Genomic DNA, 71,290 nt, shown 5'->3' with positions numbered 1-71,290 from the left:
CCATGCTGCTTCATAGCCCTATAAGCCTTCATAATGTGATTGTTTATACAAGAAGCTACATACATGCAAAGCCTTTCATACTAGACAGACCCTTAAATTTTGCAGAACTGACCCTCATGCAAAATAGTATTTCTTTCACAGACTATCCCTTTGTGATAAGTTGCATGTATGGGTGTGCTCTAATTTTGTACTTTTGCGCTTCATGCTGAGTGACTCTTTCATCTGAATCCCAATGAGCTATTTTAGGTTTGAGCCAAGTTGCGTTAGATATTGAGGATATCGTTTAAAGGGTAATTGTTCAAAGGCATCACGCAAATCTCGAATTCATGATAAACACACTTGAAGACACTGGACGAAGAGAATACTGGCTCAGCTAGCACTGAGTCACAGCTGACCTCTGACTCTCTAGGCTGGATTTCAGCTGAAAATGTGGACTGGAACATTAAGAGAATAAGGAGCATTGTATTTTATTAGATCCATCAGACAGAACAGCACTGTAGTTGGAAAGCTGAGCTGAGATGGTGTTCTTTCAATTAGAGATAATGTGCAGCTTTGTTCCTGAACTCTTGCTACTTTATGGTAATTCACCCCTGCTGAAATGGACTCAGGGCTCCTATAGTCATAATGGGCTCATTTTGGCCAAGTTTTAATAGGATTACAGTGAGGATACTGATAGTTGCCTTGCGTGTTATTTACCAGCAAAGACACAGTGTGGACAAAATCTAAGATTGCAACTCACATGTCACTTTATTAGGTTTACCTTACTAGAACTGGATTGGAACCCTTTCTGAAGGCACTATTTATATTTTAAGTATTCATGTAATATATTAATGTAATATTATTCATGGATAGATTAGACACTCACAAGTCACTTTATTAGATACAGTTTGCTAGAACTATATTCTGACCCATGGGTCATACCAGCCCTAATTTTTCATAGCATAGATTCAACAAGGACATTCAAGGAATGTTGTAAATATTTCTTGGAGATGTTGGTCCATATTGGTCCACATATGATGGCATCACACATTTGCTGCTAATTTTCAGCTGGACATCTATTATGGAAATTTCCCATTTATGTTCAAGAAACCAGTTTGAGATGATTTTTGTGACATGACATCTTACCCTGCTGGATACATTCATTAGAGATGGGTACACTGTGGTTACAAAGGGATGGACATGGTCAGCAATGACAATTATATAGGCTGTGGCATTAAAAGGAATTTCAACTGGTACTGAGGGGCCCAAAGTTCCACCACACCTTTACCTCACCATCAGCCTGAACATGGATACAGAGCAGAGTAGATCGATGTGTTAATGTTGTCTATGCCAATTTCTGACCCTACCATTCAAATGTTGGAGCAGAAATCAATACTTATCAAGCCAGGCAACATTGTGAAAATTGGAGCCTCAGTTTCCAGTTCTTAGTTAACTGGTATGGCACCCACTGTGGTCTCCTGCTCACAGGATAGTTTCTCTTTTTTGGTATTCTCTGTCAACCTTAGAGATGGTAAGGGAAAAATCCAGTAGATCAGCATTTTCTGAAATACTCTGAATCATCCATCTACAAGACACGCCATGTCCAAAGTCACTTTAATCACCTTTCTTCCCCATTCTGAATCTTGGTTTAAACTTCAGCAAGTGGTCCCGGCCATGTCTACATGCCTAAATGCACTGAGTTGCTGCCTTGTGGTTGGTCGATTAGATGTTTATGCAAATGAGTTAGGTGCCCCTAACAAAGTGGGCAGTGAGTGTATATTCATTTGTATATGCAAAAACACAATTACACTGCCACTGGATTACAGTATTAGCAATAGAGTTTTCTGTATTGCTCTACAGTACTTGTAACAACAAGTTTAGCAGGGCTCCATGGGTATATCTTGTAAAGTCTTTCATGTTACTGCATCTCTGGTTCATCACATATAAAGTCCACGATTTCACCAGGCATGCAGAGTCAGATAACTGCTAATTGTATGGCAGAGGCAGATTTCTGCAAGGTAGCCTACTGGAGTTTTAAAGCACTCCCTGTTTTGCAATTGCATGGTAGACAGCCAACAGTCTGACAAAAGCACTTGCAAATCCAAAAACACAGCATGCAGTGTAAAATATGCTTCAGAGCCAGATTCCTCAGTTTATGACCAACAGCCTTCAAACTGCTAGCCACAATAAATGAGTATGCCAAGTGTCTGTCAGATGCTATATTTTATTTAACAGCGAATTGAACAATGAACTCCCCCAACATGGCTCAAACGTCAGTGTTAAACAGCTCTCATATAAGGTGTTTATGTCTCCTTATTTGTGTTAATGTGGCACATGATGGAAGTGGTGTTAGAAAAGCTGCTGTTAAAAAAGTGATGGCAAAGCATACAAAATTTAAATCTGACATTTTTATAACAAAAAGAAAAACACTTTTAAAAGTGGACAGTAACGCTGTAAACATTACACCAAATCTGCACCGACAAAGAGCAGATTGATTGACATTTACATACTCACTCAGTGACTGATCTGCTATACAGTCAGCGAAACTGCGGTCATCTAGGACAGGATATTTACAGAGACACTAGGACTCTGTGTACAGCTTCAGGGCTGCACGAATACTCTGACTGCAAACATAAACAACACAAGCATCTACAGAAAAAAGTATGACCATCCATCAGCGAGGTCAGCAGGGCACTTACACTTTTATGTCAACAAAATGATGGAAATCCTGCTGATGATGTGAACGCACTGACTGAGATAAGGATGTTAAAAGAAAGGTGTTTTGCAGATCATCTCACTAAAGAGAATTAAAGAAGAGCCTCTTTCTCATCTATCGCATTGTGCACTGATCCAAAGGGTGGTCCAGAGGGCCTCATTTACAAACCTGCTTGGGTAGATAAAACAATGCTTATTCTCACCTGCAGCTGAATGTGATTCAGCTATTATCAGGAGGGATCCTTGAAAAAAGAGGGGGTGGGGGGCGGATGCCAGGGTTTGAATGCTGAGTGAGGAGCTGCGGGGATCATTTACAGCCAGTTGCCATACATTCTCCCTCTCCCCCTCAGCACATCCCCTTTCCCTGTCCCCTGATAGGTCGATTAATCATTCTGTCACAGAGACAGTGACCCAATCTGCATGTAAGGTTGTGCAGAGGAAATGTGACGGAGCAGAGGGCTTCTGCAGCACTGCAGATAGGCCGCATCTAATAACAGTTAAAAAGGGAACATACGCAGGCAGTAAGACTGCTAAACGTAAGGATTTACCCACTATGACTGCTCTGAAGAAGTGGCTTGGCTGAAATAAATAAATAAATAAAATATGCACAGTTATAGATAATGAAAATGAGTATATATAAACCTACCTAGACTAGCATAAAGACTGCAAACAATGTAAATAGCACTTCTTTAAAAGTTTTGGTAGGTCAAAAAAGTAATGCCTCTTTGACGCCAAATCGAAAGTAATGCCTGAGATGCTCAGCTTATGGCCCACAGGTAACATTGGGATCACCAAGTGGCTGACTGGACCACCATTTTCTAATCCACTAAGAAAATTTTACCTAGGAGGTCCCAGCTAAGTCAAGCCAAAGGATTTCCAATTAAAATGCAGTTGATGCTCCTGGATGCAGTAAAAAACCAGACGTATATATCCGAACCAAGACGATATATTCAGTAATTTAATGTAGACCTGCTTGAAACTTAACTGTTCAATGTTCATGTAACTTTTCAGACTACTAATCACTGGGTAAATTCAGAGGTTTTGCTGTAACACTGTTGGTGTTACACAAAACAGTATGATGAAACATGCTGAAAACCACATCACTAATTCTCCAAGTATGCCCCTTCTCTGTGATGTGCTCTCTCTGACCATCGCAAACTGTCTCCTCCAATGAAGCTAAGGGGCCAGAAAAGAAAGCTGCTGGAAATTTCGCCATGACTAGCATGTTTTTTATTTTCTCCCTGTAAAGATTAAAGAGTGGTGAAACTGCCCCGTCAGCACTGCAGGAGGCTGTGACTAGTGACAGTGTCTAACCGTTTAACACTGAATCTCTCTGCCATCTCCTGCCAGCGACACACCATCACATGGGCTTGGGCCAGAACTGGAAAGGCTTGACTCTCACCTGGAGTGAAAAACAAATGGCAACTGAGCAATCATGGTGATAGCTGTGTTAACGTGTCAGAGAGGAAATCACTGACTCATTCTTAGAGTCCAACATGGCTGGCATTATCATTTTAAACAAGCTTTTGCTTGTGGAATACTTTAAGATTCAAGCTTAGGGAGAAAAACAATTTAACCTAAATAAAGCTATGGTAAGTTGGAAAACAACAGTAATATGGGTGCAAGAGGGCACACCCACTCTAGCACTATACTGTAACACAGGATACAGGCTGCACAGTTAGAATAAGCCTCTTTTCTTTGTGTTCCTCTTTAAGCAGTTCCAGCATTCGGGCACCAGCTGCCTTCTTGGTGGGAGCCAAGAGAAAAAAAGAAATAAGATTGGTGAACTTCAAAGCTTCCTCTCATTTTTCTAGTTATGTATGAGAGACTCTGAGAGTATTTCTTAGTGCGAGAGCCACTGGGAGCGGCTGCCTGAGGTTTGAACTTAATGAGCCTGCCTGAATGTTTTAGAGCTTGACAAAAAAAAAAAGAATCATCAGAGCATGCTCAGTATCACATAGCCTCTTGAATACTCTGCACTCTGCATATTGGACATGTAAATACACAGATAGAGTACCTACAGTTCTGCATGAACATATAATATGATCCCTGACATTCTACAGTGTACTTGTCTACTCGACTTCTTAGAATCGAATGATCATGTGACCATTTCAAATGCAAGCCATTGACTGACTTTGATCATTGTGACACCAGATACTAGGGGAGAAATAGACCTAGTTTAAATCCCAGTATGTTATTCAGAACAAGGCGGAAGAATAAATAATGAATTGATAATTAACAATTCTCTTTGTGCATGATGTAAAAATTGTGTTGTATTTGTAATTTGCTTTCAAAGCAGGATCAAAACTCCTGGCTTTCAAAAACACTGCAAAATAACACCCTAGCTATTTTTAGTCTATTTGTTAAATAGAATTTTAATTAAATGGAATTTAATGATAACTCTGCTGTGATAATGATAGGCTCAGAATTGCAAGAGTCAGCATTAGGAATTAAGAAGTACACGCAGCTCATTATAGGTTTCGTCCTTGGTACTGTCACCTCAGTGCTGCCTATGCTATATGTCCCATGAGAGGCAGCAGAAAAAAAAGAGCATCCTGCAGCACTTTATGAAATCCCCACCCCTCCCTCTATACTCCTCAGCACAACTGTCAGTCTCTTTTTGTGTCTAACTGCTCAGTCTAAAAAAATAAAGAGTAGTGGAGCTTGTGTCTGTTTTGTTACATTGTGGACAGACCTGGGGTTTGTGTGTGTGTGTGTGTGTGTGTGTGTGTGTGTGTGTGTGTGTGTGTGTGTGTGTGTGTGTGTGTGTGTGTGTGTGTGTGTGTGTGTGTGTGTGTAGTGTGCTTTTTCTGGCTCCACTTGCCTGTTTCTTAGTATTTAGGGAGGTTATGAGAGAAACCGGTGTAGCTAAAGGGGCAAGCACAGCATCTGTCAGCAGGGCAGCCTCCTGGACACTCTCCAGGAAAGAGGTACAACATCCACCAGGCAAGCTAAATGAGCCGTGATCAATGAGAATAATATACAGAGCCAAAGCTACACTCCCCTTCCAAAAAAATTTACGTAACACTACCTGATTTGAAATGATTAATTTCGTGAACTCAAGGTCCTGTGGCTAGATCCCGGGGCAGATAAGGGCCCAGGAACGGTCTGTATTTCTTTTACAAGGAATCGTCTCGGAGTAAAGTTGGGAACACATGCATCGGTAACATGCACACAGCACCTGCGTTATTGTATAAGGAACGAAAAAAGAAATGCTGAAGTTGGACGCTGCAGGTAAAAATCCTCCAATACAGCAGCAACCATCAGCCCGTAACTCTATTCCAGATTCCACGAAGGAAGTGTTCAAGCAGAGCTGAGAAGAGACTTTAAAATACATCCTTACCTAGCACTACCGTAATTCCGTAATCCTGTTCTCCACAACAGGCAAACCCATTCACCAAATAGGCACTTAGGATTAATGCTACAGTGCCTTAATAATGTCCCTCGACTGCTTTCCCATCAGCACCAGAAACTGCAGTCCTCTTCGCACTGTTTCCACTGCAGCAATACTTGTTCTCCTATATACACACACACGCTCTCTCAGTCATTCTAGCTGTGACTACCCCCACCTCTGTTTCTCTCAATCCCCTCCTCCTCTCCCTCTCTTCACTCTTTCTTTCACTGAATGGAACCCCCTCCCCTTCTTTCAGCTCTCCCTTCCCCTCGCTTTCTCTCCATCTTCAATCTCTCTCTCCGTTCCAGCACTCGCTGCTCGGACAGCTGATTTGTGATGCTGCTCACAAGGTGCTGTATGCAGCAATCTGTGCACCGATGCATAAGGGCAATCCAAAAGCAGCCAGATGTTGACCGGCATCCATATCCTTATTCCAAAAACCACTGCTGCTGAAGGACTCAATTGGTTTCGGATGTATCCCTCAGCTAACAAGGCTGCAAGTGTTTGAAAAAAACAACAAAAAAAAAACGGGGAAATGAAAAGAGGACAGAGGAAAAAAATGATATATTACAGAAGACACCACTATCCAATAATATGCACACACTAAGATGCCTGCTTACCTCAGCAGTAGTTTGCTGCTTTGGCTCTCTTTTCATTTATCTTGTTTATGTTCTTTGACTAACACCCCTGCTACTGTCATAATAAAAGATTTATTCTAGATATTCATACCAACCTAAACCTTATATAAATATATAGATATATAACGTTAAAAACCTTTCCACCATGCTTTACATACTGTAAGCTGTGAAGCTTGATAAATAGAATCTTATCTGTATAATTCTTTGTGTAAATATTGCAAAACCATCGAAATCCACAGCTTTTTTTCCCCTTACAGTGGGCGTTTTATTGGATTAATGAGAAGATGTAATGCACACTTTCACTTGACGCCAGTGGTCAACCAGACAGTTTGGAGCCCTTGGGGCACTGCTGTGTGTCACTGGGAATTATCATCCTCCCCTAAGTGAATCATCCACCTTATTGGCCTGCAATGAGCGCTGGAACCAAAAATCAATAAAGTCTCAATCACTAAAAAGGGAAGGGGTAGGGATAGAGAGGAGGGTGGGTTGCTGCAATTTCAAAACATACATCTGGAAGGGAGGATCGCAATTTGCTCCCTTTCTGTGACATTGCCATTTCTCAGTGCTGGGTCGAGGCCGTAATAGATACTCGCTGTTTTTGAATTAGAAGTGATTTGGTAATTAAAGGGAAGGTAATGGTATTCCAATAAAGTTCACATAAAGAAAAATGAGTAGAGGGCTCTGTACATCTTTGTCCGCTCCATATATCCTCACCTTCCCCTTCCAATTGATGGACAACCTGCTTTATCTCCTAAACCACAGCCACCCCTTTAATAGTTTCTTTAATAACAAATTTTACTAATACCGTTAATGACAGTGGTTCAGTGGTTAGCACTGTCGCTTCACAGCAACAGGGTTTGATCCCAAAGTGCCAGATGGGGCATTTCTTTGTGGAATTTGCATGTCCAGCCTGCACTTTCATGGTTTCCTATCGGCTTCTTTTCAAATTCTAGGTGTGAATGGCCGCGAGTCTCTCTGCTTTAGGCCTGGCAGACCTTTTGCCTTACAACAGGTGCGATATTACAGTTGGATGGATGGATGGATGAATGGGTGGATCTTTAAAAACAGCTAGCAAATGTACAATTTGAGTTTTATTTTTAAAGGCTAATTTACTAACCAGCTGATTTTATGGTTTACAGCAAACTCAAAAAAATGTTTTTGCATCTTTGTTCAGCTGTACACTGATACACAATTGGTATTAGTGAGTTGTTAGAGCAGCAGGAGGGTAATTAAGGAATTGATTCAAAATGACTACAGTGCTCAATCATCAATCCAAGAGTGTGACTCACTAATATGCATGCGTGTGTTTATGTCTGTGTCTGTGTGTGTTTAATTAGTAAGGAAGTGAAAGCTGAGGAATAAGCTGTACCAGACCTTGGCTAGACAAAGCACTTGCTATCATGATCTTTTTATTGTTGGTTTTGGCTTTATCTGTGTCTTCTGGTCTTCTGTCAACAACAACAACAACAAAAACTGAAATACGTTCTTAAAAATCACAGAGACACAATCCCTCCCTCTAGTTTTCCGTAGGGTGAAAGTAAAATGACAGCCTTCCTGTCTGCTAATTTACAGACCAGCTCTGCAAATTAACAAATGTGACAATATCCTGCCATCATCGTCGATCTATCTTTTTCACATTATAAGAGATATTTCATAGCCTTGTGCCCTAGTCTGAATCGGTATCTGAAGAGTGCAAACAGCATAATGATAAGCTGAAGATTCATAGCATGCTGGATTCACCCGTAGTAAGCAAAAATGGCTTCTCTTCATTGAAATGTGAAACACAGAAGGGTTTTTAGTGGCAAATGTATCAACGCTCTCATCATAATTTGTTTGCTCCCGACTATTGCTGCAGCAGCAGATTCTCAATACAATAATAATCTAGTAATCATCTGCATAATTTCATTGAGTAATAAGTATTAAAAAAAACTCTAACAGACCTTACTTTGAACTAAGCAGGCCAAGTCTCCAGAGAGGTTCAGTGCAACTTAGAATCCATATTTAATAAGGGCTGCGTGTTGTGAAGACTAACTGCACAGAGCTCACAGTCATGTATTAGGAGCTGCTCAGTCAATAACTATAGGCAGCCATTAAAATGCACTACCCAGCCTTCTCTACAAAATCACATGTAGCACCATGTGCTTTTCTGTGCAATATTAAACTCACGTAGCTCCAAAAATGTGACTACATTCAGGAGGAAACCAGAATCTTGCAGTGACTCCGCTACAAACATTCACAACAATCCAAGTACAAATAAAAAAAATGAAAGAAATAGAAAGTGTGAAAACAAATGCTAAAAGAAAAATGCTACAAAAGCTCCCTAATATAACTAATAATTGTGTGTGTCACTGTCTCAAAATGATTTTTTCTGCAGCAGCTACGTCAATAGCAGCTTATCCAAAGTGAGCACATCATTACACCCTTGGCCAGGTCCAGTAGATTTTTTATTTTTCATGTGGATTCCCTATTTGTACGTGTATTTACTGGATTAGGAGTGTGTTTCTGTGTGTGCTTTTGTGTATTGCTTTTCTCTTTAAGTACTAAAATAGAACATCGAAAGGGAAGGGGAAAATAAAAAGCACATAAGGAGAAAGAAACCACGAAGCTTATTTTCTGTGTATGTGAGTAGAAAAAGGAAACATTTCCAGGCAACAATTATAGGTCCTGACACAGCACATACAGCAAATGTGCAAAAACACATGACATCATCTCATATTTATTTTATTAAGCGTAATCTTTGCATTTATGCATGTAGCTTGCATAAAGCGGTTCAGTGTTGTCGCTGTTGCCCTGTCTCCAAATCTTTTTAGTGACTGCTGCCTTCATGTCCTTGTGGTAAATATTTCATGCTGTGGCTAGCAGTCAAGGATTTAAACTGGGGGTTCTGTATCTTTGCTGACATGCGGTGCTGCAGATGTGAGATGAGAGCAACAATGCAACACTTTGTGTTTCATTGTGTTGGCTCATTTTAGATCCGACACAATGAGGGAAACCTCACTGCTAGAGCCATATAGATACATGTGTGCTTCCACGCTGCTGTTAAGAAGAAGCAGGTGAAATGATCAAAGATTAAAGGGGTACTGTAAGGGGGAAAAACATAATTTAGGACTAAAGGACATATTTTGGTAATGTTTGTTTTAAAAAATGGGTCTTTAACAACTCCACAAGTGAGTACATATACTTATCATATCTATTATTATTATAATGATTTGGCAGCTTTAAGTAAAACACAAACAATCTGAAAATCAAACTGATCAAAGTTAATCTTCGCATATATACACCGTTAAAAGGCGATATAAGTTATAATGAATTTCATATCGACCACTGATCACAACTGACAACTATTTTATTACTATTTCATCAAAACAACATCTTTTATCCCATTTTTTAGAACTTACTGGTGCTTTCATTTACATGTTCTCTCACATGTTCTTCTCACAGAATTACCACATGAACTTGAAGGTTTTTTACAGTTTACAAACCAGGCGATCAGCATTTAAATAATGGCATCAATCTTTGTTATTCGCCTATGGTGCCACATTCAATCCTGAAGCTGATCCCCAGCTCTTACTAACTAATTGTGCGCCACTGGTCCCCGGGGTATGAATTCTCATTCAACAGATGAGCTGATCAATATTAATAACAATGAGGCTGACACAGGGCAGTGAGGGCTGAATGACGGCAGATGGATAGAGCCAGTATAGAGGCAGAAGCAAGTAAGCATCTTTCAAGGCGTGGCTGTTACCCGCTGGGGTTTATTAGCTGTCTGTAGCCCCTGCAAGGCTGGAGCTTCCATCACTCATGGAAATGATTCTGATTAATCAGCTGAGTGCTGGAGTGTGCAGGGTATACTGGAGACGGGCAAATCCTACAGTAAATCATATTTGCTCACAGTGGGCTGCGCCGTCATGCGAACCACGCCTTTCCCGCTCACTACATACTGCAGTGGGCTCCCTCCTCCCTGGCACATGCAAAGATTTTCTAAGAACAGATGGTAGAGCGGGGAAAGCCCGACTCACTTTTCATGCTGACATCTAATGCAGTCCAAAACATGTGATCACACAGGGCTAAAATTCGATTGACATATTTCATAATGCAGCGGTGATTTAATTTTTTTTGGACTTGCTGTGTAGCTCAAACATTCTACCGAAAAGAAATTTGGTGTGAGACAAACGCAGCCGTTCTTCAGAAAGAGTTATTTTCTATCTCTCAAATAATAAAATTCAACAGGACTTTTCTTTCGGGTCAACTACTGTTTCACCCCAAAGCTCTTGAGAATGTTATATTACCAGACAGTTTCAGAGAGCATCCAGCCATAGACAGCCTGCCATGTAGGCCGTGCTTTCAGTGGACAGTAAGGGCACAGAGGCTAGCTGGATTTCTGAAATGACTAGGAGAATGAATGATATTTCTGAAAGTGGAGCTGCAGAGGATGGAATCATGTAACAATGTGCAGTGATCTGTCTCTGCTTAAAAAGAACGGTCACAGCAATGATTCTGGACCGCTCTGCTGAAGTGGAGAAGCTTCTCCTCCCCCTCACTCCCTTCTCTCTTTATCCCTCTGTGAACTTTCCAGCTCACCCCCAACTAATGTAGTCAAATACATAGTATGCCTTTGCTTGTCTTATACTTACAGCCAAAAGCTTGAATCTTGAAAGGTATATCTGGAAGTAATCACAGTGAGAGTGTTGTCAGATGTAAATCCTGTAAGAGAAAGAAAATGGCATTTTTATCCTTGGAGTAAAAGAACAATCTATGAGGAAATGCTCTTGTTTAGTAGTCCATCCATCCATCCATTCACTTCCGCTTATCCTTTTTCAGGGTCGCGGGGGGCACTGGAGCCTATCCCAGCTGTTATAGGGCGAGAGGCGGGGTACACCCTGGACAGGTCGCCAGTGTGTCGCAGGGCTAACACACAGGGACAGACAACCATTCGCATTCACTTTCGAATCGCACTCATTCACACCTAGTGGCAATTTGGATTATCCAATTAACCTATCCTCACAAGTTGCATGTCTTTGGACGGTGGGAGGAAGCCGGAGTACCCAGAGGGAACCCAAGCAAACACGGGGAGAACATGCAAACTCCACATAGAAAGACCCCGGCCTGATGGTGGAATTGAACTCAGGACCTTCTTGCTGTGCGGCAACAGTGCTAACCATCGTGCCACCGTGCTGCCTTGTTTAGTAGTTTAACAAAAATTCAAACTTGGCAAATTTAAGGTTGATGAAAAACTTTATTCGTCTTTTGGGTGATTTGAAAGCATTTCAAGATAATATATGACATTAAATCCCACTGGGTGAGCACATATTACTAGTGCACATTACAAAATCTTACTCCAGCAAATCATCATCATTTTGTGCCAATAAATACTGATAGCTGCCTGCCTTTTTTTCACACAAACAAGTTGATAAATCCTGTTTTGATCCCCAAAATGGCAGAATGAATGAATTATCCCTGACAGCTATCCGTTGCACACTACTGCTCAGCAGTTATTGAATTAATTCATTTTCATTACCGTAATGGCACTGTAATGACCTAAGTCAACAGAGCTTTGATTTCACAACACAGAAATCGTTGCTTAGTTTGTCTCCAAACCTATGTGCCACAACATCTCTAAGGTGTGGTTTACTATAAAAAAGCATTTACCTTTAAGCATATCAAATCAGATTTCTTGTCAAAAACAAGACAGTTGTTCACCACGACTCTTAGAGCTGGGTTAGACAAATAACAGATTTTAACACAGGCAACATGTCTCCCATTTGTGGAGTGCATTGTTTGCTGAATTTTGTGAAGAAAATCACCTTTGGTACCATCAGTGTCGAAAACAGGAAATGTCTGACATTTCCTTACTTTAAAAATAGTCAAAGGCTACAGGTGTTATTGATAATTTGGGAATTTCACTTATTACTTTTCTGGCCAAGAGTAAGCTGACAAAATCAATAACAGTTTTAGTTCTTTACTCTCTGCACACCCAGAATTGGCTGACAAAAACCTCCAAAAACATTTCTAAAGCTGTTTATCACACTTAATTTTCTTCTTCCTTTTTTTGTAAATCTGCACCAAAAAATGCAGATCAAATGCTAAGCTAAGCTTAGTATCTACGTGCATTTATATTTAGCATATAGACATGAAAGTCACATCAATTCACTTGTCAAAGAAAGCCGAATAAATGTTCCCCCATTACGATGCAGCTCTAAGATCATCTGTTCTTTAGTGATCTTGCAAATCAAACTTTGCTGACAAGAGCAATGATGAACTTCTACAATCAGTCAAATTCCATCTTTATGCTTAAACCTCAGAGGATATTTTATTTGGGGCCCAATTTCCTTCTTCTGTTTTGGCAAAACAATCAATTTCATGACTCAGTGGACTTAATTGCTTTATTGTAATTGTATCATGAAAGACATCCACAGGGAGAGATAACCAACTTCATTTTGTGCACTTCAGTGAAGGAGAACAATCCATACAATTTAAACCTGCCATCACCAAATCCAATTTTATTCTGTGAATTTCATGTATGTTATACATTCATTTGACTTTTCTAAACAGTAAAACTCTCAAGATCGCCACTGAGATCAATTCTATCTATATCAGGACTACACAAAGGAATAACTTCAAGGTACATGGAAGAATACAGACTTTTTTATCTTTCAGCACAGAGAAATACCCGCAGTCCTCATAGAAACACTGTGAAAGTGTCAAAGTGAGCTGTTTGCAGCTAGCTGAGGGGCACTGGTGACAGTAAGGAGAAAAGCAGTGCTTCGACACTGCTTCACGCTGCAGCTAGAGTCCAAGAAAACAAGCGGCATTTTTTTGTACCCTAAAAAGACAGGTCAAATGACAGAAATGTGACAGAAATGCAGAATGAAAAACAAAAAACAAAAACATTCAATCTAACTGGATCTCAACCTTAAACCTTAACAGAGAAGTTGTTTTTTTGTACTGCATGCTTATATAATACCATAATCCAAAAGAATCTCAGAAATAAATCTCAAAAATAGATTTTACCCTGTAAGGACAAATAGAAAGTAAAATCTCACTCTACATCATAAATTAGCTACCTGACAAGAGAGACAGACCCTGATGTGCAGAATCACAGATACAATCATGTTAAAGGGAATTGCCTCGTGGTGAAAATAATTGGATCCTTCCTCACCTATTTATGCCCTCAAGGGACCAAACTACGCAGAGGAAAAATAACTGAATTTGATAATGACTTGGGGTTTTTTTGCTTCCCATATAAGCCCACATCAGTGAACCATACTGGCAGTGGACTCCTATCAAAATGAACATGACGACCCAAACTGACAAAGGTCAACTATAGTACAGATACCTAGGTAACTGCAATCCGTTTGTTTATCACACTACAACATGGCACAGAATATACATCATCAACTGTTATTTTTGTAGCACATGAACTTGAGTTACAGTTGACTAATTGCTAGATGTGACATGCAAGATACACAAAATACAATAATTCAGTTGCAAGGTGATTGCACAGGCCGCCTGGTGTCTCCAAACAATTGAAGTCTGACTCACACTGCAATCCCACTCAGTCCAATCAATAAAGGTTTGCAAATAATTCTAAACACAGACAGGTTGCCAGCACATTGCAAGCATTCTTCGTTGATCGCTGCAACTCAGCTGCAACGCGTGTCTCAACTCAGCTGGTTGCCAACTTGTATTCTGGATATATTCCTGTACATAAGTAAGTCAGGAAGTCAAAATGTCATTTTTGCTGTTAAATTATGACTTACAGTAACTATGTCGCTATTTGTGGAGGAATTTCTGTTTCAAATTATGAGGTTCTGACTGTACTTCAAACTGATATTAGTAGTTTAATTGATTGGCAGTAATTAATGAGAATTTCTGTTCAGTGTGAACATCTATGTTGACAACAACCAACGTATTATTACCAACTTCCCCCCAATCAGTCGCAAACTGATAACAGACTTTACCACCACGTCCATGGACAAAAGTCACTTTGAAGATGGCAACTAACAGCAAGCAGTCAAAGGTCTGGTCCCCATCTTTAAAGCAACCATTTCAAACAAACCATTTCAAAGGTAATGCAGTTCCAAGTTCATTTCACACAGTTGCAATAACTGTGTTTGTGCTGTGGTCTCCAACCACTTGTTTTTGTTTTCCCAGTGGGAAGTTAGCATTAGCTTGCTGCAGTGCTTACTAAAATACTTCAAAACATATGATAACACTGCAAAATTTCAGGGGCAGGATGACCAATCGGCTATTACATTAAGACAAAATTTTACTTGCGTTAATATTTCATACACCCAGCATCAAAATAGTTGCAAAATTTCCAAATCACGTTGATCAAATCTCACTGATGTCTAACACAAAGAATCCTCTGATTAGTCTTTTTCCCTGGATGATCTCTGTTTGGTAAGGATCACCATGTAGTCCAGCGACAACTGGAAAAGTCAAACAGTATGAAACTACAGAGCCTTCCCATTCTTTATCGAGATTACTGTGCAGCTTTTCAGACAGCACTTGAATTGCTCAGCCCCGAAGGATCCCATGTTTTCTTTTTCTCTCTCAGTCTCTTACTCTCTCTGTCTGTCTCCAAGACACGTGGCTCTCCATGACGGTTGCTACAGGAGACTTTTGGGGGCTCTCAGCTGCCCTGGGTCTCTGAAGCGTAGCATATGAACACTGGAAGATGTGCATGTGTGAGCAAGGAGCTTTCCACGCAGGAGGGATCTGGCCCAAATTTAATCTCTCTATTGTGAGGATGGTGGGTAAGTGAGAGAGAGAGCGAGAGAGAGAGAGAGAGAGAGAGAGAGAGAGAGAGAAGGGCCGTGCCTGCTGAAATCCCACTGGCAGTGCTGCAATGCAGGGGTTTAACAGTGAGCCAGAAGGCAGGCAAACACATTAAAGAATTGGCCTTTGCATGACACACAAGACACACGAATTTACACATAAACATAAGTGTACACAGATGAATGATCGCACGCATGCATGCTTACAAAAGCCAATTTGATATGAGATAGCTGTGCAAATAGAATTTGACAGGCAGGAAATAATGATATTAATATTATAAAATGATGTCACATTGAGTTTTTAACGTACATTCTCTCTAAGTTCTGTCATTTGCAATTTCTTAAGTATCAGGTTGCATTGGTAATGCAAAGACAGCTAACTGAGATGGAAACTGTTAAAAAGACTGAAATGGTAAATGTTCAGAGCCTTCAGTCTTCAAGTCCATAATTGGAAATAGAAAAAAAGCAATATACATATTTTAAATATTTATAATTATTCATGTGTAGAAAAGTATATACTCTCACAGCCACTTTATTAGGTATACTTTGCTATTACTCGGTTGGACCCCCCTTTTACCTTCAGAACTGCTTCATTATTATTCTTGACATTGATTAAACACAGAATTTCAACAAGGAAACTGAAGGAATGTTGGAAACATTTCTCTGCGATTTCAGTCCATACTGACATGATAGCATCAGATAGATTTGTTGGCTGCACATCCATGATGAGAATTTCATGTTCCACCACATCCCAAAAGTGCTTTATCTGACTCAGATCTGGTGACTATGGAGATGATTTTTGTACAGTGAACTCACTGCATGTTCAAGCAACCAGTTTGAAATGATCTAAGCTTTGTGATATGGCGCATTAAACTGCTGGAAGCAGCCACCAAAAGACTGGTAGACTGTGCACACAAAGGGAAGGACATGATTTCAGGCAGGTTGGGTTATTTAAATGAGGGGCTTAAAGCATTCCAAAAAATATTCTGCACACCATTACACCGTTCAACAGCACCCTGAACTACTGATATAAGCCAGAATGGATCCTTGCTTTCATATGGTTTATGTCAAATTCTGACCCTAAAATTTCAGCAAAATTTGGGCTCATCAAAACAGACATTGTTTTCCCGAGTCTTCCATTGTCCAACAATGTTCCTAGCTGACAGGAGTGGAACTCCGTCTGGTCTTCTGTTTCAAGGTTCAATATGTTATGCACTCAGCGATGCTCTTCTGCATACCTTTCTTAAAATTGGTTATTTGAGTTAGTTTTGTCTCCCTATCATCTTGAAGTAGCCTGGCTGTTCTCCTCTGAGCTCTAGCAGCTCACTTGATATTTTTTCTTTTTCGGACCGTTGTCTGTAAATCGTAGAAATAATTGTGAAGGAAAATCCCACAAGATCACCATTTTCAGACCACCCCATCTATGAACACCAAATATGCCACTATCAAACCCAGTTACTCATTTTGATACCTGGTTTGAACTACAGCAGGTTGTTGTAGAAGTCTACATGCCTAAATGCATTGAGTTGCTACCATGTGATTGGATGACTAGATATTTTGTTAAGCTCTAGTCAGGTAGTTCTGCTGATCGGAAGATTGGTGGTTCGATCCCTGGCTCCCTCAGTCTGCATGCCAAATATCCCAAGTTGCTCTCCATCCATCGGCGTGTGAATGTTAGTTAGAAAGCACTGAAAAACATAAGAAAGTGCTTGGGCAAATGGGGTGTGTTGTATAAAGTGCTTTGTGTAAAGGAGAGTAAAAAGGTGCTATACAGGAATCAGTACATTTAATAAGCAGTTGAAGAGGCGTCCCAAACAATCATCTTAGGTGTGTTTGTGGTGGTAGGTGATGGTTTATAAAAGCGCATACCTTAAATATTTAGTTCTTTTAAGATTACATGTTTCTGACTAACTGACACTAAAAATAATTGTTAACGTGCACTAATTAAATTTGATTAACACTGGTGCAAAGATATACCTCCAAGATAACAACGAATCATTTATAACACGATTCCTATTAATAAGATGGACAGGAATATCAATTTTAAGGCCCTTAGGAATTTCTATGTTTAGGTTTTCATTCATCAGCTCAGTGGGCACAGTGCACCATTTTTCTGAATATAAAGGAAGGGGTGGAGGCAGCCATGGGCTTCACTTTTAGCCCATACTGTTTCCCAGAGTGTGAGAGGTGAAGAGCGTGATGGGTGGCTGCTTACATGACAGATTGCTGACTGCGGGAGGCTTTTATAGTCAGCAGAAACACAAAATTTGTGACTCCTTGGCTTCTTTATGTTCCCATTCAGTGAGTAGACAAACAGAGAATGATAACATTTTATATCTTTAAAAATATTTGATCTTGAATAAAAAATGGAAGTCAACATTAGTATTTGCAGGATACTCTAAAATAAAATATATTAAACAATGTTTTGTAATTTGTAAACTTACTACACCTGGCAATGTTTTTTTTCTTATTTTTTCCCCTTGGGCAAAGCCTCTGATCTCCTTTTTCTTGATATGCTGTGACCACTGTTGGTTTATCTATAAGCCCACCAAAGCTTTGCTGTCATCATGTCACCCCTCAAGAATTTTAAGGATTAAAAAACAGCTCCCACGGCTCTTCTGACACCAACAGCTTGGTTCAGTTGGGCATTTTGTTGATAGTGGTAACTTATAGTGGTATAGTTTAACTGATGTTAACACATCCAGCATGTTGTCAGTTCATGAAAACCTTAACATGCGTCTTTTGTTCTATTGCCTAAATACTTTGTTAGATTATTGTCCAAATGTTGTACTAGCGCTGGTATTATAGTTTGTATGATTTGTGTTGTAAAATTTTATTTCCTATCATTAGCTTTCCAGGGGGCTAACAAACCAAGCTAGCAACTATACTTCCTGGACCTAATATTAAGGTACAGTAAAAGCTGAGTTAAGTAAATGTTGAATTAATATTGGGATAATTGCTGTGTTAGGGGCAGAGTTGTCCAGGACCAGTCAGTTTTGTGGTTGTTGTTGTTTTGTTTTTTGTTGATTTATTGTTTTGTCAGAAATTTCTGAACTGAATTCTTAGTTCAATCCTAAACTATGTTTATTGATAAGTGAGAACAGAATTGCAAAATACTTCAAAAAATACTTCAATACATGCTAGAAATAAATGATGTTTATCCAGCAGGATAACAACTCAATCAATTTGTTTGTTGAAGGTGACAGTCAGTTCACTGTATTCAAACGGCCTTCACAGTCACCAGCTTTCAATCCAATAGAGCAACTTTGAGATTTGGCACAACAGGAGATCGCCATCGGGGATGTGCAAACAAGAAGTCTGCAGCAACTACGAGAAGCTCCATGTCAAGTCTCAGAGGAATGTTTCCAGCACCTTGTTGAATGCAACAAGATGCTGGAAAGGCGCTTTGTGCAACAAAGAATTAAGCCAGTCCTGAAAGGAAAAGGGGGTCCAACCCTTTGCTAGCAAGGTGTAACTAAAAAAGCGTGTCTACTGTAAATCAAACACTTGTAGGAAAATGTGCTTTCATTTTCTTGACAATTTTTCTCAGATGAAGCTACATCTTTGGTGATTTTATCTCAAAACTATTTGAAATAAGTAAATTTGTCTTGATACATGGAAAAACTATATCTATATGATTTGATTAAAATTATTTTTAAATGAAATGAAGTGCATATATGAGACATCTAACGTTTATGTTTTTACAACAACGACTGCTATTCATGCTGACAAAAGGGGTCATTACCAACCCAGCAACCCACTGCACTCATGGTGTCGTAGCCCTACTAATCTAGCATGAAGTAAGGTGCAACATGAAAAACTGAATTATTGGCATAATGGAACAAAAACAGAAGAACTCAGCATGATATTTTAGTCCATAAAACCAAAACCATTATCTAAAACCAAAACTTTCTGACAAACTACAAGACCGTTAAATAAGTAATCTTGACTAAGCTAGATCTACTTTCACTTTCAAAATGAACATAAAATGCATTTAAAGTCGAGTTGCATGTAGAAAATTTTCAGAATAGGATTAATGCTTATGTTTATAACTGGATGGAGCTATTGCTTGATTTGTGAAGTACTGTATTTAGTCTAAAGGAATATTGATACAAATACCATAAGAGTGATAATAAAAGAATGAATTCAATTTGGGCATAATTTGCGTATGTGAAGAGATCAAAAATAAAAGATGCACATAATTTGAAAATCTGACTTTGACAAAGCTGTTTTGCACTTGTCACTGTTGATCAAACACCCTCATAATTCTGTTAATTCAAGCATTAAATAATTTAAAATGGGTAATACCATCTCAGTAACAAGAAATAATAGCTTGTAAAGCTAATTAAAGACAAACAAGTCTGAAATGAGTGAAATGCTTGAACATAAAAACAATCTGGTTAGGAGAGATCTCGTCAGACACAAAGTATATATTACCTTAACCAAGTCTTAATTGCAGGGCACCGTGGTATAATATATGAGGATTCAACATTTCTGATTTGGAATCACAACAACATTTTACAACAATATTATAATGCCTCCATAGCCCATCTCTTGTCTTTGACTGCTGCTGAGTGATTAGTTTTCTGCATAGCTGTAGCACCTACACACATACAAGGATGAAAGAATAACCTAACACCCTTCAGCAAAGATGTTGCTCTCATTATTGTGGACTGCTCTGCGTTAAGCCAGGTTAGATCATATTTAATTTAGATGCATAGGTTGAAAAAAACTGCTGTGGCTACAGATCTATTTCAGTTAAATTTAAAATGGCTGCATCAAATCAATTTCAATGTCCTATCTGGCAGCAGTTAAAAAGTAATTGCTCCATCAACTGCATGACACAACTTAAACATCAACAAGAATGATTCGTTTTTTTGCACCATATTTTTCAGTCCTCAGACTTTTTAGGAAAACAATGATCTGACTTCACATATTTGAAGCAAGTACTATTTTTCACAAACCCACTGTCCATACATCCTGGCGGAGAGCGCCTACTTTCCTCTGGCTACTAGCTTAACTCAGAGACAAGAACTGTGTTTATGTGAAGAAACAAGGCAATTCGTCATCCAGTCCCAAAGAAATGGTCAACAGCAGGGACAAAATGGCACACAATTCAGATTAATTGCTTCCCTACATATCTGCCCAGCGAATAAAACATAACACTACAGACCACATTAGACAGAAAGAGAGATCACAAATGGCTGAGGAATATAATGAAAAGTATTGATTTTCTTATGTTATTTTAGGTGGAACACCCAACTATAAAACGTTGTGATTTAATTATTGTAATAATTGGTTGACCGTTATGAAAGAGGACAATCTATGCAAAGACAAATGGAAAAAAGGATGAACCACTCAAAAGCCTCCAGACTTCAGTGTCTCTGAATTACGTGCTTCCTGAGAGCAGTGTGACGACAGAAAAACAACAAAGTCCTCAGGGGACCAACAAACTCTTATAAATGTCAAATAGATTTTAGTAATGTGCTCCGCAAGCGCTGATTTCTTTTGGACAAGGCCTTTCAACATAATAAACCATGTTACCTACCAAGGCCCATGTATAGCTGAGGGTACAATCTATACTCCTACAGTTCAGTGGGTCTGAACATGTCTGCAGAAAACCAACACAGCAGTTAACCATTATGTTTATTATATATCCTTTGTGCTTTGATCGTGTCCTATCATATAGGTCCGAAATGCTTGAGACTGAGGAGCATCCTGTTAAAGATCAACATTAAGATGCAGAGATAAACTCGAAACTTGTCAGAGGCAGGCAGATGTGCTTTTTTGCTCCTTGTAATGCGGTCAAAGGTATTGTAGGACAAGGGATAGACAAGCCGCAAGTGGCAAGCAAAGTGGCTGCTCATGGGGATCATTCACCTTCACAGCATCAGTGAACTCCATTACAAGTCAGGACCAACTGTTGGAAACCACTGAGCCATTAGTCAAACACAGATTGAGTTTGACAGCTAACCTCTTATGATGATCTCCTTGCACCACATAAAAACTTTTGTTGCCGCATAATCTAGTTGTTGTACTCAAGGAAGACTCGCTGCACTGCTATAGCTCAGAGCAAAAAGCAGAGAAATATCATTGTAATAATAATAAATTTATTTAGTAGAGACAATCAGAGTATTTGAACCATCTAATAAGCTGAATAAACCATAAAATCCTAAATGATGAAATAAAAAAAGAGATATTCTGTCGCCTGTGACTCAAACACAGTCAGGAAATCCTCTGTATAACAGCATGTTGAATTTAATAAGGCTCACTGCAAGTTGTTTCTTCCCACCATGGTGACTTCTCACTTAAAGTTTTTAATGTACACGTTCTTAAATTAAAACTCCTACATGGGTTTAAACAGTTCAATATAGTCTTGCCCTCCTGTGATGATTTATCCACTTGTGTATTAGAGAGAAATATTACTTACTTTTCAAAACTAATGCCATTACTTTTTTCTCAAAGTCACTGTCTCCACCTGAGCGATGGAAGATCTGACCTAAGAACATTGCAATATTTAACTGAGATCATCTGTAAAGTAGACGGAGTCTTTTTCAATTAAGTGTTCATTAAAAACTAAATTAGGCAATGACCTTTGAAACACAGTTGCAAAGGGAAGAGAAGAGAAAGGTAGACGTGCTCTTATAACATCCGTCACTAATTAAAATAAGAAATTTCAGTGCTGTGCTTCAAGGGTGTCGCTTCCTTCATTCTGTCAATAAAAACAACCAGCAAGACTTAATTACATGACAATGTATATGCTATTAGCATCATATTAACATTCAATTGTCACCTACTAGGTTCTAACCTTTTAAAATGTTTAAGCTACATGCCCTGAGAAAGCTTAAATATCTGGCGTGCTCACCTAAAAGTTGAATTATTCCACCGTAGCATAGCTTATATTTATGACCCATTTATACTTGGTTCATATACTTTGCATTTATTTTTTATTAAGCCCACATTTCTTCGTAATGTAATTAACATGTATTTATGAAAGAATTTTTAACAACAAACACAGAGGAATTCATAGATCAGAAGGCATACATAAGGGATGTGCCTGCAGCCAGACAGTAGTGTATTATCACCTGCCCTCGCATGGCCTCGTAATCTGAGAGCGAGATCAACAATCAATGGAAGGAGAGAAGGAGAAGACAAGACCAATCGATGCCTTTTAGAAACACTATGGTAATTTGCACTTATCAGTTTGGAGCAGCTGACTGCTATGAACTTCAAGGAATTGGATCACCAATAGATAGAAGTTCAATTTGAATCCCCAAAATGTTTTTAACATGTTTGTAATCATGGTATTTTAACTGACTTGTCTTGAAATTGCAGTTCTGTGCAGTACAGTGTGAGTCTGTTGTTGCTGCTTTTTATTCAAGTCAATTCAATTTTAGTTATATAGGGTCTTAGTAACAATCGCCTCAAGGCGCTTTATACTGTTTGGTCATGGCACTACAATCAGACAACCCTGATGAACAACCACCTGGCGACGTTGGAAAGGAAAAACTCCCTTTTAACAGGATGAAACCTCTGTCAAAATCAGGCAAAATCGCCCAGCAGCCTAGGCCTTTTCCAGCATTACTAAGGCATGGGTCTCCCTGATCCAACCCTAACTATAAGCTTTACCAAAAATGAAAGTTTTAAGCCTAATCTTAAAAGAAAATCCAAACTGGGATCTGCTTCCACAGAACCAGCTCCGGGGGCCTGTAAGCTGACGCCTCTGCCTCACATTCTACTTTTAAATATCCTAATAAAAGAAGGCTGCAATCTGAGAGCAAAGTACTCCACTGTGATATGGTACTGTGAGGTCTTTAAGATAAGATGAGGCATAATTATTCAAGACCCTGAATTTGAGGAGAAGAATTTTAAATGTAATTCTACATTTAACAGAGAACCAACGAAGACAAGCCAATATGGGAGAAATATGCTCCGTCATTCTAGACCCTGTCAGTTCACTCGCTGCAACATTTTGGATCACCTGAAGGCTGATACTTTATTATTGGTAAAGTATAATACTATAATAATTGTGGGAAACAATTAAGAATGTCTTTTGACTTGTGGATCTTTGGTCCTAAACTGGACTAATTCAAATTTTGATGGATGACACTGGGATATCTGTGGTCAGGAGGTAGACCTGAGGTAGAGGTAGAACTACTACTTGGAATATTGTTGTTTCGATTCCTGGCTCCTCCAGTCTGCATTCCACAATATTCTTGGGCAAGATACTGAACCCTGAGTTCCTCTCGGTGCATAATCTGAGTGTGAATCCATGTGAATTCTAGATAGAAATCTCTTTTGTGGGTAAGTGGGTGAATGGGACATGTTGTATAAAGCCCTTTGAGTGGCAATATATATATAGCAATATATAGCAATATATAACAGCCAGTCTATTTGCTCATCAAGTCATCAGCCAATGTTATAGCAATCATTTCGAAATAAAAAAAACCAACAACAAAAAAAGCAGTTACCAAAATCATTGGTCTTTAACCTCTTGGCTAAATACATTAAATATTTTTTCAGACATTTCAGTCAGGACTGGACAAACATACAAATTGATGGACAGACTGTAGTATAATTACCTAAAAACAAATCTCTTTTACAAGATATGAAAAAATGACTTCTTTCATAAAGCAAATTACCCAAATACTGTGCTGCAGTAGAACCGTCAGACATTTTTGGCAGTCAGAGTCAGTTGCCAAAAAATGCCTCAGTACTTTTCAGGCTTGGCAGGTAGATGTTACCACAAGTTGCTTTACTTGTTAGCCAAAATCATCCTGAATTTTCTAAAAAGCCAGAGCTCGCTAACACGGGTGTATTTTATGAGTCCATCAAATTATCCCAGCGTGATGTTGTAATGCTAACAAGGAAGCAAAACAGTTGTGAAAGGGGCTTATTAAATGTCACTTTTGAAACTGCAAACAACAACTGCAGGGCCCAGTGCTGTAGTCATTCCAACTAGAAAACATTAGGGACTAAAAACAGTGATGCAACAAATTTATCTTCTGTCTGAGATGAAGAAACTAATGTTAAAGCATGCTAGTGATTACAAAATGAAATGCATCAAATCCACTTGCAATGTGACTGAGTTCCCTTAAATAAATTAAATCTTGTTGCTTAAATGCCAATTTTACAGGTAGCCTTAGGATTGAATTCAGTCCACAATAAAAACAACCATCATTTCTACCTTTTACTGCTTCCCAACAGATGTTAGCAAATGCCCCAACAATTAAAAACCACAAAGCGTTGAAGAAACACATGACACATACCAAATATTTCCACTCGATTGGCAATATTTTAAATCCTACACAGGCATCTGACAGTATTCCATCAATTATTCAGGAGGAGTAAAGACTCACAAAAAGTACTGCACCCCCGGCTATGCAGCAGTAAATCACTGTATAGCACACCATCTGCTGCCTGTCAAAGCCAACGGTTGCTGTGTGCACAGGAGTGCAGTGCAACACTGATTCATAAGTCCAGGGTGATTTCCAGTGCAGGTAAAACAATGCTTTTTCTCTAGATATTTATTATGCCTACGCTTGGTATTAACAAATGATTTCACAATATACACAATATTAGCAGTCTAACCTGAGCTGAAAGCAGTGCAAAAAAGTGCCAACATTTCTCTGGCTGTAAAAGGGTATTAAAAAAAAATATGTCATCAAATATTTATCGCCCACAAGATGGGATTTAAAGATGATTCTCCATCTCGTTGCTGGTTCCTTCACCTTCATTAGTGTTGCAATGCTTAACCTCCTCCTGAGACAAAATATCCCATATTCAGACTTCAATAATGCAACGCCTTCATTCTTAGGGCTGAGGGCTGGCTTGCCTGATGTCTGACTAATCGCTGACAAAGCTATGGCTTCACTGGCTATTTTTGGGCACATAAACAGTGGAGTTTACAACAATATTCCACTACTTTGATATAAACCAACACAAACTATCTTGTTACCAACTGAATCTTTCAAAGTGAGCTTGGTTTCTGTGGCTTCTTCTTTAATTAACTTAATGTCTCCATGTAGTAAAAATAGCATCACTTCCATTAGTTAACTGTCAAAGTGCAATGACTTGGTTTAGTATTAGCTGAGGCTTTCCAAAAACCCCACATATTCAAAAAAATCTGTTGGAAAATGTCTAAAAGAAAACATCCTGTTGTGAACTGCATTATGTCCCAAACTGAAATGCACAGAGTCAATGCGGTTCTCATTATGTTGTTGATTATCAGTTATTCTGCATGCCAGACTCAATATTCTGTTTTGCCATTCACCCAGTCAAAGAATGACAGTCTAATTATCTGCTGTGTTTACATTTCCCGATGTCTTCATGTAAGACACTGGCTGCATTTCACCCATTCCCTCTCTCTCAGGGAATCCTTTAAAATGTTGATTTAAAGGATTCCCCAAGGCATGTCTGTACATGAAATTACACTGCTTTGAAAAGAATAACACTGCTTTGTGTCTGACATAGTTTTTGCCATAAAAAAAGCCTGGTTAGACATTCCTATTATGGTGCCCATTTCTCCAGTCTTTGAACAGAAAAATCTATGAATATGCAAATGGATTTAAGAATTTGTTTGCAAGATACAAGATGACTCATGTACATGTGCGTGTGTGATGAGCTCTTTAAGCTAAACTAGTTAAGTTGTCACAAATCTTACTAACAGGTCGATGCCTCAAGCTTATAAGTGCCAGCGGAAAAACTGCTCCATTTTCAGCATTAAAACATCCAAGTGAAGCAACATTAACTAGAAGAATTAATGCCCAAAGTTTCCAATGATAAACTTTTACTGTTCAAATTTTATATCTAAATTCTGCTACATTGCTCCCTTTTAGTTAAATTAAGTAATAATGTTTTACTTTTTAGTGTCTGAAACCAAGAGGCAAAATTATGTCTCCCACATTAATTCAGCAATTTATTAAGCAGTGGCCCTCGGAACAGCACTGTACCCCCAAACAGCAGCACTAAATTATTAACTCCACCACATTTAACACATTGCATCATCTCAAAAAAGTGCCACTGGCAGAGCTTAATGTCAACCAATATTTTCATTAAAAATTGATATCTGTGAATGATTTTGGCTTCAAAGAGTTGGAGGAGATCTAATTCCAGCCAGTATGTCCTCAGTGTTTCATGCCTGTCTGATCTGTACTTCCTAATGCCTGTATCTAGACATAAAAACTATGAATTTAAAAGGCTCAGCTAACAGAGACGTGCTTCTTGAAAGGCCAAAACAAACAAAAACTAAACAAAACAACAAGTAGCAGATGCTGTAAAATGCTGCACAACGCAAATGTTTCACAAATCAGCGGTTCAGTTTTGCTCTTCAGTTTTGCTCCAACATTGTGTCCTGAGAATCCCACAAGCGGTGGCAGCTTTACCACGAGCTTTATAAAATCTGCACAATACAAACTGCACAGTTTAACTTCGATTGCAGCTTAACTTTCCAATTTGGATTCACTTCTTCAGTTTGTAATATGAAAATGGTGAGACTGCAAAAATGAAAAGAGCGTTTGTAAAGAGATTCTTCAACTTTTCAGCCACATGCTGGGAACTAGATAAGGAGAAAATGTCAATTTCAGTATATGCATGAATTACTCTGTAATTCACAGTTTCACTTTGCTTTCAGAGTGAGAGCAGCGCAATCAGCTAGTCACCATTAATTTCTCATAGAGCTCAGGCCAGCATGGAGTCAGACAACAGGCTTGACAGCTCAGATAAAGCCAAGCTGAGACGTTAACCACTTTTTGCTAACAACAAACAAATTTCCATAATTTGGTTTCATTTTATATATGTAAGACTTTATAACGTTCAAGACATGATGCGGTTACCCCCACTGTGGGAGTCGGTTCCTTTTTTTTGATGGGGGGCACTTTAATTGATTGTACTTCATTTTTGCTTGCCACTAGAAATTGTACTACCTGTAATGACGATCATGACAGTAAATATTAAGGCAGAAGTATTTAATTTGTCTATTTTTAAAGACAGAGGTAAATTCAGAGCATTCTGCAGTAAACATATGCTTAGACAATAAAATGTAAGTGACGAAAACAACTGATGTCAAACAGTTCAAATATGAATATTTCAGCTCATGTATTTAAGTGCTGTATTGTTGTTCGACTATAAGAAACTTGTGTAGTTATACACAATCAAGGTCCTTTAAAAAAGGAACCTTGATTATAATGATTATGTGAATTACAGGCCGATCTCTAAGCTCCCGTTCCTCTCTAAAATCCTTGAGAAGATAGTTCTTTCACAACTCCAGGCGTACCTGGATGAGAACGACATTAATGATAAATTCCAGTCTGCCTTTAAACCACATCATAGCACCGAAACAGCATTGCTTAGAGACCTTAACGATCTTCTTCTAATTGCTGATACTGGACGCTCTGCAGTCCTAGTTTTATTGGATTTATCCTCGGCCTTCAATACGGTAGATCACAACATCTTATTAGCGAGGCTTGAGCATACTGTAGGCATTAAAGGTGTTACCCTTGACTGGTTTAAATCATATCACTCCAATAGGTCCTTCTTGGTCAACCTGGGCACCTGCTCTTTCTCCGCTGCACCTGTCTGCTGTGGCGTGCCTCAAGGATCTGTGCTGGGCCCTATTCTTTTCTCCCTCTATATGCTCTCTCTAAGCGCAGTCTTTGAGAAATACCACACCGCTTTTCACTGCTATGCTGATGATATACAGATCTACTTTGAACTAAATGATGATCTTGTTTGTCCTTGTACGGCTTTCAAGAGTGCATGCGTGAGGTCAAAGAGTGGCTCTTAGGAAACTCTCTTATCTTAAATGATAAGAAAACTGAAATCGTGGTATTTGGCAGCAACGTTCCCCGTGGCCAACTTCATGATGCCTTTGGTTCCCTTACCAGTTCCCTCTCTGACACTGTTAGCAATTTGGGCGTGTTGCTGGACAGCTCTTTCAAATTCGATAAACAAGTGTCTGCTGTAGTTAGATCTAGTTTCTACCAACTGCGTCTCATTTCCAAGGCTAGGCAGTATGTTCCACATAAGGACCTGGAAAAGCTCATCCACGCCTTTGTGACCTCTAGGCTGGATTACTGCAATTCACTTTATTTCGGTCTTCATTCTGCCCTTCTTCATAGACTGCAAACAGTTCAAAATACTGCAGCACGCATTCTGACCAGAACTGGGAGGTTTGCCTCTATTACTGTTCTAGCTGACCTGCATTGGCTACCCATTAAATACCGCATCCAATTTAAAATACTGCTGCTTACGTTTAAAATCACCAACAACACAGCACCGAGCTACCATATCGAACTCCTTAAATCGTATGTTCCCGCCAGAGCACGAAGATAATCTACTCAGTTACTCTTGGTGCAGCCTAGATCTCGGCTGAAGTCTAGAGGTGACCGTGCGTTTGCCTTGGCTGCACCAGAGTTGTGGAATAACCCTCCTCATGCTATCCGGGCGTTCGATTCTATCCAATCATTTAAATCACGGTTAAAAACCTATTTGTTTAATCTCGCTTTTCCTGCTTGTTAATGCCTGTACCTGACTCTTAGACTTACTCTATTTTCCTTTATACATATCTTTTAAGGCTTGTGCTTTTACATTGTTTTTACTTGATATGTATTTTATGCTACCCCTGTGTATTAGTGACAATGACCTGTTAGTATATTCGGTACTTTGCTAAGGCCTTATAATACTCATGTTACTTTCTGTCTTTTATGTTAAGCACTTTGGTATACAGCTAGTTTTTAAATGTGCTCTATAAATAAAGATGTATTGTATTGTATACACAATTATTATTATTTAACATTACCAATGCCAATTAAGGTGAAATAACATGGAGTTCTAAAAATCCAAAGACAAAGCTTAAATTCGAATTGCTCTTTGTTGCATCACAAACTTATCTCATGGGTAAAAACTAATTCAAAGAGCAAAGTAATGCCCAGACAGTGATCAAAGAGCATGACAAATCAACAGTGAAAATGGAGCTGGGTAAGAGTTATGTCAATAAGAAGGGAGGATGTTTTTGGACCCAACTTTTCACGAAGCCTTCAAGTGTGATAAATGTGCTGCGGACTATAGTGTCAGGAGATAGTCTGTCATGAAAGACAGCAACACTGGCCAGATGACGTGGAAAACAGCGGAACACTGCATTTGATCAGGTTTCTTTTCCGAGACGACACTAATCTATCACATTAGGCTGAAATCAGACATAACCCTGATACACTCCAGCTAATCTAAATACGTCATCCATCACTGATAACAGCTACCAATCAGCAAAATGGGAGACGATAACAATAACATCTATTTCTACATCTGCTTCTACATTCCACCTCTGTCCCTGCAGGCACCCAAAGTAACCACCAGTGTGACTTGTTAGAGTTGCCTCTACCCTGGTCTTTGTGTGTTTTCACCATCTTTCTTAAGGCAGAGCAGCTAACCAAAAAAACTGCCCACTGTGTCAAGGACATTTTCATAAATCTGAGAGAGAGAGAGAGAGAGCACACCACCCTTCAAAATATCACGCTTTCTTTCACAGTGTTTCAAATGCATTCCAATGAGGGGGCACAAACCAGCCATGTCCTAGATAAACAGTGCCCTGCACTGCATTGAATGCCTCTCAATTGCAGTAGGGTTTACATAACGGCAGACAATGCACAAGGATGCACATCACTTCCAGAACTCAATATGACAAAAATACAGACTGAAAAGCAGAATCCTTGTTATTAAAACAAAAAACAAAAAAAAACAATGGATGATCTCCAAGATGACTTAGAACACACTGAAAATAGAAGCTGTAGAATAACGTGAAGGTTTTAGTTACTTTTTTAGGGAAGTTATATTGCTCCTGTTTCTAGCTTTCACTGTTTTTAGTTTCTCCAAGAAGTGATGTGATCCTAATCTAATTGATGACATTAAAGATTCATGATAGAAGACACGTGGTTTAGAATTAGTGTATTTACTCAACAAAATGATGGTTCCCTTGTAATGAATAATGCCATACTGAGACTACTGGTTAGAGCTGTGTATAGTCATGTGAGAGTGTCCCTAGTTTAGGCTGAGGCTAAAGAGTCAAGTATTGACAAACCATTGCTTACAGCAGAGAAACACACAAGGGAAACCTGGGGATGGAGATGATGGTAAAATAATTCTTGAGTAGCCCTGGATGTCTATTTGAAATATCACATTAATAAGGTATAAACAGTAATAACAATTGCTTGGCATTCAATAATTCAATAAAGGAAGAGAATGGAGTAATAAAATGTTTATATTTTTGCAGTTAATCTCATTAAAAAACAATCCAAAGAAAAATTAAACACATTAGTCCATGGTAACCCCCAGCTTTCAGCATACAGCATGCCACAAGATCATAGCAGTTGCATCTTGATGTTTCTCCCCATTTTGTTTACCTGTTTTTCCTCCTGAGTTGTCAGATATTATACAACCACTTGCACGCATGCAGCCTCTTGGCGATTAACACAGCTAAGATTCACAAAGCATTCTTGTTTAATGAAAAAAGACGCACAGTTTGTAAGACGACGTACAGTGTGGATCTCTGTGTCTTGAGGCTTTTTGAGCAGTGATTCAGGAAGACTCTCCAGATAAGAATAGAGACCGTGAAAACTATATATTCACAGATATATATAGCTCTCCACATAACAATATCGTGAGAGGGTTTAGAGAACTGGACAAAGCATGAGAGCAATAATTTTGATCAATATAGTCCATTGAATGTCTTGTCCCTCGTGCAAAATAGATTTTGCAGCCCTCCATCATGATCTTGGAGGCACCATCCAATTTGCTGTCAAGTCAATAATCTCTTTGGGAGAGATCGAATCTGCAAGATTCCCTCAACTTGGCAGTAAGACACAGCCAAAACACACAAGTACTCTTCACTTCACTCTTTGTAGAGGGAAGTTAGATTAAAGGCATTTGTTTCTGCTTGTTTCTAACACCTCTCTGAAATGCAGCTTCACTGAAAACACATTAGCTGAATACAAATGAACACCAGGAATCTTTTATTCTGGGAACGACAGCAACACAATGACCTGAGTGGTGAATGAGTGAAAAGGATGAATCAACACCCAGTGGAGCACCTTTAGCTTTATAAAGCACCATAAGTGACCTGCCACTCGCACAACTTTACCGGTGCACTGAAGTTACAAAACACAATGGTAATGCACTTGAAGTCAAACCCAGGCATCATTTGCTAGTATGGCTAATGTTATATACAGTGCTGTGCAAAACACTCATATATCTTGCTTCCAAGAAGCCAAGTGGTCTTAAAGCACAGTTTTCCTTTGCTTGTTCACTCAGAGAGAGATGGAAGTATGCCAAACAACACAGGGACTGGTCTTAATATCAGTCATAACATGTCTTATGGAGTGATGAATCTAAATGTAAAATGTTTAAATCATCATCAATGTACAGAGGAGATCGGGAAAGAGGGATAACGATGAGTGTCTACAGCTATCTGTGAAACACGGTGGAGGCTCTGTCATGGTTTGGGGCTCAAAAATTGATCAAACAATAATTGCAGAAAAGTACATTCACCTTTTGATCCACTTATCATTACATCTGGAAAGGTGTTGGCATGGTAACAGCTTCATTTTTCAGCATGGCATTGATCCCAAACACACCGCTGCTAATACAGTAAAAGCCTGCAAGCATAGAAGGTACAGTCATGGACTGACCTTCCCAGAATCTGGACCTCAACATTACTGAAGGTGTGTGGGATCAACGTGTGTGGCTATTGATTATATTTTCATAGTACAATACATTCTGTATTGTTTTCTTTTGATACACAGTGATCATCTATAAATTACATAATGGCAAATGTATGCTGTACAGAAATTAAAATGCATATATTCATGTAAAATACACATGATAATATGACGAGTAAAACATGTTCTTGCTTTCATTTTTTAAGCGTATTATTCTTTCTTATCGCCTACTCTAACCAACAGGTACGCGTAGCAATACGCACATGGATTTTTGATTCTGTATTCTGTGTCCTTCGCCTGCATACCGGCCTCAAAGAGAAAGAAGCAGCTCTCATGCTGAGCACCTACTCACGCAGCTAAAATATTCTCTTTCCTTCTTTCTCTCTCTGACTGATTATATTTCAGTATTCCTCTAATGAAAAACACAAATTCTTGTACACCTAATTTTTAAACAAACAGATCACACAACCTTGCAGGTTACATGGAACAACAAAATTCTAAAACTCTTCACAGCAGCCTGCGGTCTAAATTCATTTCAAGACATTTCAGACTCGGTAGAATTTCAAAGCTTGGGATTATTTTAAAGAGGAACAAAAAATCTTTTTTTTAAGGTTTTCTGTTGATGTTTGCACCGCTCCGAGCGTTCTGCATGTCAGATGGGCAGATCTTCACTTGGCAACACTGAGAAATGGCAACTCAGCTCTCCCACTGCAAAACCCCGTGGGAATGGAGGGGGAAGGAAAACAGAAAATGTCTCTTCATTTCTAAGATTTCAGGGGCCAGAAAAATATATTTAATGAGGCTTTGTGTTGTTTCTCTGAGGAGCAAAAAAAAAGAGAGAAAAACTTCAGATTGTGCTGCCAAATGCCTTTTGGAGTAGACTCAGATGAAAAAATATAGATGAAAATACACACAAAGCCCTTAAAACTGTATTTTAAACACACACAGACCCTGGGGGTGTGTTACCATAAAAACAACTGTTGACAGACATTTATAATGTCCACTGTCATTATTTGGGCAGATCAAATCATGGCTCCAAAGCAAAACTGTTATTGCAGTGATGTGAATAGTCTTGTACCTTTCTCTGGTTTCTCTATTCAAAGCTCAATTGAATTAATTTCAATTCAAAGGCTGTACTTGCACCACATATTGTCGGGGTTGTAATTTTAGTGTTATTTTCTGACTGAGAATGAAACTCTTGTTAATACCAGCTTCCTAAATGTATATAGACAGGCCTGGAGCCCAGGGGATGCATTTCAAATGCCTCTGTGCAATCCCTTAACCCTCTTGACAAGGACGGATCTCCAGAGTAGCTTTTAGCAGAAGCACTTCAAAAAAGAGTGTCACTATTATGAGCAGAAAATCAAAAAGGATATAAAATACAACATATGGGCAATACAGAGGACACTTTCATATTTATTTCACAAGACTGTAAAGATTTACTTTAAAGCAGTGAGGCCATAACGGCTGGGAAATCTTCAGCAGAATAGTTGCCAAGAACTCTGAGATGTTGAGGTTTGGGTGCAAGCAGAGTGTGATATAGATCTGGTCAATAAACAGCCTCCTGAATAGAGTGAATCTAAACAGGTTCCTAAACTCTGACAGCACCCAAGACTAACGTATTTATACATGTCAAAGCCTGAGGTTATTCAATCTGGGAATCCACTGAGCAGTGTGCTTACTTAGCCCTTGGGGCCAACAGTCAGCTTTTTATGGTTTCTGGTATAACCTACAGATATCCAGGCCATGACTCCTGTGTTCATCTGCTGGTTGCACATATAAAAGAAAACAAAAAGGATACAAAAGGCAAAGTATTTTAGCAAATACAATCCCTCTTTCGTACCCCCAAAGAGTAGTAGTAGTTGGCTGATTTATATTCATGCAACTACAAGAGAACAACATCAGAAACCAGAAGGTTTCTGCCATAAAAAATATTTCCCTTCCTACAGATTCTACAAAGTCATATGCACAATATGTTCACAGACTTTAGAATGCATTAAATGTATGCCTCCACAGACATTCATTCAGTCTATAAGTACCTAGCAAACCTTCATATTCCATGTACATTAATGTAAATGAAGGTCCCGTGTCTATGTGAAGTGATTAAATGGTTGAACAGGCAGATGATTCTAATGCAGGGAAGCTGTGTTTAAAAATAAAACTACGGAGAGAAGAATAGAGGATGTCTCTGAATACAATGAGGCTAAAAACAGCAGGTTTTCTGAAAAAATGTCAACACAATCTCACCATGTTAAAAAGAAAAAAGCCCACAACACAGAATCTGTAAAGATGATGACTTAATATGGAAATTAAAGCAACTCCTCCTCCTTCCTCAGTCCCATTCAAACAGAGAAGATAAGAGCTACACCAGATGTGTCATATAGGAAGGTGTTTTTCTACAAATTGGATGATTAACAGAGCAGTGCAGCCAGCATTGAGACATTTGGCTGTGGGACGCAGCTCAGTGAAGAATGATTGGCTTTGAGGGCCAGGGGAGCAGATGAGACAGGGACATGGAGCATGGAGCTGGACTAAAAGACTGAGTGTGCCCACTTGGTTTTCCATCAGGATATCACTTCCATACTGGTCTGCCTGTGCCTCTTAAAGAGTGACTCCACCTATACAAAAGGGGCTATTTCTGTATCGGCAGTGTTACGCCGACTTGCTCTTCATGGGACGTTATCTCTGTCTTTAGCTCCACCCTCTTAACATTAATTATGCAGCTCAATGCAGCACTCCAAATCCCTACTGCAGCTCACCCACACTACAATACTCCACTGCTTTCTCCCACTCTCTGTCTCTGTCACAACCAACCCACAAATGAGTGTTTCTCTCTTTTTCTCTTCAAGACTACGTTCTCAACGCTCCCTAGTCAAAGACAACATTTTCCTTCTGCGAATATAGTCACTTTAGACAGGACAGAAACAGTTCTCTCTTCCCTTTGTCCGACTTCATATTAAAAGCTGAAATGATTAAATGTGTGAAACATAAGTAGGTTGAACAATCGATTTCGAAACCACTGTTTTGATTTTTTGTACCAGATGGCCTCATGAAGGAAATGTTTCAATCCAGAAATAGAGTAAGCAGCTGATGTTAATGGGTACATTTATAATGATTGCGAGTTGTATTACTATCTTTAGTTGCAGTGTGACTCACAAGCAGCTCATATTTATATTGTGTCATTTCCAAAGCCTAGTGCTGATTTTTCAGTGCAAATCAGAAGCAAACAGTCTGATGTGGCAAGGAAACACACTTAACAGCTCAAACACCTGTCTGGCAAGGTGTAATTGACTCAACCACTCCTGAGCACAATCACTGTTGTGTCACAGGAAGCAGAGAGAGTCCACACTACGCAATCTGAATCAGCCACATCAGCAAAGTAGATGGAAACCAGAAAGCGTAGAATGGGAGAAGCTCTCACACTCCTGCCAACCACCCCCCAGGCAGGCAGTGGGATGGAAACGTTGCAACTGTTTATGGAAGCAGAAACAAGCTTCTCTTTCGTTTCCTAGAGCTTTTCACATGATTAAGATTCATTTTACATTTGCATGTGTTTGCATGTGTGCACGTGCATGTGTTTGAGAGTGACAGTGAGAGAGTATTACTTGCCTGGCCAAAAGCTGAATAATTAATCCTACAGAACTGAAGTGTGAGGCTACAGTTTAAGGTATTTATGCATAATGTACTCTGCCTGACATTAAACTGACTAAGGAGTGTTTTGTTTTGGGTTTTTGTTTTTGAGCCCACATCAAGTGAAGGTCTTGGAAGTTGTTTGTGGGACTGTTACTTCATATCTGCCACACATGCCTTCATCGAACAAATATGAAGCCAAAGGTATGCAAACTCCAGACATTTAAAGTTTTATCTGGCTTGCTTCCCTATACATGCATTTAAATAAATTGCTCTCCTCTGTTTGCAAAGATGCTAGCTCTTGAACAAAAACAAACAGTGAGGCAGATGTTCCTAATGAGGAAAACATGGCCAGAGAAGGTGGGATCATTTAGTCAGTACCCAGCAAAGTGAATGTGCTATATGCTTACATAATCCAGGGACTGACTGTGAATTGACTACTCCCTCTGTCTACAAGGCAATGCGCTAGCAGGAGCAGGTCGGCTGTTTTGTCACGTTCACCATGTTTCCATCGCTCTTTAAAAATCCGTGCATCACCAGACGTCAAGAATGAACACCGAAGAGTGAACAGCATTTTCTTAGGTTGAGGTTGCCGTTCTCCAGCAGGCAGCCCTCTATGCTGTGCTGCTCTGCTGCTGCTGCAGGGGTCTTTTCAGTGCATGGAACCGGATGGTGAACAGAGAACACAGCGGGGGCTGGGCACTGCAATGTACTGCAGTGCTCGTAGCTCTGCTATGCACACCCACTCTCTTCCATTCTTGCTCTGCCTCTGACAATCTCTCAATCTCTTACTCTATCTCTCTACCCTTCTCTGGCCAATGGTTGTATCATTTGTCTTCCCTCATCTCTTCTCCTCAGATTCATTATGTGCTTTTCCTGCCTGCTTCTCTCAACACTCTTATGGTTGACTGCAATCGATATTTCCCTTGCTGTCTCTTATATTGTTCTTTTAAACTACCCTACCCTCTGTTTCTCACATGGACATAGACATGCACATCTATAAGACTAATACATATATACATCAAATAACCTTTACCTGGAGAGTTATCTTAGCCTGCTTCTAACCCCATTATTCCAGACTTCCATTTTTTCTCCAAATGGAGTAGAATATCTATAATTTACATCTCTATATTAGCAGTACAAGTACACATACACGCAATGTCATTGGCACCACTTGCTGTGTTTATCAAGGTGTCATTATAGCATCCCCAAGAGAGACTGCTCGGCTAAAACATCTGCAGCATCCTCTATTTGCATCGGAATAATCTAAACAAAATAGCCTGGTGAGTTTTTACAGCACCTCTTCTTATCCTGAGATGGGCAGTTTTGAGATTGTTGCTAAATGTACAGTGACAGCCGTTGTTGCTCCGCTATGTTGCCTCCACCATCATTTACAGGGGCACACTAAACGCCCATGCCGCACAGCATGGGACAGAGGATGTCACGCTTGGAGGATGAGCAATGACAAGCCCAGCAGCTGGTCCCTTCCCCCAGAAACTTCACAACTGTTAGAAACAGTTACGCTAATGACTTACATGCAGTGTTTACAAAGTTATCGAGATAAACCTTGCAGGCAATTTGATTATGAAACAAGAAACCTCTTTCAAAGCGCTTACACAAATAAATACAAGAACATGACCGCAAATGTTTTTGGCGTGACTCATTCCATCTACATTCCATCTAACAGCAAAAGCTTAACCCTCCTCCATCTCCCACACTCTGCATTTATCTTCAAGATGCTGTCTACTTCTTGGAATGGTGAGGGGTTTCATATCTATTTCCCATTAAAGAGCAGAGGTTTCTGATCATCACTTCCTGAATGAGTTTTACAGTCTGGCAGCAGCATCCTGCAGAGACACTTTTGTGGTCGCTTCATAAAACAAAGCTCTGTGTCACAGCAGGTGTCAGAGCCGTATGAAGAAAAGTCATTGCATGTAATTTTCATTTTTTTTTGCAAGCGATTTGTAGAAAACATAATTAATTGCTAGCCACTGTTAACTGGAACGATGTGTTGTTTCTCTTTTAATAACATTGTCATTTGGATTTTGGGTGATCACTCAATAAGTCCATGTAAAACCCATTTGTCAAGCTTGAAATATCTTGCTGCTGCAGTCGGATTGATGGAAGGAAAGCTGAACAAAATCTCAGCGCTGACACTCCCACCTAGAGCATACAGCAATAATACAGGTAGACAAGGCTGGCCAAAACATTCTTTTTTCCTTTTTGTGTGTGTATTTTCTTTTCAAAATGAAACTGTGAAGAAGCCACTTTTCAGTTCCTTCACAAAAACACAGCTCTTCTTAAGGTAAACTGTGTTCTAGAAGAAGAGAGGTGTATGAATAATGAAGAAGCAAAGCCACACAGCCATTGCAAACGTCATATAACAATTTAGAAAATTTAACCAGGCAGGGTATTACATCAGCTAACCAAAGATAATTAGGAATGCCCATTAGCCTTCACTAAACATTGGTTTGCTTCAAACTTTATAAAGGAAGCTCTTGCATAAGGTCCCTGCTATGTGCACTGTCCATGGTGCTGAAACAGATTACATTTTCTTCCCAACCCTCTTTGTACCCCTGTATATAAGAAAGTCTTGAAAACTTGAAACACAAATCTACATTACGATCGGGTTTAGATGTATGTCTCGTGCTTATAGCTACTATCAGAGTACAAGGTACGAGCTTCACTTTTAACTAATATGAAAACACACAAAAAAATGCTCATCCAGTATTTTCAGCATCCTCATAAACATGTTAAGTCCATCTATTATTTTTCCCTGCTCTGCAGCAGGCCAGTGTTCACAGACATTTTCAGCAGAGAAAACACATAGTGCCCACTGCTGGACAACATCACATCTTCATTCAGAAATGATCAAGGTCAGATATACAGAACAGAAAGGAGGATATACTAAATTACTGCAATTTCTCTTAAATAAAAGAATGAAATCATTAATATAAAAACATATAATTATGAATAACCCTTTTAACTGTATGTCAACTTACTATCCTTTGTTGTTTGAGCTAATTTTTAACAATAATAATAATTCATAATATTATTTCTATCTTTTTGTGTTTCTTTAGTACACTTTAGTCAGTTCAGCCAATCAGAGAGCCCACTTTTGCTGCAGGCTTAGACTGGAGGAAGTCCCAGAGCACCGGATAAACCAAACAAAAACTAATCGCCGGTCTCAAACACTATCAGAGCCAATTCAAACAGTTATCTAAGCAACCCCACTGACACTCCGGGTACACAACGAGAGCGTGCAGGATAAAATTATAATGGGCTGACGTAGTCTTTTTACCACACTAAGCTTATCATAGTGTACCTATTCACAATATAAGTAGCAAAACTTCACTTATCCCAAACTGGGATAGGTGAAAACGAGGTAAAACTGTGAGAGCAAATTTGGGAAGCTGGTAGCTGGTTTGGGTTGCTTCATCCTGGCACTGTCTGGATGCTGAGGCAGCTCTGCACAGGGATGTAATGGGATACTGCAGCACTAGAGAACCGTGTGCACAGAAACTTGCCTAGGAGCATCAGGGAGTCCCACACTAACCTTCCCCCTCCCTCTTTCTCTCTCCTTCTTCGTTTTCATCAAATATTATGCAAAAAAGAAATGGAAACAAACAGAGATCCATGTATGCATTTAAAAGGGAACTGTGTGTGAAGAACTAAAACAAGGAAAAGAATAAGTACACTCACTAACAGTGAACACAGAACACAACTTCAGAAGTGAAATAATCCGGCATGCTTGCAGGAGAATGCAGCTGCTTACCTTTTGTGCAGGTTGCTCTCTCCTGGACACGGAGTTCTTCCCCCTTCTCTGCAGATTCCCAGACACTTTGAGATAGAGAGAGAAATAATCAATCTCTTCTTACTTTCTCTTATTTCCAATTTCAGAATGAATAAGTCAGGAGTCTAACATAGCAGTGTAGACACACCTTTACTCTGTAAACTCTGACACACACACACAGACTCCCATTCAAATGCACCCCAAGACTGGAGTACCCAAATTGATAAAGATCTGCTCAGGGGAGGGATAAAAACTACACACACTCACACACTGCAGTTTTTTTTTCTTTCTCTTGCTCAGCCGCTCTGCTGCTTTTTTCCTGCTGTCTTTGCCTGCACTGCTTCCTGATTGGCTAAGCTGCTCTTCAATAACATAAGCTCTCCTCTTTAATTGGAAGGGAGCCAGTTATGTGGTGCACCAGAAGCCCTCCCGCCCAGCTCATCTCTCTTTTTTTTTTTATTCCTTTTTTTCCCTAAGTGCCTGTGGAAAAGAATGCTGAGCTCTGCAATTTCATACGCATTGAGCAAAGAAAAAAAGGGACGAGAATGGGGAGAGTTTATCAGTGTTTGTGCGTGGGGGGGGGGGGGGGAGTGGAAATGAGGGAGAGCAGCGGAGGCGAGCCAGTGTACTGCAGTGGGACAAGCAGACGTTGCATGGGAACAAAGAGACAAGGGGGCTATAGGGTGGGGTGAGAACAGATTTCGCTGCACCGTCCAACACCGGCAGCACGTTGACTGTGACAGCAGGTCAGATGAAGGGAGATTTCCCTGTGCTCACTGCAGCACAGCTAGGTGGCTCTGCTGCAGTGTGGAGTCTAATTCCCAGGCAGGAAGGGGGATGGGAAGGAAGGAGGAGGAGGAAGAGAGAGGAGGCTGGTTGCAGTGATACCAAAGTCTCCCAGCCAGCCTGGATATATGGGAGGAAATGGGCAGCCATCCGCAGTGTGCACAGCGGTTAATGCCTTTTCTTCATGAATTATTGAAAGTGCCCCAAAGGAGAATGGGAGGCTAGCAGGCAGCACACTGTTCAAGCAGTCTCGCCACTACTGACGTTCGCGTTAATTACCAGCACCTGAAGTGAATATCATCGCACAGTTAGATGAAGCCCCCTTTAGAGATTGCAATAAAATATCTTGAATGGAAAATGTCATTACCTCTCCCCTTTCCACTTGAATTTCATCATGCGTTAAAAGGCTTTCCCATACTGGAGAAAATGGATGTGCAGGATTGACTTTGTGGTGTCAAATTCCCTGCTCTCTTTCACTCACATCTGGTCCATTGTTCCTCGGCTGCATTAAAGCACAATACCCCAGCAGATCAATAAAGAAGCATACAATACCTTGAGCATTTGCAGTGGCCATGATGAGCACTCCAGAAGTTATATGATGACCAGAGAGAAAGGTACTGTTTGCTCAACCAACAATGTAAATGCTTAGTGAAAGAAGGGGGAGATAAAGAGATAACTGACGCTTTATACTCAGTCCCGTGGTATAAAACACACCATATGAGATATTAAACTGAGTTCATCCGGGTTCATCTTAATTTAGTGATGAACACAGATTAAAATATTTTGGAAGTAGTCCCAACAGTCATTACAAAAAGGTTCTATAATAATACCACTACTAGTTGGATATGAGCTTATGTGGGTTCTTTTATAAAAAGAAAGCTTTATTTTATTTAACAGAGAAAATAACATGTTTCCAACTTTGACAAAAAAAAATCTCCTTGGCTTCATATACATCAGTATTTCAATAATTAACATTTCCATGAATCATCTGCGTCTGTTTTCCTTCATCACTGTGGTCTCTTCTTTCTGAGGAAGACTGTAAACTGTGATGGAGATGTCTGTGTGTTTGAAGACCTGATCCAGTATCTCTGACACGCTCGTCCACTTGAGTCGATCCAGGCCACAGCCGATACTGTCAGAGAAATAGATAAAGAATTTAACTACCACAGCAACTTAATAAATGCCACAATTAGTTGATTTTAAAATGAATTTGTTTATTATTATTTCTCTCAATTAAGGGTCACAAAAGAGAAAAATTATACAAACCGAGGCATCGATATTCTTGATACTTGGTTCTTCAGGCAATGTGACCTCATATCCTCCAGGCTCTGTCTCAGGCTGTCATAGGTGGGTTTCTGGCTTGCCTTTTTCTTTGTGATCTACAATAAAGTAATAGAAAAACAACATTTCATTGCACTAACCACAACAGCTTTTGGATAAAATCTCTCGATTTGTCTAAAAGTGTACATCTAGTGAAGTTTAATCAACATGTGTACCAGATAGTAGACAAAGCGTCCATCGCTTTTCAGTACGGCACACTGTCCTGTCACTTTTTCTGTTTGGATTATAAAGAATAGAAAGACAAAAAGAAATATAATATCCACATTAGAACAAAGCTTGATAAAAAAAAGATTCATAAATCCCTAGACCCTTAATAACACACCGGAAGACACACACACACAAAAAGTTAGAAAGTAGAGTTGTTTATCAAAAAGTTTACTAGCCTGAGAACCAAACAAATCAAAAAGCAAAAACTCATGTGTCATTGCTGTGGCACAAAGTGTCTGGGCACTATCCTGTTCAAACACATCCTCCCTCTAATCTGCCAAGACATTTGATGTAATACTAGGCCTTGTTTGACACAAACATTTTAGAGAAAAACTGACGTGCTATCTTTCTATTCAGAGACACTGAATCTGTTGTTAATATCCTTTTATAACCAAAAATAAAGCTTCCAGACTGAAGCGTCCACATGATCTGTCAGTGCCTTGCAAAGCATTTGAGTATCTTCGTGTTGTGTTTAGAGAGACCCTGCACCAAGTTGGCTGCTATTCATGCGAATAAAGTTGTGGGCTAAGCTTCTTTATGCAAAATTAGAGGCATCAGGTCCAACGTCGCCTCTGAAAACTCCCCAAAACTTTCACATGTTAAGGCAAAATTATTCAACCTATTCCTCACTTCAAATGTTCTCAGAAACAAAGTTCAGCAAGTTATTTTTGAAACATAAGACAACGTTTCCAAACGAGTCAGCAGATGGGTGTTTGCTCAGTTTTAGGAGGTTACACAAGAGAGCGAGCACCTGTCAGTCATCCATTATGACGCTGGTAAGTGGCACGCCCAGCAGGATACAAATACAAAGTCACATTTACACATTTGTCATACGATACTACCTTGACTTTCTGTAAGAGTGAATGTGTGTGGAAGAATATGAGTTAATGTGTACACAGAGTCAGACAAAATTGATACAATGTGATACTCTCAGACAGTGTAGAAAAAACTCCTAACCGAGGCTGTTACAAAAGGAAAGCGAGTGAGGAGGAGGTTAAAGGCTTTTAAAAAAAAACTGTGTCCATGCTGGTAAAATGATCACAAGACATCTTCATCCCTGATGAATCTTTAATGAAAGGGTTGACTCACTTTGCTCTTTTAACTCAGTCACCCCTTGAAACCTCTTTCTGAATTCCACAGCTATGCCTGCCCCCATACGGATGTCCTCGCTGATGCAGTGGGCCAGAGCTTCACGCGCAGGGCAGGAGAACAGGTCCCCGGTGACATAACTCAGCCTCCACTTGTGTTCTGCAGGCTAACCAGGAGGGGGCAGCATTAGACAATGTCGTGAAGCATAACGACGGAATAACAAATACAGTAAACACTGGTGTCTTGACGGAGAAACCCCAGAAACTGAACTTTACCTTAGTTGTGTGGGTGCTGGCCGACATATGAGGTTCGGACGACATTGACAAGCGAGGGTAAAGCACTTGCAGGGCGATTTGATTTGCTGTTAAGTATCTTGAACACACACTACAAACACACGGAAGTATCGACATTCAATTTCTGCTGGAAGACCTGTTTGCTAGTTTGCACAGTACGCTGTGCGCTACTACAGTCGCTCGTATGACTTAAAAACTGCTACCTGCAGAAAGCTGTTTAACTTACGTATATAACACCGTCCTCGGAAGGTTAGTTGGTTTGGAGGTGTATGAAAAGCTGCTACGTAACATATCGTCTCGCGAGAAATAGCGAGACCTTGTGGACGATCACGCCTTCGGAATGTGAAGGTTTGTGCAAAACAAATATTTTAACTTTTTCATTAGAATAATTGCAAAGCATACTTTAATAGAACCCCATTTTTAACACTATACACTAATGTTTGTGTTTAGAAGTCTTTTATTCAACGCCTATCAATAAAAGTTGGCTACTTCCTGTGGTCTCCTAAATTTATTTGGTGTTTTATGTTTTAAGAAATTCACATTTGACATTTATTGTGATTTATTAATATGTTTATTGGATAACTCTTTTTTTTGCTTATATTATTACATATAAGAAAATAAAGCAAGGGCAGACAAACAAAACCTACATCATCATACGCAGCAATAAATGAAAGCTTGTGAAAATCTCAGCACTGATGTGGACATGTATCTAAATATGATACAACAGCATATAGCACGTTAGCAGTCAGACAGTATCAGTGTTTTATTTTATATACATATAAACTGCAATATACACAAAATCACAATATGAATAGTTACACATCAGGATTGTGCATGACAGACTGACGGTCTGTGCTTCCCCCTAGAAGTCCGCACTACGGCGTCGCTCATTGAGCCAGTCTCCGGGGTTCACATCCATCTGCAGCATCTTCATCACCCACTTGTCCCTCCGTGCTCCATCGATGAACTCATCCAGTGAGAGCTCCCCTAAGTGACGCAGGACAGTTATTCTTAGTATACATTTCTTCATTCCTGATAGATGACCATTGTAAAGCTTGCACCCACCTATCCTTTTAATATAAACAAGCAATAACGAATACGCATACAATTTTACAATTAGTGCTTCACAATGCCACAGGTGTTTTAAATCATCCATGGAACATTTTAAGCCGTTAGGAACCATTGCAAACACTCACCATCCCCATTTTCATCAACCAGCTCAAATATCCGGTCAACCACTTGGTCTGGGGTCAGCAGATTACATTCTTCATCCAGCTCTCCATGGCAGGCTTTCTTCAGCCGATAAATAGACTGAGAGTTACAGGAAAATATGTTACAGTGACTCCTTCACTGACTAAAGTTCATTAGTCAGTCAATTCAGCTGCATAATATCAACTACGCAGAACGCATGGAGACTTTAAAATAGTAAATATTACCTCCACAATTTCTAGAAGCTCTGTTTTGTCGATGCACCCGCTTCCATCTTTGTCATACATTTTGAATGTCCATTTAAGTTTATGCTCCAGTTTTCCTCGAAGGACTAAGTTCAAAGCTGCCACATACTCCAAGAAATCAATGGTGTTGTCCTGTGTGCACACAAGGTTCAAATGTTGTGAAGGAATACAAGGATGTGACTAAGAACCTAAATGTTTACTTCAGTGTGGACTTTAACCTGTCAGAGAATAGGGAAAATTATCCATTATTCCTAGAGCTAAGCTGAAACATCCAGTTTGCTTGCTGTGTATACCCTGAAAACCCAAGAAGTATTCTCAGTGAAATTGATACATGAGCATTTATGACATTTTTCCTTACTTGTACAAATTAAGTTAGCCCTCAAAATTGCTGCAAATGAGTTTTCTGCCCTTCAAATATTTAAAATGATAATGGGCATCAGCTGAAACAGCACAAGCAACCTTCCGAATCAACAAATGTGTATTAATATCTTGTCCTGCTGTGTAGTTTGGTAACAATGTTAAAATGAGACAGAACTGAAGTTTGTACTTACTCCGTTTTTGTCAAATGCTCGAAACATGTTTTCAATGTAATCTGCAGCTTCCTTGTTATGAGTAACGCCAAAAAAACTCTTGAACTCGTGCATGAACAGCGTTCCACTTGGGCATTCCACAACAAATTTTTTGTACCATTCCTGCAGCTCCGCCACATCGATTTCCTTGTCTTGGTCACTCTCTTCACTCAGGCGTTGACCCATGTTGGTAATATTTTTATTCTTGCTGAAAATAACAAATATTATCTCTTACATTACACAAATCTGGTTTGACCTGGTTACATTTTTTAAGCTTCCACCTACATTACAAAATGAAAAAAGTGCTCAGTTACAGAGTCAGTGGCTGCGGCTAAGTTTGTGCAAATCAGCAAAAACCAAATTGACCAATATGGCATGAAAGTCCATAGAAGCTGAATTGTTATTCGGCTCTCAATTGTGGCAAATCCTTACTGAAAGTGAGGATGAGACACAGACTGCTATGGATCACATGATAAAGGATTAGAAATGAACACTTGTCAAATTCAATTAGTCCACAGCCAGATTATGAGAAGATTGTGCTGCTGCTTGTATCTATACTAAACTAGAAGAAAAACAATACTGTGTGTAAAAGTTGTGGGGGAAAATGACATAAAAGGGTTTTAAGGATCTCTGATTTCATTCAATTTTCACAAATTAAAATGTATTATTATTTAATTATATGATTTAAATTTACTTTAAGGCATAAAATGCCAAAGCTAAGGCCTAAAGTCTGTATAGTGTATAAAAGTTTTGAATCGAGTGATTTAAGGCTTTACAAAGCAGAGCTAGAATTCAAATTTTAGTTTTTGAGGTTATATAATTGAGGGGAAAATCAAATGAATTGATAGAATGATCAAACAAAAGGTCAAGCACATTAAAATAAAGTATTACCTGTGGACTAATAAGTAATCTATTCCAAAATAGAAAGCTCCTGACCCGTCTGATAATTCACTCAGCTCAGTCCTTTAGTTATCCCTGGAAACCCTGACCTTCAGGTGCCAGGTAATTAACTGGTACCCTGATTACTCTATGAATGCCCACTCTAGTCTTACTGAAGCCTATAATAAAATTGTTGTCACTAGTGATGTGCATTTAAATCCACCTCATATCTCAAAATAGAAATTCTATTTTGGAAAAGGGTCAAACATCAAGCAGGCTTTTGTTGTTTTGGTTTTTTTTTAGTAGAAAGCAGACTTGGAAACAGCTATACTTTTTCAATAGAACACCAGCATTAGCAGGATCTTATCTTTTGTTTATAGGTGAAAACATGGCTTGGCCCATTTCCTTCCTGGCTAAAATATGCGCTGACAACAGGAATAGTGATAATCTTAGCTTAGAGGTTTCAAGGCCATTGAGGAGTCACTGGATGATATCCTTGCACGATTAAAATGATTCACACCTGTCTTACACAAGAGATATTCCCCCTCACCCAGTCATCGTACAAAGGCTTTTACCTGTGCTGATCACCCGTTTCTACACCCATGCCTGGCAGTTTTCTGTAATGTATTATATATATATATATATATATATATATATATATATATATATATATATATATATATATATATATATATATATATGTGTGTGTGTGTGTGTCATTGTTACTTCTAGAGTTTTAGCTTAGTAAAATAATGTCAGAGAGAACTGCTGCAAGCTGGTTATTTTCTCTTTTTTATACCTTTCTCTATAAACTATAAGACTGCAGGGGAAGATCCCAGTAGATCAGCAGTTTCAGAGCAGCCTGTTTAGCAACAAAAGTCAGTCAAATCACCCTTTCTTCCTATTCTGAGACTTGCTTTGAACTTTAACAAGTGTTCGTGACCAAGTCCAAATGCCTCAAAGACATTTACATTAAACATTTGCACCTAATAATGTGGCTGTTGAAAAACACTATGCTATCAAACTCATGTTTTGGCTAAGGTTATGGTGTACCACCAGCATATAAATAAACTATGCTAACATTGACATATATATCGCTGAAAGCAGAACGTTTGAGTGGAATGATTTCACAAGTGTGACTAAAATGCTAGATATCAACAGATAGGTGATACAGACAACAACTGTACATAAAATTTCGTATTTTTCTCTGGGCTAAAATTTTATAATGTCAGGAAATGTTTCTATTCTCATAACATTTTGAGTGCAGCTAAACAATAATTCCCTGGACACAATTGTTGTGTTAACATTAACCCGGATAAGCAACTCCCTTAACACCAGCTGGGCAAAGTACGGTACACTTCAAATTTCAGCATTTATTGCTTTCCATGAATACTATGATACAAGCGCAAGCCTTCAGTTTCCAGCGATGATCAGTTTTACGAAGGCAGTGGACATTTATTACAAGTCTACAAAAACTGATTTACATACTGATACATACTGTAAAAATTCCTAATTATCAAAAGTGACGACTGTAAACTAAGGTATGACATACATACAGTGTAAAAGTACCTTGTATTCTGTTTACAGGGCTTGATGCAGAAATGGCTACCCTTAAGCAAAAGCAATATTCTATCTAACCAAACTGGTTACTACAATACCGTTTTATACTGGCTTCATAGAATGAAAACCAAAACTATAACATTTTCCACATCCTTCAAGGGGTCAAAGCTGACAAGTGCAAGATAATGTTAATAAGAAATATATTTACGGTATGTGCTTCATAGAAAAAGCAAACAGAAATATGTGAAGCATTGCTTCACATTCTATATGGCAGGTGTCCTCGTTCACCTTAAGAGACACATTCATTAGTGAGATAGTCAAAACAACTGTGCTTAGGCTAAAACAAACTCTATCAAACATATCTTTATGGAAATACATGCCGAATGAATAATGAAAATTCAGAGTACATCAGTTACATTAGTTATTAGGGTTCAATTATTACGTTCAGATATAAAAATCAGGGAAAAAAGATTAGAAAAACTTTTAGTCAACAGTGAAAAAAGCAGTCTCCATAATCTTCTTTTACATCCATGCCTTCCAGTTTAAAGACCAGGTGATGTGAGGCCTTGAGAATTGAAACTGATTAGGACAAAAAGATCCTTCTGTGAGGAATCTAGAGGTTCACATCACTCTTGGTCCTTACAGGTCCACAGTGCTACAGATATACCCTTGGTGTGGTATCATACAGTGTAAAAAAAGAAGAAAAAAAAGTCAGATGGCAGACAGGCCTTGAAGTTAGTCAAGTTCCCCAGGCTCTATTGCAGTCTCTGCACTCTTTGAAATGCCAGCAACGCCCTCTGTTGACAAGTCTGGTGAATTACTGGAAGAGGGTATCTGCTTGTCACTGCTTAAGTCATCTCCATCGCTGCTGTTTCCTTCCCCACTGTCCAGCTCAAAACTTTCCTCTGATGGAACAGGCTGCTCAGATTTGTCCACAGTGCTATCGCTCTTCAGACTGTGATCAGCCGTATCCTCAGATGAGTCTTCTTCCACCTCAGAGGGTCCTGATTGTGTGCTTTTTGGCTCTGGAAGCAAAGTAGAAGGTATTTTAACATGATGTTTTAAGTGACATTCTGCGGCAACTAACTGGTAGGCTATCCAGCTGAATATGTCAATTTAAAGACTAGTGCAATAATACTTTAATATGGAAAGACACATCAATGCACCTTTATCAGAAGCTAAGAAGGTATAAGGTGAGAGATTTTCACAAAACTATTCAGATCATTTGCCTGTTTGAAGGGCACAGAAATCTTGCTTTAACTTTAGGCTAACTAGGTTTTAGTCAGTTTGCATTTATGTTCTACTACAGAGAAATGGCAACAGCCAAGAGATCTGTACTAAAAAGATCTATGTTGTCTTTTTTGTAACACGTATAAGCCCCTGTGTATTTGGATTTATAAGAATGCAACTATTATGAAGACACTATCAATTACTGTAGTGTCAGAAGTCATAAAATAGCCTAAATAAGGATCATGAACACATACCATGATTGTCCGATACACTAGGTGTGTCACAAGATGTTCCACTTTTGTATTCTTGACCACAGGAGTGTTTTGAAGACTCTGGTGTCTCTGGCGAGCTCTCTGGCGAGCTCTCTGGCCCTTGATGGCAAGACGACTCATTTTTTTCATTTGTTGTTTCATTCTCCTCCGTTTCATCAAATTTCAGTCTCTTCACCTCTTGCTTATCACCATCAGAATCCTCTTCTTCTGGGTGTTTATTCTTTATCCCACTATTTGGCGTCATCTCACCTTCTGATAGTGAGGTTTCACTGAAACAAACACAGTAAAATCTGTTAAACAGATTATATACTGAAATGCCAGCCAATGAGTTGCTCTTTGTTTGTTTTTTTCTTAAGGCAGGGTCTTGACAAAACCTAATTATAAACGAGAGGTCAAGAGAGGAGATATAAAAAAACTAACAAAAAACTAAAAAGCAGGAATTAGTGTAGTGTAGTACTGTGTCAAGAGTATAAAACACTCTTGTTAGGACATATTACCAGATCAAACAACTTACCTTACGCACTGCTCCTCCACCTCCTCTGTGGCTGGCTCTGGTTCTTTGCTGACTGGACAATCAGGGAGCCCGTTGGTGGAAAGTGATGTTGGCAATGACAGCTTTGGTCTGTTAAGTGGTTTTGGTGTGTCTGGCCCATTCACATTTCTACTCCAAAAGAACAAACTATTATTTCTGACAGGCAAGATAGCTTTGTCTTTACTATACTGTGGTTGTCCTTATGTAATACGGCTTTAAAATGTTCCCACTTGCTAGCAGTTTATGAAGCAATTTCAAATTTGTATAAATCAGTCACTGACATTTTGCACCCACCTGTCTGTATACAGAGAAGAGTTGCCAGGAAACATCACCCCATTCATTCTGTTTATACTGGATGCCCCATTTTTCCTTTAAAGAGGTAGAAAGGCACAGGTAACTGGCTGCCGTAAGTGTGACTCAATAATAATGCATAAAATCTCAGGGGACCATTACTGTCAACAGAAGCAGCTTGAGAAAAATACAGCACACAGAAGAGCAAAGGAAACAGAATCTTAACAGCCAATGTACTCACTCTGATGTGGGGTAGATACAGCTCACCACCATTACATTCTAAAAAGGAGAAAAAAATATAAGCTTTTTTTTCAAGCCATGAAATGTACATTTACATTCTGATATGCTAATATTGTTTATCTTTTTGTTCAAATACTAAGATAATATGGTTTATTGCTCACCTTCTCCAAACCCCTGAGAAACTTGTCTGTTCCTGTGTAGTTTCGCTTAGGGTCCATAAGGAGTTCACACAGACGCTGAATGGTGAATGGGATTCTGTAAAGTTAGAGAAATATTTAGGATCAGGGAACAGATGATGATGAGTATAAGCAAGTAAGAGTTTAATACATGCAGCAAAAAAGAGAGAGAGAAAAAAAAAAAAGAATAATCTGCATGTATCTGGTCAGCCACAGTCATAAATGATCACAAGCTATGATGCAAATAATTTAGTGAGATTGCTTATTAACATAACACTTCATATAGTTTGTTTTAAAGTGTTAAAAGTGTTCCCACGCACACACCAATTGCTCAAATACAGATATTTGAGAGCAAGGCAATGATTTTAGAACCTAAAAAGGCTGCTTCCAACTAAATATGTTACTTTGCAAAATATGCCCAAAAACTATTCTCACTGAAGGTGGAATCAATAGATCTGCTTCACCAAACACTGTTGAATACACCCAGGCTACTAAGCAGGAGACGCTAGCAGTTGGTGATGTGAGGCCCAAAAGTAAACAAATGACTCCATCCAGCATTGCTGGAGCGCTTGCTAGTTGTACTCTATATGATAGCAAGATCACATCCCATTGTTCATTTTTTATATCACAATATTGTGCAACCTCCCAAAGAGTTATAATGTTAAGATACCTTGGGTATTGTTAAACACTTCTTTTATTCTTTTAATTAAAATTTCCAGGGGAAAACACTCGGTATACTACTGTGTCACTGCTATTGCACTATAAGCCTGCTGTTGGCATCTTGTTTCAGTAGATTCACACTGCAGTCACACTGCCTGCAAGATTCAATTAGCAATTCAGTATTTTTTCACCTATCAGAAATATCATTATTGCAGATTTTCTTAAAATATTGTGATATAATTTATGAGGGTATATTGCCCACCCTGTTAGTCACAGTGCAGCACACAGTGGGCAGAATAAAATATGAGTAAACCTTGTACATTTTTTATATAAAATGCATGCTCAAACGTTTTTGTGGTTATGTTTTGATTTAACAGACAGCATATAAGAATACCAATAATAAAAACTATTGGTTAAAACTCAGTCACTACTGAAGTTGTGACTAAGGATTTGTTTACCATTGCTCATTATAATCTCAACTCACCCATTGTATCCATCCACTATTTTTAAGATCCTCTTCCTCATTTCTTCAAATGGGACAATATCTACATTGGGATTATGTGGTCCTCTCTGTTCTGGTGTTGCAGCATGAAAATCATCCATGACTTTTTCCAATTTAAACATGAAGTATGTTTTGAACTGTGACCATGGGATCCTGTAAGACAATGCAAGTTTGCTTTAAACAAATCTGCTAGGGCACTGCTGATTTTATTTGCAGGAAAACTGATGTCAGTATTTCTGTTTGGCAAAAAGAAAAGTGTAAAATTGTTAAGTGCAGTTGTGTAAAATTTGAAAATGGGTGTAGCCATCGTTCTTGACATGTACCCATGGTACTCACATCGGTTGCCCCGTCTTGGCAATATGACACAAAAATTGCTCCAATGGGGGACAGGTGTCTTTCTTCCCTTTCTTCTCAAAATCTGCAAAAGCCAACATTGAGGAAAAAAAAGAAAGTTTAACTTTAATAACTTTAAAACAAGCTAGGAAACAACGCTGATCCCCAAGATAATAAAACAAATGCATGCGGCTGCACTGAACTAAATATGAAAGTTGAATACTTTTAAAATAACCTGAGAAGATAATGTTTGGTTTCAGGCTTCTCCAAATTACAGTGACATCAATTAAAATATTTACTGCTGCATCAAAAGACAATACATTTATTAAAGAAGACCAAATATTAAGTGCAACTTCATAAAATCCCCAAACCGTTCTCAGTTAACTATATGGAAAGTTCCCACAAGTTAGTTAGCTAGCATTTTATTGTTAGCAGCATGTTGTGACGTTATCAAGCTAGCTGTTTACATAATCGCTAAGCGTCCGTGGGGAAATAAAAAGGTGTAAAGTGTGTGAAGACGAAATTTTTGCATGCAGAAGACAGCATTAAAATGGTGAAATCATGCAGAGACTGAATTCAGAGACGCTAGATGCTTCTTCTAAACGCTAGTTGTTGTTGATAAGCTAAGTTACGAGATAACGTAGTTAGCAAACATGAGACATTTTGCTCAGGGCATTAAACCAAACATAAAGGAAATAATTAAGCTAATAATAACTCATTTAACAACTGCAAACATTGCCTTGAAACGCTTCCAACAATGCGTCGATGTCCATTGCTGTGGCCAGTCACAGGCAAGAAATACTTGCAGGTTAGTATCACGTTAGCAGGTAGCAACCCAACAAAGCTGGTGGCAGTGACGACTGCGCATGTCAGCAATTACGTATTCACATTTGCGGAAGACGCGAAGATCAACAAAGCAGAGCTCTACCCCCCGCAAAGAAATAAGTTGCTAAAATTAAAATACTTGTTATTCTCGCCGCGGAGGTATTAATATTTTCATTTACTGGATGTGCAGGATTACGTGACGGAAACTTCTCGATCGCTCTGGCGCGCTGTAGATGCCGCAGGCAGTCAGCGGGGCGTCATCGTTTTGTGTTGTGACGGCGCAAACCGGTGAAGCGACCAATGAGTCAGCAGCTGATCGTGGTTAGTTTTACCTAAGGAGCCTATATATTTACACCGCGGACGACGGCAACAGTGAAAGCAAGACATCGGCTAGTTTTTAATACGTGGTCACTTGGCTTTCGGTGGTAACGATGGCAGTTCCAGTAGCTGCATTACAACTGAGCTCATCATCCAGCCCGAGTCTGCTGGAGCACAACATTCATATCAGTGACAGAAATTTGGGAGGGATTTCTAATAACAATAACAATGGAAATGACACCCTGCCTTTACATTCTCCGTGGACATTCTGGCTCGACAGGTAAGAAACTGTTTAATTTCACCTACTCCCGCTTGTCTTAGCAGTTGCTGTAGTTGTCTGGGTGAACTCTTTGTTGTTGACCTCTTATGGAGAACAAAGAGGGGAAATGAATTTATCAGGCCTCTACTGTAAGTCAGGCATTGCAGCTTAGATAATATAACAAGTGATCTTAACAGCAAAACGCGGATTGTTGTTGTTTTTTCTTTATTTAATCAGAAAAGAACATTGCACGAGATACACATACAAAATTTTTGGTAATGGTGATGCAGCTTATCTGCCAACTGTTTCCTGTCTGACCTACATAAACAATTCCTCTTCTTGGAAGGATCTTAAAATAAGCAAAGGGTGTAATTATGACTGGCTACCTGAATATTAATAACTCGGTGTGATTTCAGATAAGGTCACTGTACGTTCTTATTAGCACAGGTGTTATTCTGTTGCTGCTCATGTGATTGTTATTGTTTAGTGAGTCACTACTTCTGTTTAAGTAAAATTTACTTTTACTTTTCAATAAAGTTTCTAGTTTGACACTAAGTAATCACACTAAGTAAGCAACACAGTTAAACAAGCCCATCGTCCACTGTGTGCACAAATCAGAGGGTGCAGTGTTCAAACGGGGTCAGTGTTGTTTACTGTTTACTGGCGTTTTTTGTCATCTGATCCCCCCCCCCCCCCCCCCCCCCCCCCAAAAAAAAAAAAAAAAAAAAAACTCTCTACCCCATCCTGTCTGCTCAAAGGGCATGATTTGGACACATGTGATTAATATAGCTCATTTATAGCTTATAAATATAGATATTTATAAGCTTGAATTTAAAAAAGAAAAGAAGGTAGAATCTGATTTTCTTTTCATGATAGATCTCTACCAGGAACAACAGCAGCTGAGTGTGAGTCAAACTTGAAGAAAATCTACACTGTGGAGACTGTCCAGGTATGATGACTACACAAAGTGGTTGTACATTTGTTGGTGGTTGGTGTTTAAAATGTTTATGATTGATGTCCTTGTATTTAAAAGCAATTCATAATTTTATTCAAAGTACTCTCAGCTCTTGACTAAGCGTCTTGTAATAGGAATGCCAGTTTATCAGTGGGTGTGTGTAGATAAGAGTAATGAGGAAGTTCTTTTTGGCCACTGCAAAATATCATCAAGGCCAAATGTCTGTACTCTGTGTGTTGGTAAATGGTTCAATAAAATGACCCATTTCCTCTGTTCACCTTTGCTCTGGAGTAGAACTTTTGGAGAGTTTACAACAACATACCTGGGGTCTCCAGCTTGCCGCTGAGATGGAGCTATCATCTGATGAGAGGAGAAAGAAAACCACTCTGGTGAGATGAACCTCAAGAACAACATTTGTTTTCACATGATGTCATTTTTATCATTTGTAATGGCACTTCCTTGTTTGCATACAGGGAAGAAGAAAGCAATGCCAAAGGTGGTGTGTGGAAAATGAAAGTACCCAAAGAATGCACTGTAAGTTTTACAACACATTTAAGCGTTTGTTTTGTACACTATCTACTTTCATGATCATTAAATAAAGCTGTCTTCTCATTTATAGTCTGCTGTGTGGAAGGAGTTGCTTTTGGCTATTATTGGAGAGCAGTTCAGTGATTATTGTGCTGCAGGTAAAATTCTTTTAAATGTTTTTGACTGTGATTTTATATATATATATATATATATATATATATATATATATATATATATATATATATATATAAAATCTCTCTTGCAAACACTGAGTCAGAAATGCTTAATAATTATTATTTTTTACAGAGGATGAAGTAGTTGGAGTCAGCGTTAGTATAAGAGACAGAGAAGATGTCGTTCAGGTCTGGAATGGAAATGCTTCTTGTGTTAGCGAGTCAAACATCATAGGAAGGATCAACGAGCTCCTTCCACAAGTACCTTTTAAAGCGGTGTTTTATAAACGTGAGTATTTTCTTCTTTTCTTTGGGTGCGGTATTATCATTTTTAATGACTGAAATCATGAGATGTGATAAGATCTTCTGTTATATTTCAGCCCACGAGGAGCACCATGCTTTCGAAGGAGGTAGATCAAGACATTAGCAACTCTCAAGAACCTTTTTTTGTGTGGGTTTGGTTTGTTTTGTTTTGCTCATGAACGTGTTTTAATTTTCTTTTGGGAAGGGGGGGGGGGGGGGGGTGTGATAATACTGGGGCAAATTTTGGAGCATTCGATTTGCTTCATGTATCATTTTAATTACCTCAATGTATTTCACGTATAAAGCCTCAAAGTCAAGGAAATTTCACATCTTTTAAGTATTATTGTCATACATGATAAAAAATATCATTGTTTTAGTCTAAAGTAAAGCCATTTTAGTTTAAATATGTCTACAGGAGTATTTGTATGTTTTAAGTATTTTTTTATTTTTATTTTTTATTTTAATACTGCACAATTTTACAGAATTGTAACCAAAACAGTAATTTGTGTAGATGTATTCTAGCTTACTTTGTGTAGTTTACCAAGAACATAAAAAGCTAGGTCTTTGAACTACATCTAATTTTGGGGCAAATTTGAGCAAAGAAAGTATCACAAGCAAACCTTTATATTAACAACACATTACACAGCTTTTCTAGCCAACAATTTTATCTTTTTGTAAATTACAGTAAGAAAATACTGTTGTCTGTTCAGGACAAGATGAATAATTAGTATTCTGTAAGGCGACTATGTGAATATAAATTGCACTTTTTTTTTCTTGTGTAGAATAAGAAGAATGGGGAAAAGAATATGTTAGTGTTACAATAAAGTGACCTTGGTGCACAAGACACCTTGAGTAGATGCTGAGAAATATATGCAATAATTTCTATTCTGTAGGAAATTTGCCGTGTTGTGGTTGTCATTTTTATTTAAGCCTCTGCTCCATATCAAGCACTTTGTACTGTGTATATAAGACGTCTCATAATCCCTCTGGAGTTAACAGCATATGGAGTCGTGGTAACTGAGACCAAATACAATTTGGTTTTGTGTCACCTATCTAATCAAGTGCAATGTTTTTATGTATTCTCTTAAGTCTGAAGTACATAAAACTGCCCCCAGAAAAATATGACCAATAAATACACAACACAGAGAAAGCTATCATGAGGGCACAAAGAAGCTGTTGCTGTTTGGAGCCAATTTAAATATTTTTAAGAAGAGATGTTATTGTAGCAGCAATGCCAAAACTACAGGAAAAAAGTTCATTAGTGATAGTTTATTTCTGTTGTACTAAGGTGGTTTTAGTTTCTCGAAAATTCGTTGCCTCTGTGGTGTCATATGAGTAAACCTATGTGCAATTTAAAATCAGCCATGTTTAAGCATTGTCAAAATTCATGTTAAAATGTCTCACAAAAGGCGCCTTTTCAACAGAGCTTTTTTTTTCTTTTTTCTTTTTTAACTGATACTGCAATACTCATACAATTGACTTGATTTCCACAAAATTACCATTGACACCAACAGAAAGACTGCTGCTGTCATTTATCAATCAAATGTTGACGTATTTGTAATGTGGCTCAGCTTCAGTACTCTGCTAGATGAATATAGCACTTGCCAAAATTGCTTTCTTTAACCCGTAACGTTCCGTTTTTATAGTAACGTTAAGAGCACATACTGTAGGATAAGAGAATAACAATAGCGTTTCCTTGCACATGTACAGCTGACTAGTCATTGCAGATCTCAGACCTTGTAACTGATTGTTGATCTTGGATGGTGCCTTGTGTTCATCAGCAGTTTACATTGTTAAAGTCTTCTGTTTGTATGATTTGTATGATGATGTTTAAAAGAAATAAAAATGTTCAAACTTTCATGTTTTTTCTTTCTTTTTATTGATACTTTTCTGCTATAGTTTAATTAAACTGAATATGAAAGAATATACTGAAATTTTAGGTGCTATCATAATAGAAAAACACTGTCGACAGGAGTCCCAGAAAAGGTCATGTTTTAGAAGTGTCTTCCCTTCTTCTTGCCAAAGATCACTGCCAGAGCATTTAAGGTACTGTAATATATGCAGAGCACTGTCCACTTCCTGCTGTGACAAAACAAATTTCCCACGTGTGGGACTAATAAAGGTTATCTTATCTTATCTTAACCCTACACCCTACGGTACAGCGAATGGGGGGAAAAATGATAAACTACTTCGTTTTTTATTTTTATTTTTTTCATTTGTAACGTGGCTGTCGGTTTCTTAAGAAACAAAAATCAAATGTACTTATGGATCCGATTTCATGCCATCCACAGGTAAAATATCTCCCTCTTGCGGTCACATAGAAGCACGGGTATGCAAATAGAAGGGTCCATTTTCATCTCTTAACTCTAGTTGTCTTTGCTGAAGATTTGGCGTTTTTGTTGCGATTATCATTAAGCCTTGCGGAGTTTTGTCACCCGTAAGGTCCATATTAACAGCCCTGCCAAAAGTACTGAGACAGAATTTTGTATTAATCGACATTTAGAACGTACTAAAATAATATATGGCGAACCTACCTTCAACAGAGAAAGTGGAAATAGCGCCCTTTTGCACTAGACTGAGTAACCTCAGTGCATGCTAATGGTTAAAAACTACATAAATTAACACATCCTGTCACATATACTACGAAAACAATATGATTATTACTAATCCAGTTTAAAACTGTATTTATTTATTTATTTTTAAATATCCTTTAAATTCTGATACAGTAGAAGTTTTTTCTGTTGATTGACACTTGAAGCCACCTATGCAGACTTTATAAAATGAGTGCTTACAAGCAAACGTTGATAAGCTTTCTTTTTTTTTTTTGGATAATATTCGAAGAGTGGGTTATTTATTTTTTGTTATTTTATTTTAAATATTCACATTTGTATAAATAGGCCGTGGACCTGTACTTCAGAATGGAGACTATTTCTTCTATGGACAAGAAACTATGATTTTGTTTCCTGATAAAATGCGTCAAAATTTAAGCCGCTCTCAAACAGTCCGCGTGTGAACCTGACGTCACCATTGTTTACTTTTACCTAGGCCACGCCCTCTGTTAGCAACTTGTGGCTAGCTCGGTACCGAGGAAGGCACTGCTCCGAGGGATCTGCTTCAGACACCACCCCGAGTCAAAGACTATCCGCGTGTACATAATTCTGTGAGTAAGCGTTAATTCACCCTAGCGCGTTCACCCATTAAATGAACACAAAATGTAACATTACATGTATTGTTATATTAGCGTGGGGAGCGAAACGAAGAGGAGAGACAGAAACGTTTCTTGCAAGCTAGCGTCAAGACTGCTGTTAGCTTTTGTTGTAGCAGCTACTTTGAAGGAAAATGCTTCCCGCAGTGTTGGCCGTTTTTCTGCCTGTTATTTATTGTTATTCGATAAGGCTAGGTCATGTGTATAGTTAACATGCAGACTTTCTAACCTCCCGTTTTCTCCGGATGCGTGTTTTATATTAGCTTATGGCTCAAGTCCTTAACGGAAATCTCAGATTGCAGTGGTGATGTTAACGGATATCGCTTCCGTTCTCATTGATAATTACATTGCTTTAATTAACAAAATAATGTCTGTTTCAGATAACGTTCATTTGTCTTTTTAAGCTGATATTTTAGGTGTTGGGTGGGTGTTGAAATTTTCGGCTGTGCCCTGCGCTCTGGATGTAGTTAGGCGTGACGCTGAGTTAACTTCAGACAATACAACCTCAGCTTGTTAAATGTGGAATGACTATATTATTAAAACAGTCGTATGTCTTGCACAGACCAGCCTATCGCTTTGAATGCTTATACTTAAGATGGGCAGTCGTACCTCGTAGACGAAAGCAAACTGAAACCTAGACTTAGCAACTGGTTCAGCTGGTACATGTAAATTGTAATGGGTTAGATTTAAGCGCCTTGTAATTCATTTTAAGTAACAATACTATGTGTAGCCGGGTGGAAGTTCGATATTATGTAACAATACTATGTTAAAATGTACTGTTTGTTTTTGTTGATCTGAAGCTGATGCTAGCAACATTTTCTGGCACAAATGGATAAAAATCCACATTAACCTTTCAGCAAATTGCAATTCATTCGACTGGTCTGAGAGGAAACTAGGTTTCTGCACCACAGCAAGGCTCAATTTTTAGGCTTATAAAATCTACCCCAGGTTTAGCATGAAGATTAAAAGAAAAGTCACTTTAGAAAGTAAGATCTATATGTAAAGGACTACCACCCGGTTCCACCCAGATTCAAATCCACTACAAAATCAAAACTCAGCACTGTCTTTTTCTCTCTCGTTTTTTAAGCACATACATGTGTCTTTTATAGATTTCTCACAGCAGTCTACTAAATATAATTCTGAGAAAATGGGTATCATATAGCTTTGTCAGTATCACTCTTACATAAGTTAACAGTTAAAGAGTATATTATTCAGCTTTAGTTACTGACTTTTACTGATACGACATAGTAGTTCATCCATGGAATTAGTCAAACTATATTCATGTACAGGATTTATTTCTTTATGAAAAGCCCATTTGCAGTGTTTGCTTACGTAAAAAAAATAGCATTGGTTTTCATTACTAGAAAGTTGCCTTTGAGGCAAGACCAGTAAAAATGAATGCACTTGCTGTTCAGTCCATCTCAAAAATGCTGGCACTACAGCACAGTTGGATGAAATTCTGTTTTGTTGCATGCATAACAAAACATGTGAGGAAATCACACTATATTCGGCCTGGATTTTAAAACTAAGAGCAACCCCCAACCTTGTTTAAGACAAAAAAAAGAAGCTTTTTACTGGAAGCACTGCCCTCTGTCTACAGAGCTAATCCTGAAAGCAGAAGCAAACTGTGGATGTCTCATCAACAGCTGTCTGTTTTAATCAGTTATGTTTAATGTTATAAATTGTAGGAATTACCTACTTTTTACCAGCAAGTTTTGACTCGTCAGTGAATGACACATCACCACTGTTAGACACAGCTTTCTATTCTACGAACCCCCACGTTTTCAAAGATTTTTCTTTTTCTAAGCAAGGTGTTGCTACTATTTTGTTCACAACTTTATCTGAGTGTATGTAATCTTATCAGATTGTCTGTCAGATGTTTCCAAAATGTTGACATTGACATTCAGTCGTGCCTAACTGATTGATTTGATTAACAGATTAAACAGACTTGAATATGTGGCTGTGGGTATTGCTGAAAATAATGGCTTTATCCTTGAAGCTGCGTGGTCTGTTTCATTTCGGGTTTTCTGTGTAGCTTTCCATCTGCTTATAGTTGTTTGCCTACTTTATTTATCTTTGTTTATGCTGCTTGGCTTTTGACTCAAACACTCCCAAGCTGTATACATAAAAGCCTACTTGTGCATTGTACTACCTGCCACAGCCGTTTATGGCACCACCTGGTTAATGGTAAATTGTTCCAGAAGGAAGATATGTTTGCACATAAACACGAACCCAGGGCCCCTGTGTTTACAGTAGCCATGGCAGCACTCAGTTATTCAACAAATAGACCTACCGTCCTTCTCTCTCCCTTGTAGAAGAGCGTGTTTGTATTGCAGGGTAGGGCTGTAACAAAGTACTTTTTGACTTTGGTAGAAGTTGAGTTTCTCTAGCATAGTAATTTTAAAGACTGCTGAATACTGCTTAAGTTATCCTGAAGAATGGGCTTCTTATTATCTTGTGAAATACTAGCTTTGACAAAGGTGTCCAGACAGTTGCATTCACCTTGTCTGCCCTCCTAAATGTATTATAATGGTTCATATCCCCCCCATTTACAGGTCATAGAAGTCCAGATGCATGAGTCTCGGTCAGATCCAACAAGCCACACCATTCAAACAAATCAGACAGAGAACGGGAATCATACTGAGAATGAATGTCGACTGAGGAGTAGCCAAACTCCTCCTCCAGAGGCACCCAGGGTCAGTCACTCTCAGCTGCATTTGTTCAGCACATCAGAATATCTATCTATCTATCTATCTATCTATCTATCTATCTATCTATCTATCTATCTATCTATCTATCTATCTATCTATTGATATGACAATATTAATGGATCACAATTATCCATTAATTTATTTAATTTATTTTCTTTGTTTGTATGTTTGCAATGTGATTTACAGATTAATCTGTAACTTTGTGACATGTGCTGCAGACAGGTCTGAGAGTATGTTAATTAAAGTCAGTGCTGCTTTAGTATGTAACTGACCCGATAATTACACTATTTCCAACTATTTTCCCCAAGAAATTTTTTCAGATATATGTAATCAATAAATATACCAATATAGGTCACCAACTAATGGGTTGGTCTGGATAATTATCTTTGGATATTGCACTGTTAGACCAAAATTTCGTTGTACATGTACAATGACAATAAAGGGCTATTCTATTCTATTCTATTCTATTCTAACAAGCAAATGACATGGAGATACCACTAAATGCTTCAGAATCTTGATTAAGAGATAATCATTTGTTTGTTGCTGCCCTGAAGCAAGTTGCATTCTGTTCAGAAATGCTTAAATGTTTTCTCTCTTCAGTGTATATGTGCTACTCTGTAACAAAACCATGGAGTTGTATTGGGGATGTGTCAAGATGTTTGTCCACAATGTTACAAATTTGTCCTGTAATTGAAGCAGATGTTTTCTTCTCTACACGTGAATATTTAATCTGGATTTGATTTTATGTATAACTAGCCTGGTATCCAAGCAGCACACACTTATTTGGACATACCAGGTAGATGATGCCATCGAACTCTGTGCACAGCTTATTGCTATATGATCATTTGAGGTTCTTTGTTTTGCCTTTTTAGCACGTAAACCTAAACCCTGACCGTCTTGTTTTATTTGTCTCTGTTTCTGCAATCTGCAGTATTTTATGTTTATTCTGAAGGGGAGCACAAGGATGGGGGAGCTGGTGCTGAGATTTAGAATGGGAATGGAGAGCATAACTCCTGTTTGGCAGAGGGATCAGGATTGCATTGTTAGTTTTGTTCACGCTCACATCATGTAGGTTAGAGAGGCTGTGTTAGATTGTGAGGCAGAGCCTTGTTGCTGAGCAGTATTTTTCTTTTTTCAGTGCCCAGATAAACGTTTCAATGGAGATTATCAGGTTTGTTGAACTAATTTTTTTTTTTAAAAATTGTTCTGTAAAATTGTGGTGACAGAAGGCTTGTTTCTTTCAATTTGTGTGCTTAGTTAAATTGTGTCTGTATGTCTATGCATGAGTTAAAGCTTTTTTTTTAAAACTTGAATTCATTTGAGTTTCCTTTTTTGAGCCACATCTATTAGGACATTTTAGTAAGCAATACATCTCATAAAGGGAAGCATACTGTGTTTGTTTTTCAGCAACTTTTTAGCATTTCTATTTGCTGTCAGTCATCTCAGAGTTCACAAGACCAGTCTTGCGGGAACAGATCTGTGTTTAAACTCAGTTGCTCACTGGTATGACTTTCAACAATAACAACAACAGAAGATGTTTGGACTTGCTGGCTACCATGGCAACAGGGATTAGGCAAAGGCTGTTGTTGTGTTGATGGTGTCCACAGAAAAATAGAGGGGCCAACTGGCTCTGTCTATGGGATAGACCTGTTTTCATTGCTTTGATGGCCACCTCTGCAGCATTGAGTTTCATAAGAAAGGACAAACTAAGAGGCAGTCATCTGTTATTGTTAGCCCAAAGCCTCTGTGAAATTCACTGTCAGTTTGTTTACCCGATTCAAAACAGACTCTGCCTTGGAGAGAAATGTTTGTTTGTGGTTCAGACCTTAATTAAAATACGAATCTCAAGTTCTGTTTTCGTAAACAGGCTCTGTATGCTTTTTTATTCATTATTTATATCTCTGTGCAATTTTGATTACTCTGTTTATGTTTACTGTAAACATCCCCTGAGCTGTGAGGCTTGACAGTGAGGGGGAGGGTGTGGTAATTGCTGCATGCCTAGCACAGGATGTTGTTGTTGTTTTTGTGGTACTGGTTGTTGTTGTTGTTTTGATGGAGTTCTAATTCCCCTAAGCCATCCAGTGCTGCTGTTGTTTTTGTTGGGTACATTTTTGGCTGAAATGATTGTTAAACCATTTCCCAGAGACTGACCACGGTTGTGGGAATAACAAACAATACTAGTACTGTGAGTAACTCTAAATATTGTTTTTAATTTGATCAAGGTGTGTGTGTAGCTCCAGTTGTTTGCTGACAAATTGATTTTGATTTATTAGAAAAAAACTGATTTAGGCATTGTAATTGACATCCAGTTCATTTAAGAACTGTGAAATACAGCCTCTCTCATTTGCACTATCGTCCCTTTTTAAAAAAAAAAAAAAAATCATACACGATACCAAAAATGAATTATCTTTGCATTTCAGACAATGCATGCGAAAATGTCAGCATGGATTGTGTCATATTTTTCCGCTATTATTTGAAGTTTTATTTACAAAGTAAACCAATTAGAGGTGCAGTCATGCACAACAGTAGGTTTGACAGTATGTCCCTTTAGTGGCCAGTTTTCTGCTACAAAGCATTAACTTCAGATAATACAAGAAAATTGCTTTATATGTGGATTGGCCAAGCAATCGGGTGATCCTAAACAGACATGCTTTGTTTGAGCAGCGCACAGTCTTGTGAAGAAGTCGGATGGGAAAATACACATATGGCCAAAAACAATAAACTTTTTTGTTTACATGTAAGTGCACAGATGGTTAGAACTTGCATAGATTTGTTGTAGCATGTATGCACAACCATAGAAAAAGACATCCTTTGTGTATTATTATACTTGCCTGTCAGTGCAGCAGTATGTCCTTCACAGGCTTGATTTCCTCATGTTTTTGTGTCCCATGTATAGACTTTAACCTTTCTATTTTGTCTTTGATGAAGGTTCCAGTGTCATTGTCCATGATGACCCCACCAGCAGAGGCTCCACAGCAGCTGCAGCAGACATCACAACAACAAGTCCTCAGTCCCCAACAGCTTCAAGCCTTGCTCCAGCAACAGAAAGCACTCATGTTACACCAGGTAATGTATGCTTAATATTTTTCCTCTTCTACACTGAGCACAATTTATTTGTGAGGTTAACTCCAGTTGTATGAACATGTCTGCAGCAACAAATTCAAGAGGTCTTCAAGAATCAGCAAGAGCAGCTTAATATACAGCTGCTGCAGCAAAAGAATGCTGGGATTGTTAGTCAAGAGGTAAGATTTGTTTGTTAAGCGTTATTTTTTTATTTGCTATAGAGACCACTGTGTATAGATATCAACATTAGGGTATTTGGTATTACCAAGAGCTCATATTGTTTTACCTGGAATAATACTTTTACAAGTTCTAGCTCTGTGTTTGTAGATTGTAACTGATGTATAAAACAGCACTAAAGCTAGGCTGTAACAGCAGCAGATTGAGGTTATATCTGATGTTTTATAAGCTGTGAACGATTTTTATGACTCCCAATTAGTTTAAAGGCTGCTGTATACTGTTTCTTCTCTAAATATATCAGGATTATATGTTTTATATACGTCACATCTTCAGAAAGTATACGTTGCTCTTTCCCAGTATTTACACTTGAAAGCCTTGTGGACTTGAGTACACACTTTGGTACCAGCAAGTGTGTTTGTGTGTCCCATTTACTATCAAAAGCCACACAGCTTGTGTGCATGAATTTGTATAGCAGCAAGGCATCATCAGTCTGTCCTAAAATCATTTATCCATTGCCACTCACAATATGTACTTTCTGTTGGCTCTTAATAGAAAATCGTAAGATAAAGTTACGCTTGTCTGAGTGCACAAGGCAGCAAGTGTGGGTTTGTTCTTGCTCAGATTTGTTCTATTTCAGTTTGCAGTTGCATTTCAATGCAAACAATCAGTAGAAAGAGTTCATTTGGCAATTACAATATTGCAACAGATAAAGAGTTCACTGACTGATGTTCTGTCACAGCTGACAGCCCAGCAGATTGCCATCCAGCAGCAGCTCCTTCAGGTGCAGCAGCAGCACCTCCTCAACCTTCAGAGGCAAGGCCTGCTGTCTGTGCTTCCTACCAGCCCAGCTACACCCCCAGGTATGTGTCTAACACTCCCTGTTGCAGATTCATTTACTGCAGAGCTCAAACACCTAAACAGATTGTTTTCAGTTACAGTGGTTGGTTTTTGCTAGTGATTGCCAGAATGTTAGGTTTTAAGTAAACAGTGATTTTTTTTTTTATCGTGATCTTAATCATCTCGAGGAAATTTTTCTCTGTAAAATGCAGTAATATCCCACTGTATCATACAACAATTTATCTATAGTGTACATGTGCACTTTTAGGCTGTGAGAATGGTAGCATCCTGTCAGCTGGTGGAGACACCAGAGAGTCTTCCAGTCAACAATCTACCACCAATGGTCATCAAACTCTTCTGAAGAGAAAAGACAGGTGCTTTTGAAATTTCCAGTCTTGTCTAAACCTTAGTTGTTTTTTCATTTATTTGTATCTAGCTTTCAGTGCACTCACTCTGTTGCATTATGTGTTTCGCAGTGGTCCGCTGGATGAAAATACACAGAACAGCCATCCTCTGTATGGAAATGGGATGTGTAAATGGCCTGGCTGTGAGACGGTCTTTGGGGACTTTCAGGCATTTCTCAAGTGAGTGTTGAAATCTAGCATTCCTCTAAACTGGTGTTCATTCATACATACTTGGATATACAAGGATGCGCCATTGCAATAAATGATAAAGTAATATATTTATCATATGAGCAATGATATAGTATATTTAATGTTTTGGTGAGGAGCAGTGAGTGCTTTTTTTGCTGCATTACAGAAGCATACTTTAGCATTGTTTTGTTTTGCTCCCTCCTGTTTGTGCAGGACATTGTTTCCCTGAAGCATGCCATGATTTTGAATTTTCTTGTTTGCAGACATCTAAACAGTGAACACACACTGGATGACAAGAGTACAGCACAATGTCGTGTACAGATGCAAGTGGTACAGCAGCTAGAACTGCAGGTACAACATGTTTTCTTTTACCTAATACTTTTAGATTTTGTTGCTTCGTTTTCCCTTTCCCTCTCTAACTTTAAAAAAATGAAATGCAACTATGATGATTAGTGTTGTGTTGAGTCTTTTTTTTTTTTTTTTTTTTAACTCTCAAAGTGTATGTGAAAATTTTTGCAGTTGTGGTGTGTTTTCACACCAGCGTTTTATATTTACACCTCTCAGGAGGCCTGGAAAGAAGTAGTTTCCACACCAAACTTCACATTGTCATGTAACACAGAATTAACCATCCATAAACTTCTATTTTTGCCTTTCGTTTTTAACACAGCTGAAGAAGGACAAAGAACGACTGCAGGCTATGATGGCTCATCTGAAATCCTCTGAACCCAAACCTGCAGCACAGCCTGTAAGAACCTGCCACAGCTGTTTCCTTCAATTAAAATAAATAGTGTTTTGCTTTTAGTTACACCAACATTTTGCTGACTTAACTGCTTTGTTTTCTGTTCTTTTTTTCTTCAGGTTAATCTGGTGTCTAATGCATCTTTCTCCCAGGCAACATTGCCCAAAGGCCCTCCTCCTATGAGCATTTCTCAGAGTGCCACGGCCCCATCCACACCCTTGACACCACTCTCCGAATCTCCCTCAGTTCTCACTCCCAATAGCATGTTCACTGGAACCCCTGTAAGGAGGCGATACAGCCGCTCTGTAAGCCAAGGTAACTGTGAGATCACAAGTCACAGCTTTTAATTAATAATGTTTTCATGGGGCAAAAGTGCTGAAATATGCTTCTACTGAGATATAATTGGAAATATTTGCTATATGTTTCACTTTTATTGTGCATATGTGTAAATATGGCTTGTTAATGTCTTTACACAGATATAATTGATAATAAGGAGTTCTACTTGAGCACAGAAGTTAGGCCTCCATTTACTTACGCCTCTCTCATCAGACAGGTAATGTGGAACTTTTTTCAGCCACGTAAAGCAGATCACTACATCTTTTCTGTTATTTGGAGCCTCTCTTACATGTTCTGTCTCTTTCAGGCTATATTTGAATCACCTCGCAATCAGCTGACATTAAATGAAATCTACAACTGGTTCACAAGAAACTTTGCATATTTCCGGCGTAATGCAGCTACTTGGAAGGTATTGATATTTATATACTGTATATTAAATGTCATTAAAGATTTCAATTTGAAACGGGAAAAGAAGCTAATTCCTTACTTGAAGTGTGGAGTTCCTAAATGTGTGATTTTCTTATATTTTGCAGAATGCAGTCAGACATAACCTCAGTCTCCATAAATGCTTTGTACGTTTGGAGAACGTGAAGGGAGCCGTGTGGACAGTAGATGAGATTGAGTTTCACAGGAGGCGGCCCCAGAAAGCTGCTGGTAACGGGTATGTACACTTTAGACGTGACGGCCATGCACTTTCAGATGTTACTAGAAGTCAGACGCTTGGCATCAAGGAACTTGACCTTGTAGCTTTACCTCACAAGTAAAGAGTATTTACTGTCAACAGGTCATGGAGTTTTAAAGGCTTGGGACTGTGCTATGATGAAAATGGAAAAAAACTGGGGGGTTAGAATTGCAGATGTTAAATGATTAAATGCTAAAAAAAACTCAAACTCTTAGCTATTGTGGACTTTGCTTAGTAAACAGACCTGGAGCGCCATTGTATATTTTGGCAGTACTCGTAGTTCCTTCAGATCGAGAGAAATGTAACTTAACACTATCACCCTTAGTTACTGTTGCTATTTCAGTTAAAAATGTGCGTTTAAGATGAGCTTGCATTTCTGAATCCCTCTTAAGTCAGCTCCATGCACACAGCTTCTGCAAACAAATACACTTTTAAGAATATTAGAGGGAATTTACACATTCAACAACATTTGCCTTCAGTAAAATTCCAGGACAGAAGTATGAATATAGTTTTAGACCATTTAAGTATTCATACTCAAATGTAATAATGTGCTCTTGTATTTATATGCTAATAGATCTCTGCTGAAGAACGCCCAGAACCGTACAGGCCTAGCTGGATCTGCCCTTCAGGTAACAGAGAAATGTTAATTATCTTGTTGTTTGTGTGTATTGTATTACAAATAAAAAGATGTTTGATGAATGAATTATCCTAACATAGTATATGTGTTTAAGCAGTGCTATAAATACACCTCTGACAGTATTTCTTTTTTCAGGGTGGTGGTCTAGAATGCAACTCTCTATACAACCCAGCTTCTATGGGCAGCATCCCATTGCACTCCTTGCCTCATGTTCTCCAGGAGCAGATGAATGGAGCTCTCGCTAATGGATCTGGATACCAAAGCGACAGCAGTGCAACACAGTCCCCACCACAGGCTTTGTAAGTGTCCCTATTCACTGAACTCTTCAGTGCATTTGAATTACCTACTATTTAAAGTCTGATCACATTTTCGTTCTCCGTGTTTACCAAACCAGCATTAAAGAAGAGCAGGAGGATGAGGAGATAAGCGAAAATTATCCCTATGAATCTCCGGAGAGCACAGACGAGCACGGCCACAGCCCAGAGATGAACAGAGACGATAACAACGGTAGCCCGGAGAGGCCCAGCCTTCATCTCGACCGTGTGCCTTCCCTCTGACTTTGAAGTCCAACTTCTCAATGGCAAGGCTGCCAGTGTGACTTTGTATTAAAAAAACAAACAAAAAAAACAACAACTTCAGCTTCATCTACGTAACCAAACACTCTGTTCTTTGGAATCTTTTTCCGTTATTTTTTTCTTTCTGTATTTATCAGCGTCTCTTTATTTTTTTGTTTTTAATCTAGCTCTCAAATGTTTTTTGTATAGTTAAGTGAGATCACAAACAACATTTGTGAAACTGTCTGTCTGTGATTCTTCTTCTTAATCTTCTTCTTTTTTAAAAAAAAAAAAAAACATATATATATCTGTACAGAAAAGGACCATAATGAGCAGAGGAGCCAAAGGCAAGGGAAAAGTGATGAGCCCCTTTCAGACATGGGATAAAAAAAAAAATGCTGGCTTTATCAGTCATTCATATCTGGATTACTTTCATGTGTTAATCATCTTCATGGCTTCACACATACAGTACCTGACGGTGACTTGAGAGAGCGTGTGTGTGCAATATTCGCTACTATTCAATATGCGTTGGTGGCAGTATTATTATTGGCTCAAGTGAAGTGCAAACACACCTATGGAATGTTTAGTTCTCTTTACTCATTACAAGCAGTGTGTGTGTGTGTGTGTGTGTGTGTGTGTGTGTGTGTGTGTGTGTGTGTGTGTCTCATTTTTCATTAGGAAAAAATCTAGGCATATAAAAATATCCTTGTTTATTGCATAGGGCCATTTTCAGCAAAAATATCACTCTGTTTTCTTTAGAAACTATTTGACTACTTTTCAACAGTCACCCCCAACCACAATGACTGTGCATGTTTGCGGCAGACTTATGACATGCTAGTTTTGCTGGGCAGACCTTGTAGTCATCTTTGGCTTTGCATGTTTCTCTTGTTTGCACAGTACCATCTAATCCCGCCATGTCGCTCACGTTTTTTTTGGGGTTTTTTCTGTCTGGGAGTTAATAGTGCATTCCTTTTTTAAATTTTAGTTGTTTAATAACAGTTGGTAAATGGTTTCTAGTTGCATTACCACTACTATCTTGATTAATTGTGCATTCTTAAACCTTAATATGACTGAATGAATTCAACCTTCCACTGTGTTCAAAGTAATGCGTGAATGTTATTTAGTCCAACCTCTAGACTGCAGTGGTGACTACAACAGAAAAGTGACCAAGATGTTCACACGAAGATGAAGCTGACACGTTAAAATGCCGTCAGGTTAATGGTTCATGTCTGAAAGGGGCTGAATTAAAGGGGCTGAAGTAAGCACTTCACAATGATAGTCCTACTCTTTATAGCTACTTAATGCTATGCTGGGGCCACACTACCTGATTTTATTTTAGTAGTCATAGTATATAAAAATTTGTAGAGGAATAAAAAAAAAAAAATGTTGCTTTAAAAATGAAAATGTTCACTGCCAACATGATCTGATATATTTGTATTTAAGGTATAATCAAATGATCAAAGGAACACATAGCGTCTTTATACTTGTTGGTCTTTTTCACCTCTTCCATCAACATTGAAATTTGCTCTAACTGAGCTTGTAAGAGTAGATACTATAGATTTACCATTATTGTAAACCAATGCATCTCTATGAATAATAAATTCCTCATGATATATGTGAATAATGTATGTGTCTTTGATTTGATTTTCTGATTGTTATTTTGGGAAGAATTTATTGTTTCACATGCAAAAATTAAAGCTAGGTGCATTTTTTTTTTCAAATGCTGACAGCTCAACTTCTCAGCAGTAAGGACACTTTTTTTAACTGTAGTATTGTGATATGTCAGTTTTAAATATATGCAAGTGCATACTATAAGCAAGTGTTGTTTACAAAAACCAATGTAGTGTTAGAAACACTGGTTGAGGCAAGATAATAAATGTTGCATAAAAGAGCATTTTATGCAAGTCTTGTCTTTCTTTACTTAATAAATGAAGGGGTTAGATAAGTGGCTTTTGTTGACCTTCCGTTGATGTAATACTGTAACTGAACTGATGTTTGGTCCCGTATGCCGTCACAGATTTGTTGCGCTGCTTCTTGATTAGAAGTTACTGATGGATCAGGAGTGTTGTCACAAGGTGTGTGTGTGCATTATGATGTACTCGATGTGCTCAAACTTAGAGGGCCTGCAGATGAAGATACTACAGATTAAACCACTGGTTGAATTAATACCAGCACATACCGGTAATCACCTTTAACAAGAACAGCATGCAACTTTGTTATAGAGCCCCTTGTGCCATTGCTGAAACAGTGCTTTGCATTTTTGTTTTTTTACAAATGCCAACAATAAAGTGAGGACATTAAATGAATGACTGAATAATGTGGCAAAAGGAGTGTTTTGACTCT

The 71,290-nt window shown here is 38.7% G+C and overlaps 5 protein-coding genes across 6 annotated transcripts; 2 read left to right on the top strand and 3 right to left on the bottom strand.

Annotated features, from left to right (window-relative positions):
* Positions 1-41,289: 41,289 nt before the first annotated feature.
* oard1 (O-acyl-ADP-ribose deacylase 1) lies at positions 41,290-43,645 on the bottom strand. The gene is made up of 6 exons (XM_085344709.1): positions 43,581-43,645; positions 43,337-43,445; positions 43,062-43,227; positions 41,921-41,979; positions 41,691-41,803; positions 41,290-41,556 (listed from the first exon to the last, which is right to left on the bottom strand). Exons 1-6 carry the CDS (start codon positions 43,643-43,645, stop codon positions 41,409-41,411), a joined length of 660 nt encoding a protein of 219 aa, XP_085200835.1. The 3' UTR covers positions 41,290-41,408.
* Positions 43,646-44,216: 571 nt separating this feature from the next.
* On the bottom strand, positions 44,217-45,566 carry guca1b (guanylate cyclase activator 1B). Its single transcript, XM_085343859.1, has 4 exons — positions 45,360-45,566; positions 44,791-44,940; positions 44,551-44,665; positions 44,217-44,341 (listed from the first exon to the last, which is right to left on the bottom strand). Exons 1-4 carry the CDS (start codon positions 45,561-45,563, stop codon positions 44,217-44,219), a joined length of 594 nt encoding a protein of 197 aa, XP_085199985.1. The 5' UTR covers positions 45,564-45,566.
* Positions 45,567-47,629: 2,063 nt separating this feature from the next.
* LOC146610933 (serine/threonine-protein phosphatase 4 regulatory subunit 2-A-like) lies at positions 47,630-52,900 on the bottom strand. The gene is made up of 9 exons (XM_085344537.1): positions 52,792-52,900; positions 52,056-52,137; positions 51,702-51,872; positions 50,543-50,636; positions 50,383-50,420; positions 50,145-50,219; positions 49,833-49,979; positions 49,301-49,587; positions 47,630-48,841 (listed from the first exon to the last, which is right to left on the bottom strand). The coding sequence occupies exons 1-9, from the start codon at positions 52,823-52,825 to the stop codon at positions 48,552-48,554; spliced, it is 1,218 nt and encodes a 405-aa protein (XP_085200663.1). The 5' UTR covers positions 52,826-52,900; the 3' UTR covers positions 47,630-48,551.
* A 61-nt stretch (positions 52,901-52,961) lies between these two features.
* LOC146610932 (eukaryotic translation initiation factor 4E type 3-like) lies at positions 52,962-57,244 on the top strand. Its single transcript, XM_085344120.1, has 7 exons — positions 52,962-53,475; positions 54,331-54,403; positions 54,704-54,798; positions 54,883-54,943; positions 55,029-55,095; positions 55,244-55,399; positions 55,491-57,244. Exons 1-7 carry the CDS (start codon positions 53,309-53,311, stop codon positions 55,535-55,537), a joined length of 666 nt encoding a protein of 221 aa, XP_085200246.1. The 5' UTR covers positions 52,962-53,308; the 3' UTR covers positions 55,538-57,244.
* A 1,247-nt stretch (positions 57,245-58,491) lies between these two features.
* On the top strand, positions 58,492-70,453 carry LOC146610931 (forkhead box protein P1-B-like). 2 transcript variants are annotated; one of them, XM_085343824.1, is made up of 17 exons: positions 58,492-58,573; positions 61,174-61,314; positions 62,468-62,500; positions 64,258-64,395; positions 64,482-64,571; positions 65,309-65,429; positions 65,675-65,780; positions 65,883-65,990; positions 66,263-66,350; positions 66,667-66,744; positions 66,858-67,053; positions 67,215-67,291; positions 67,382-67,483; positions 67,608-67,735; positions 68,331-68,385; positions 68,529-68,692; positions 68,788-70,453. In XM_085343824.1, the coding sequence occupies exons 2-17, from the start codon at positions 61,189-61,191 to the stop codon at positions 68,948-68,950; spliced, it is 1,773 nt and encodes a 590-aa protein (XP_085199950.1). In that variant the 5' UTR covers positions 58,492-58,573; positions 61,174-61,188; the 3' UTR covers positions 68,951-70,453. The 2 variants fall into 2 exon arrangements, with proteins under 2 accessions (XP_085199950.1, XP_085199951.1); XM_085343825.1 differs by lacking the exon at positions 62,468-62,500.
* Positions 70,454-71,290: the final 837 nt, after the last annotated feature.

The sequence above is a fragment of the Diplotaxodon limnothrissa genome, linkage group LG20 (assembly GCF_057381915.1).
Source record: "Diplotaxodon limnothrissa isolate DT_005_m linkage group LG20, D_limnothrissa_male_GT1.1, whole genome shotgun sequence".
NCBI classification, from domain to species: domain Eukaryota; kingdom Metazoa; phylum Chordata; class Actinopteri; order Cichliformes; family Cichlidae; genus Diplotaxodon; species Diplotaxodon limnothrissa.
Note: the sequence above shows the minus strand (reverse complement) of the source record. Positions and strands in the feature narration are given on the sequence as shown.

Coding starts and splice junctions, on each gene's coding strand:
- oard1 (XM_085344709.1), bottom strand. CDS start 43,645: ATGTTACGTAGCAGCTTTTCATACACCTCCAAACCAACTAACCTTCCG. Junction 43,446..43,580: donor CCGAGGACGGTGTTATATAC/GTAAGTTAAACA, acceptor GTGTGTTTGTAG/TGTGTGTTCAAGATACTTAA. Junction 43,228..43,336: donor CCAGCACCCACACAACTAAG/GTAAAGTTCAGT, acceptor CCTCCTGGTTAG/CCTGCAGAACACAAGTGGAG.
- guca1b (XM_085343859.1), bottom strand. CDS start 45,563: ATGGGTCAACGCCTGAGTGAAGAGAGTGACCAAGACAAGGAAATCGAT. Junction 44,941..45,359: donor GAGCATTTGACAAAAACGGA/GTAAGTACAAAC, acceptor GTGTGCACACAG/GACAACACCATTGATTTCTT. Junction 44,666..44,790: donor AGCTTCTAGAAATTGTGGAG/GTAATATTTACT, acceptor TGTAACTCTCAG/TCTATTTATCGGCTGAAGAA.
- LOC146610933 (XM_085344537.1), bottom strand. CDS start 52,825: ATGGACATCGACGCATTGTTGGAAGCGTTTCAAG. Junction 50,421..50,542: donor TTCTCAGGGGTTTGGAGAAG/GTGAGCAATAAA, acceptor TCTCCTTTTTAG/AATGTAATGGTGGTGAGCTG. Junction 48,842..49,300: donor TAGTGTATCGGACAATCATG/GTATGTGTTCAT, acceptor CTTTGCTTCCAG/AGCCAAAAAGCACACAATCA.
- LOC146610932 (XM_085344120.1), top strand. CDS start 53,309: ATGGCAGTTCCAGTAGCTGCATTACAACTGAGCTCATCATCCAGCCCG. Junction 54,404..54,703: donor ACACTGTGGAGACTGTCCAG/GTATGATGACTA, acceptor GCTCTGGAGTAG/AACTTTTGGAGAGTTTACAA. Junction 55,096..55,243: donor CAGTGATTATTGTGCTGCAG/GTAAAATTCTTT, acceptor TATTTTTTACAG/AGGATGAAGTAGTTGGAGTC.
- LOC146610931 (XM_085343824.1), top strand. CDS start 61,189: ATGCATGAGTCTCGGTCAGATCCAACAAGCCACACCATTCAAACAAAT. Junction 67,736..68,330: donor CAGAAAGCTGCTGGTAACGG/GTATGTACACTT, acceptor ATATGCTAATAG/ATCTCTGCTGAAGAACGCCC. Junction 68,693..68,787: donor CAGTCCCCACCACAGGCTTT/GTAAGTGTCCCT, acceptor TTACCAAACCAG/CATTAAAGAAGAGCAGGAGG.